The 72,089-nt window shown below is 44.2% G+C and overlaps 1 protein-coding gene and 1 long non-coding RNA gene across 2 annotated transcripts; both read left to right on the top strand.

Moving 5' to 3' along the window:
• Positions 1–46,744: 46,744 nt before the first annotated feature.
• FOXA2 (forkhead box A2) lies at positions 46,745–49,892 on the top strand. Its single transcript, XM_043603000.1, has 2 exons — positions 46,745–46,865; positions 47,868–49,892. Exons 1-2 carry the CDS (start codon positions 46,779–46,781, stop codon positions 49,170–49,172), a joined length of 1,392 nt encoding a protein of 463 aa, XP_043458935.1. The 5' UTR covers positions 46,745–46,778; the 3' UTR covers positions 49,173–49,892.
• A 2,583-nt stretch (positions 49,893–52,475) lies between these two features.
• LOC122496632 lies at positions 52,476–63,482 on the top strand. The gene is made up of 3 exons (XR_006300882.1): positions 52,476–52,651; positions 62,048–62,143; positions 63,288–63,482. It is a non-coding gene; the product is annotated as an uncharacterized LOC122496632 (long non-coding RNA).
• Positions 63,483–72,089: the final 8,607 nt, after the last annotated feature.

Raw genomic sequence — 72,089 nt, 5'->3', positions numbered from 1 at the left:
GAAAGCTTTGCAAAGAAATTCTCCTTTGTGTGTAGGTGGATCTTACACTCTATGTTTGGGGATTTTAAAATTCAGTAAAATTTTAGAGCCAGTTCTTCAGAACAAGTCCATTATCCAGAGATTGTTCTTCTAGCCTTCACCATCCATCCACCTGGCCATTAGCACCTCCAGCAGCATCAGGGCACTGGGACAGAGAACAGAGAGAAGAGAAAGCCAGAGGAGTCTCTGAACAACACACATCACTAATATTTTGTGTCACCCCTGACATCTGCCTGCACAGGTTCTGTCGTTGCTTTGCTGGGGAGCAGGGTGGAGGTACCTGAACCCATAGGCTGCCACCGTCCCCCATAGTTTCTTGGGGCTAGGGGCTGGGACAGAGGCCCCTTTTCATACTGCCCTCTATTGGGAGAACTTCCCGCCATGTGTCTTTTTTTTTCTTTCTTTCTTTCTTTCTTTCTTTCTTTCTTTCTTTCTTCTTTTTTTTTCTTTCTTCTCTCTCTCTCTCTCTCTCTTTCTAATGTTTATTTATTTTTGAGAGAGAGAAAAAGACAAATAGAGTGAGAGCTGGGGAGGAACAGAGAGAGAGAGAGAGAGATGGAGATGCTGAATCCTAAGCAGGATCCAGGCTCTGGGCTGTCAGCAAGAGCCTGACGCAGGGCTTGAACCCACGAACTGCGAGATCATGACCTGAGCCAAAGTTGGACGTTTAACCAACTGAGCCACCCAGGTAACCCCCTGCCATGTTTCTGATAAAGGAATTGTATATCCTCAATCTGAGCTTTCCCTCCCTCTCAGGAAGAGAAGTAGAGCCCTGACATGGGCTGAAGGCAACCAGACTCTGACATGCAGAAGAAGAATCAAAAGGTCAAGATTAATCAAGAAGCTCCTGAAAAAAGATATTCCAGCTATCAAGACTTATGATTCAAAGTAACTAAAATTCTTTTTATTTTTATGTAACCTCTACACCCAATGTTGGGCTTGAACTCACAACCTCCAAATCAAAGTCATACACTCTACTGACCGAGCCAGCCAGCCATCCCTAAAATTCTTAATATTGCCACAGGAATAGAAAACTAGACAAGTGGACCTATGGGAGCCTAGACATTGGCCCACTGATATATGGAAATTGGGCTTGTGAAACAAGTGTCGGCTATCCCATGCCCCAAATACTAGCAGCAAGCACTAACTCAAGTGCCTAGTACTATATCCCATAAGCTAATCAGATGCTTTCCATATTTTAACTCCTTGAATTTTTACAAAGGTCCATGAACCTGTGTGGTAGGCAGCCTATGAGGAGGCTCCTGATGATCTCTACCTCCTGGTATTTGCATTCTTGTGGAATTCCTTCTCCTTGAACAGGGGCTGGGCTTAGTGAGGAAGAGAATATGGAAGAAGTAATGGGATGCCACTTCCAAGATTAGGTTACAAGCTACTGTGGATGCTTAGATGTCCGCTTTCATGCTGTGGCTCACTTATTCTGAAGGAAGCCACTGTGCACTGCCCTGTGGAGAAGCCTCGGTGGCAGATGACTGAGGGACACTTCAGGCCAGCAGTCAGGAGAGAACTGAGACTGTTAGTGCTGCTGCCCTTGAGGAACCACATGAGCAAGGTTGGAAGGAAATCCTCCCCTGAGACTTTGGATGAGACTGCAGCCCCATTGGCACCTTGCTTGCAGCCTGGTAATAGAACTTTGAACCAGAGACAACCTAATTCCTTACCTGCAGAATCTGTCAGGTAACAGATGCTGTTTTAAGCTACAAAGTTTGGGGGTAACTTGTTATACAGCAAAGAGTTACAAATACAGATGGGGCCTAGTATCATACTCATTTTATAGACAATGAAACTGGTCACCCACCATTGGATCATTTAATAAATAGGATGAGAAAACTATATATCCATTTAGGCAGAGACTTTGAATTCCTCCCACGTATCACGCACAAAAACCAATTATAGCCAAATTAAACACCCAAATGAAAATGAAAAACATTTAAATTATGGAGAAGAAGCTATAGAAGAAGATATAACCACATAATATGGAATTTTTGGAACAGAAAAAAAAATCATTAATGAAAAATTTCATGAATTCAAATCTATTAGAGTTCAGTACTTCTCTATAACAGCAAACAGCTTACTGAGCGAAGATCTTTTCAACACATATAACAGACAAAGGAAGAGTAGCCTAAATATATAAATTAATAAGATAAAGAAAAATGTAATAGATAAAAGCGGGGTCAAGATCATGAACAGACTTTCCTCAAAAGAAATAGAAAAGGATTATTAACTATTAATAAGTATATAATATTTTGTATTCAAAATAAATGTGAATAAATAAACTTTAATATATTAAATATCAAAGAAAAGATGCTCAAACCAGCAACAAGGAAAATAAAAGTTAAAACCACAATAAAATAAAATTTGTACCAAACAGATTAATAAATATTTAAAGTTCTAGGTTTCTAACTCCTGGCAGTGAGGAAGAGTAGCTCTCTCATATTCTGCTAGTGGGAATATAAAGTAGTGCAACACTCTGAAAATCAATTCTGCTAGCTCTCCTACCCTGAAACCACTTGAAGATATTCAAGTTATTTACATCCCAATAAATCCACTCTAGTTAAACACCCTGCAGAAACTCATATAAGAATGTTTGTAGTGACATTAGTTGTAAGAACAAAAACTTAAATGTCCACAGGATGGAGGAGGATGTAAGTTGGGTAAAGTCATACAATATAACAACATCCAACAATGGAAAAATAATTTCCATTTACCAATTTACCAATGTCAATTTACCAATTTACCAATGTAAATAAATTTAAGAAATACCATTTGGTATTAAAGACTTACAGAAAAATATGTATGATATGAGTCTATTTAGGTAAAGTCAAAAACAGCCTAAAAATAAGCAACACATGAGCTACGTTTCTTGTGGTGCTCTGTCTGTGATGGGGGTGGTGTTGTGACAGGTTGCAAAGAATGGGGTCTGTGAAGTGTTAATGGTGTTGTTTCCTAACCTGTGTGGTAGATAGACAGAACTCGGTTTTGCTATCATTCTTTCAATTGTACATTTACATCACATATGTTCTTTTGTATATATGACATATTTGATTGGAAATAAACCAAGAAAGGGAAAAGGATGCCCTTCTATTTTTCTGCTGGACTAAATCTGAAAAGGAGGTTGGTTGGATAGCAATGTACCATCATAGTTAGGCTGGAAAAGGAGAGAATATGTAGGAAATACAGTTAATACAGAGGAATATTGGGGGGACAAGGGGACAGAAGGAGGGGACAGATAGAAGAGTGGGACAGACCCTGTTCTGGTGACTTCATTCCCATTTCTGAATCAAGTCTTCCCTCGGCCTTCATGGATGTTTCATTCACCTGAGCCATTAACTTTCCTTATTTGAACCAAAAGATGAGGATAAAGTTGCACCCTGCCCCCCCCCACACACACAGATACAGAATTTATTTTTCTTGCTAAACCAGCTGTTATTAACATTGGCGGTATCAGATAATCATTTGGGGAGCTTTAAAAACCCCAGTGGCCAGGCCAGATCTCAAACCAATGAAATCAGAAGCTCAGCAAGAGCAAGTTTAAAACTCACCAATTCATACCAAGATGCAAGTGAGGTGGATCACCAGCTCCAGGCAATGCTCTATCAATGTGTAAGTGGGACCTACAACATGCAAAGAACTACAGTGTGTGAGGTGGAAACCCCCGTAGCATATGTCCCAAATGCCTGCAGGAACTACTGTGAAGTAGAATTGCTGACCCATTGCCACAAAGACTGTTATTGTCAACCATGATCCACTTGCCCTTCTTTCACAGTAATGGACCTATGACTAGGTACATGGATGCCTTGCTGGATACATTTCCCAGCCTCCCTTGCAGCCATGCCTGGCCATGTGCCTTGATGTTGAGCATGGAATGTGAGTGGAGGCCACAATATGCACCACTCTGGGTCTGGGCCTTAGGACAGTGAACTGTACTCCTCTGCTGTACCCTTCCCTTTCCTACTGTCTGAAACGTAACTACGGTAGCAATGGAGCTTTGACCATGGAGCTGTTGACAATGACCTTGGGAATGACACAAGTGCAAGATGGAAAGAACTGGGACCACCACCACCACCACCACATAGATTAATCCCATCAGGACTGTCAAATGAGAGACAAATGCACTTCTGCTTGGCTCTTATGGTTAGCTAAGCTGCTATAATAAATATGCCCATGGAACCCTGCAGAGTGCTGACCAGCCCAAGGTCATGGTCATTTCCAAGGAGACCAGTGACTGATGGTGGTGGAATCACAGAGGGCTAGACATCTGGATCCCCATCAGTTTAGCCCCAGCAGTCCCCTGGGGTTGGCTGAACCTGCATCACAGCTCAAAGACACACTCTACTACAGGTTTCCTCCCCTCCCTTCCATAGGTGGTGGGTCCCACAAGTGCTCCTTAATAAGCATTGTTTGTAATTAACCCTATCTCACATCTGTTTCTTGAAGAAGCCAATCAGTAACCCATGGAAAGTGTTCCATTAAAGACTTGTCCAATGAATGAATGTATTAAATAAATAAATAAGTAAATAAAGCCTAGATTTTCACTGTACTAAAGAGAAAGCTGAATATAAATGGGTAAAAAGTACATGGAAAAGTTGTTGAATACTATTTCTAACAACAGCAAATATTTAAGCTAATTTTAGTGCTTTAGTATCCTTTATGGCTTGCATATGATTAATAGAAGTCCAAATTATTAATATTTTGAATTAAGTATTAAATATCCCAAAATGGACCTTCTCAAACTGTTGGTGGGAATGCAAACTGGTACAGCCACTCTGGAAAACAGGATGGAGGTTCTTCAAAAAATTAAAAATAGAACTATCTTACAACCTTGCAATTACACTACTAGGTATTTTCCCAAATGGTAGAAAAAAACAGATTCAAAGGGGATATATATATATATATATACACACACACACACACACACAGAGAGAATATTACTCAGCCATCAAAAAGAATGAAATCTTGCCATTTGCAATGACATGGATGGAGCTACGGTGTATTATGCTAAGCAAAAAGTCAAAGAAAGACAAATACCATATGATTTCACTCATATGTGGAATTTAAGAAACAAAACAGATGAGCATATGGGAAAGGGGAAAAAAGAGAAAGGGGGAAACAAATCCTAAGAGACTTTTTAAGATAGAGAACGGGGGGGCACCTGGGTGACTCAGTCGGTTAAGGGTCCAACTTCAGCCCGGGACATGATCTCACAGTTCATGAGTTCGAGCCCCCTGTAGGACTTTGTGTTGACAGCTCAGAACCTGTATTCTGCTTTGGATTCTGTGTCCCCCTCTCTCTCTGCCCCTCTCCCGCTCACATAAACATTTAAAAAAATTAAAAACCAATTAAAAATAAATAAACATTAAAAAAAATTTTTTTTAAATATAGATAACAAACTGAGGGTTGATGGAGGGAGGTGGGTGGGGGATGGACTAAATGGGTGATGGTATTAAGAAGGGCACTTGTGATGAGCACTGGGTGTTATATGTAAGCGATAAATCACTAAATTCTACTTCTGAAACAATATTACACTATATGTTAACTAACTAGAATTTAAATAAAAATTTGAAAAAAAATATCTGAAACTGGGAAAGCTAGATTCATGCTAATGGACATCAAAAATTATTTGCATGTTGGTTTTATTTCACCAAAACTATTTCCAAGAAGTTTTCTTTTTCTTTGCTGATCTCAGGAGTCATCAGAGCAAGAGGAGAGCTCATAGATGTCCAAATTCTCAGGCATCCAACTTAGGCTTTTATGGCAGATGTCCCTAACTGATGGCTTGTATCTCATCTCTGTTACCCATGGAGCTTCCTTCCTACCATGAGCTTTGAAATACTGAGACGTGGAGCCAGAGCACCACCATCTTTGATTATTCTGTTAATAGAATAGGGAAATAAATTCAGGTGGATTAAAATGAGGTTTTGGAATTTTCTGTAGATTTCAATCAGTAATGATTTTTAAATCTGATTTTCTGACAAGGAACAAAATTGGGTGATATTCCAACTCAAAGTTTTTTACACTTTTGGATACTCAATGGAGTTGGCTCTCTAATATCCATTTCCCTGCCTCCCATAGTAGGAAAATCCCAATTCTTATCTGTCCAACTTGTCACTCAGTCCAAAGCTACATGTCCCAAACTCCTTAACAGCCAGTGGTGACCATGTGACTAAATTCAGGTAAATAAAGTGTGAAAAAAAACTTCACAGGAGAGTTAAGTCTTCTTTTCTCCTTTCTGCTGCCCAGAATGACAAAAGGACACCATTCTGAACCATGAGGACAAGACTATCCACTGGAGTCAGTAAGGTGGACAGCTATAAGAAACCGTGGTCCAGAAGACGTTATGAAGTTCCCATACCAGCTTTGAACTGCCTGGATCTTCATATTGCTTTACATGAGGAACTTACAACATTGGTATCTAGGCTACTGTTTGGGGGAAGGAAGCTTTGCTACTCAGAGCTCATGGTAGATACCAACAGATTCAACTCAGAACACAAAATTACAATATTCTTTAGGTTAAAAATGAATTAAAATTTAATTTTGAAAGTAATACAAAAAATAAAGTAATTTATGTATCTTTGGAAAGAAATAAATTTATGTTTTGGCATTTCATGATTCGCCTTAAAACCGAATTTTTAAAAACGTGGTACTCGAATGCTGTTCAGTTAAGGCCACTGTTTCTTGGCACACAGTTTTAGAAATCTAATGCTATGTATGGGAAAATACAGAAGTTCAAAGGGCCTCTAAAATTTGACCATTGGCTTCACGGGATGATGTGTAGGCAAAATAGTCATATTTTGAATAATACCAGCTTATTTACATAAAGAAACACACACAGAGAAGAAAATTGGATTTATAAGTGGGCCTTTATCTAAACAAAAATGGATGTCACCCCTCAGTTAGGTGCATATCAGTGATGCTTTTTATTTTCTTTTTGCCTCGCACTATTTTCTAATTTTTGGACAATCATGTTTCCTGTGGCATTTGAAAATTTTCACAACATATATTCCTTCCCCTAGAGCCTTGGCCCTTGCCTGTTGTCCTGGGAAAAATGCAGGGAGTTGAGCCGTTTGGCCAAAGTCCAATGTCCACTCCAACTGGGGCAGGCAAACAGGTTTGGGAGGACCAACTCCCAGCTCTCAGAAAGCCACCTACTCCTTTTCTTAGGTTAGAAACATTCAGTGAAGTTTGTCACTTTGCTCTTTTTCATTTCTGGGCAATTTTGGTCTTTTTGCTTTTAACTACGTGGGCAGCTTTAAGCAGCCTGAGCCCTGGAGAGGATATTTGTGGCTTGTCAGGCCCAGACAGAATCTGCAGAGGGGAAATCTCCAAAAGTTTGTATGTAGAGAGGTTTGCTACAACCCTAAGTAAATGTAAGCAAATAAAAGCTGTTGAGTGAGAATCAGACAGGCTGGGGTGCAGCTCCGAGCAGGGCGAGTGTGTGGGCTCACTGCTGGCCAGCCCAGAGGTGCATTCAGTGTGTGGTGAGGACAGGGCTGGCTGGTGTCTGACAGTGATTTAATACAAGCTCTACAAACTAAGAGACTTCAATAAATGTTGTTGACTGACTGCCCAACTGGCTTAGACCTTGCCTGAAAAGGAGAAAGGGTGCTAAATAAACTCAAGGTATTATCATAATAATACCTGCTGACCAAGAATGTTGTTAAGATGAATGAGCTCCTTTGGAAGGGCATAATGTGCTTCTCTGAAGAATGACACTAGGTGAATACTAAATTTAACATCATTTGAAAAGAACTTTATATTGCTTCGACTCTGCCCTGATGACAATATCAGCTAAAGGTCTTCTGGAAAGGCAAACACTATCTTATTGAGACAGTTTGGCCAAAATGTGACCCTGTCCTGGCACTAGTGGTTTGCTCTGTCTTTATTATCTTGGAACCCCAGGAGGGGATGGATCTTGGAAGATTGAATACTTCTCAACCACTCAGGGCAAGACAGCATAGAAATCACCTAGAGGTGAGTCCCTGTCTCCCTACTCCCACCCCCTAAACCCTAGCCCCAGAAGAGAAATTCCCCAACTCTCCTAGGTAACCATCCCTAGTATTCACACCAGATCCACTGTCAGGATGCCCCCTTTGTGTTGCACCTAATCTTTTGAGAAATGATTTGTCAATTCCTTATTGTTTTGTGTTTAATGGAAATAAAGAAAATCTGATATCTGTGCTTCTGTTGGGATCCAGACTGACTTAAACCACTCACTCACTCACTCTTTCTCTCTCTCATTAATTCACCAACTTGGGGCTTTAAAAAAATGCCTTTGTCATTAATTCAAGATAAATTCTAGCTCTTCATTGTACATATATTTTTTCTAACCTCCCTGTAATCCCACTATCTGCACAGTTTACAACTCAAGCCACAACTTGGCATTGATTGTAAAAACCTAACATGTAAAAAGTAATATCTGTCAAAGAACTAATGCCTGATGACTTTGATGCAGCATTTACATCTTTCTTTTTTTGTTTGGAAGGTGGAGCAGTCCTGTGACATTGCAGACACGAAGGGTAATTCTCCTGTCCTGCGATAGAGCTATTTACCGAGTGAGTAATGGTTCCATTTGTCACCTTTACTGAAGAGTCACGAGCTTGTGGCTCTCTACAGAGTCCCAGGAAAACAGCTAAAAATTGAAATGAGTTTATCAATTATTTAATATAACTGGGAAATCTCATATTTTTCACAGGGGAAAAAAATGAGGTTGTATCAGAATCATTCAGCATGAATGGAGTAAAATTACACCCAAACATCAGTGATTTTCCATTCATTTCCATGTGGCTGTACTTACCCAATCTGCCCTGTGTATCACTGGTATATTATATATTCAACAGAATCATCCAGCTGATATTATTTCTTGCAGTGTCCTTAACACCTGAACTAGAAAAAATGATTAAACACCTGGTCTACAAAGATGGTCATGAATTTAAAGGGACTTAGCAAAACCGACTGAGCTGCCTGCCCTTTTTGGGGAACGGTTTCCTGGAAGAAGCTTGTCTTGAGGTATGTGAGCAAAACTGCACTAAATTACAGGAAGCTAATTTCACTCCTGTGATGGATACAGTTAGGATTATGTCAGGGAAAGAGCAGGTTTTTGAACATCCTGATTTATATCTCCCAAATGATGACGTGTGTGTGATGGACAAGAAAACCCTTTTCTTCTCCCTACCCAAGGTGCCCCTAAGCAAAGCTTCCCTGGAAATTTTAATGACTAGTTCACAGGAGTAAAAACAAAAACATATGAACAGCTCAATGGCTTCCCTTACTTGCAAGAAACTTCCCCAGAGAGCCTAAAGTAATCATTTATGGGGTATTTTGCTGAGTTGTCCTGCTAAATCTTTCTGAACTTTCTATTAGCATCTCCTGCTTTCTGTGTTTTTAATAGTCTTTTCAGAGGAAGAATTTAGAATGTTTCTTTTACAGCCCTTGTCCCCACCCCCATCTGTCTTATACAGGTTCTTAATCGAAATGTATCTTCTCAAATGTGGTTTGAGAGAATTGCAAATGTCAGTCCCTATAGCAGTTCCCTGGAGACCAGGAATTCAGATAACTTCTGCTTTTCTTTTTTTTTTTTTTTTAATTTTTTTTTCAACATTTATTTATTTTTGGGACAGAGAGAGACAGAGCATGAACGCGGGAGGGGCAGAGAGAGAGGGAGACACAGAATCGGAAGCAGGCTCCAGGCTCCGAGCCATCAGCCCAGAGCCTGACGCGGGCTCGAACTCACGGACCGCGAGATCGTGACCTGGCTGAAGTCGGACGCTTAACCGACTGCGCCACCCAGGCGCCCCACTTCTGCTTTTCCAAATGCATTCAGAACTAAAAGAGAAAAGAAAAAAGAAGAAGGAAAAAGCTACATACATAGACTACAATGAAAAGTGAGTTATTTCCACATAACCATGACGTGTGTTTTTTGGAGATAGTGCAGTCACCCTGACCATGATGGCAGTCTCAGAAAAGAGATTGCCTGGATGCAAATCCACACTGGCCAGGCCACTAACTGTATGGCCTTGGACAAGTTACCTGCCCTTTCTGAGTCTCAGGTGTCAAATGGGGATGATAAGAGTAGGTGTCAAAAATTCAATGAGTTAATGAATGCCAAGCACTTAGGGCAAGGCCTGGAACCAGGCTACAAGCCACCACAGGACTCGGGTTGTAGAGAATTTAAGAGCAACAAGAAATTATTATCCCCATGCACTGGCAATTCTAAATGTGTCTGGAATAAAATACCCACCCCTGAAAAAAATGAAAACAAACAAAATCCCTGCTGGTCTAAACATGTTTTAAATAATTTTTATGGTTACTATGGAGTTATCACATAGGTGAGCTTCAAATTAGCACATTTTTATTATCCATACTTTATTAAACATTTTATTTTACATAGAAATGATACAGTCAGCCTACTAGACAGTTGATCATGGATATGCATGGGCTCAGCTACATGCACTCCTCCCTACAATAAGCTTGTTAGGCTTCAGTACTGTTTGAGTTTACCCTGGACACAATTTAATCTCTGCCCCTTGCATTTATACAGTGAATGGAGATGGTGAAGGGTTAATAGCAAAATGATTATAAAGCTGAAAAAACAGAACATTCTAGAATGACTTCACTTTATGCATAAATCATTCCCTGAAACTTGTACAATTTAGTCTTTTGTACTTTTCCCAAAAATATATTAATGAAATTAAAAAGTATCCATCTGTTTCTTCTTTTTTTATTTTGCATTGTAGTATTGTTATTGTTCTATTATTATTTTTGCTGGCATGATTATACATGCAAAGTTCAATAAAAAGTATTCTATGTCTCCTTCTTTTCTGACCATTAATATCACTTGTCTTATTTCAAGATTATACTGAAAATAATTGTATCATATGATGGGTTGTTGAACAATGGCCTGCTTGTGGTGGCAAATCCACCTGTATTCCATTGTCTGTAATAGAAGAAGTTCTCAATAAATGCTAGTTAGTATTATGGTTAATCTTATTAGTGTATAGCTCTGCATGATGGTATCCAGGAAAGACTGTATTCATTAGAGCCCACTTTGTCCATAAAAAATATGTCGCCATTCTCCTCCTTATCAACACCTCACCTTTGGTTCAAATGCCAGATACCATTCAGCACGCCATGTTTGTCAAGTATTTTATCATCAGCTGTGAGCTCTGCCAAGAAGCAGTCCTGGGAAGGAAGGCCAACTTGGTGGTGCCCATTGTAGAGATAAGGAAACAACTCTACAGGGGAGAAGGTCAGCCACCCTGCCAGGTATCAGCTGAGTGACCCAGGAGCCAACTTCAGCTTCCTGGTACGGATTATTTGTGCACATTTGGCATTTGATACCTACAGAACACGTCATCATCCCAAGTTTACAACTGGGGAAACAGAGGCACAAAAGGATTAACAAATCCAATCTAAACCAAAGAAACAGTGAAGCAACAAAGAACCAGTCAATGGCATTAAGTATTGGGCTGAAAATGTTCTTAAGATATTAATAGTAACTAGTTGTTGCTGAGTGCTGACTTATAAGAGCTTCCTCTAGGCTATTACCTTACTTTTGTCTTCACAACCAGCCTACAAGGTGAGTCAGCACAATATTAACTCCAACTTACATAGGACAAATGACAGCCTGCTAAGAAGTGAGGAAATGAGGTTCTAAACCCTGGTTTGTTCCAGGGTAGCCACTGCCCTTGGAGTATCACTCAGTGGTATCAGGGAACCCCTCTAGTATGACTGTTAATCCATTTCACATGTGCTTCCATGTCTTTAATAGACCAGCACGTTGTGCCCCTAAGCAAGGTGCTTCCACAAGCTGGGAAAACAAACCAACATTTGATAAACCCCCACTACATTCTTGGGACTGTGCTGGCTCCCTCTTTCAGTTTTAAAAGTGTGTATCTATAGACTTCTTTGTTCCAATCCCTCCTCCAGGTGAATGCACATGAGGAACCCTTTGTCTCAAGCACCCCATAAACTGCAAATGTTTATATTTATTGGTGTTTCAATTCAAGCTCATTTTGCATTATTGTTTCCTCTCAGTGACATTCCCCTGCTTTCTGATGTCCTGCTCAAATCTGGGACATATCAGTTATGGATCTTAAAATGTGCACAAACCATGGTGGTAGGCATGGGGATTTAGAAAAGAGGACAATGGGAAGAATCACTATTTCGAATTCTAGTGTTTTGTTCATAGGGAAACATGCATCACACAATGTTTTTACTTATCCCAACTCAAAATATATAAGGTATTTTTTAAGACTATCTGTTCTTTTGACTTTTTGAAGACTAAAACACATGCTTACTTTAAAATTTCTGAATTTTTAAAATTCAGAGCAGGACAAAGAAGGTAGGAGAAACCCACAAAATTCTACAAGCTCAAACACTCAGTGCTATAGGTTGGTAAACACCACAAGACATCCATCTCTGTGTATAGGCAGACAGACAGGAAGATAGATAGACAAATAGGCAGATAGACACACAGATAAATAGATAGGCAGAAAGATAGATAGCCAGACAGAGAGAAATACATGACTTTAGAAAAATTGCATCATATTACTTATGGCATTTTAAAGGAATTAATTAAAGTACTTTTACTCTAACCAAAGAAAAAGATGGTAAGGTACAATCTGAAAAATTGCTAAAATTCATATATTTTCCTACTGCAGGAAGTGATAATTCTACACAGTCCTTCTAAAAGTTAAAATAAAAGGAATATAAAAACTCACTATGAGATTATAGACATTATTGTTTTAATTTTTTTAAATTATTTATTTTGGGGTGGGGGTGGGCAGAGAGGGAATCTGAGCAGGCTCTGTGCTGTCAGCACAGAGCCCTTTGCAGAGCTCGAACTTACAAACCTCAAGATCATGACCTGAGCCAAAATCAAGGGTCAGACGCTTAACCGACCAAGCCACCAGGCACCCCTATAGACATTATTTTTGTAATTACATTTCAACTTTGAATACTATCTGACTCCTGCTATGAAAAATGAAGAAATTAGCAGGATTCTTGTATTTATTTTTGTCCTTCATAATATTTATACCATCTAGTTATAGTTCATTGTGATTAGAACAAGCTTTTTTTCTGTCACTTAGCTTTAGCTCTGTCAGTCGTATTCCTTGTCACTTCTATTTTGTTTGTGCTATAAATATGCCTATTTCATCAATTTTTGTTCTTAGCTTTAAAAAACTTTTCATGGCACTATGTGCCAAACAGACACATAGACCAATGGAATAGAATAGAAACCCCAGAACTAGACCCACAAATGTATGGCCAACTCATCTTTGACAAAGCAGGAAAGAACATCCAATGGAAAAAAGACAGCCTCTTTAACAAATGGTGATGGGAGAACTGGACAGCAACATGCAGAAGGTTGAAACTAGACCACTTTCTCACACCATTCACAAAAATAAACTCAAAATGGATAAAGGACCTAAATGTGAGACAGGAAACCATCAAAACCTTAGAGGAGAAAGCAGGAAAAGACCTCTCTGACCTCAGCCGTAGCAATCTCTTACTCGACACATCCCCAAAGGCAAGGGAATTAAAAGCAAAAGTGAATTACTGGGACCTTATGAAGATAAAAAGCTTCTGCACAGCAAAGGAAACAACCAACAAAACTAAAAGGCAACCAACGGAATGGGAAAAGATATTTGCAAATGACATATCGGACAAAGGGCTAGTATCTAAAATCTATAAAGAGCTCACCAAACTCCACACCCGAAAAACAAATAACCCAGTGAAGAAATGGGCAGAAAACATGAATAGACACTTCTCTAAAGAAGACATCCGGATGGCCAACAGGCACATGAAAAGATGTTCAGCGTCGCTCCTCATCAGGGAAATACAAATCAAAACCACACTCAGGTATCACCTCACGCCAGTCAGAGTGGCCAAAATGAACAAATCAGGAGACTATAGATGCTGGAGAGGATGTGGAGAAACGGGAACCCTCTTGCACTGTTGGTGGGAATGCAAATTGGTGCAGCTGCTCTGGAAAGCAGTGTGGAGGTTCCTCAGAAAATTAAAAATAGACCTACCCTATGACCCAGCAATAGCATTGCTAGGAATTTATCCAAAGGATACAGGAGTACTGATGCATAGGGGCACTTGTACCCCAATGTTCATAGCAGCACTCTCAACAATAGCCAAATTATGGAAGAGCCTAAATGTCCATCAACTGATGAATGGATAAAGAAATTGTGGTTTATATACACAATGAAATATTACGTGGCAATGAGAAAAAATGAAATATGGCCTTTTGTAGCAACATGGATGGAACTGGAGAGTGTGATGCTAAGTGAAATAAGCCATACAGAGAAAGACAGATACCATACGGTTTCACTCTTATGTGGATCCTGAGAAACTTAACAGGAACCCATGGGGGAGGGGAAGAAAAAAAAAAAAAGAGGTTAGAGTGGGAGAGAGCCAAAGCATAAGAGACTGTTAAAAACTGAGAACAAACTGAGGGTTGATGGGGGGTGGGAGGGAGGGGAGGGTGGGTGATGGGTATTGAGGAGGGCACCTTTTGGGATGAGCACTGGGTGTTGTATGGAAACCAATTGGTCAATAAATTTCATATATATAAAAGTAAATAAATAAAATAAAATAAAATAAAATGTAAAAAAAATTAAAATAAATAAAATAAAAAACTTTTCATTTCATACTCTTTTCTTTATTTTCATCATTTTGAATTTTTTTTTTAATTTTTCAATTTTCATTTTGAAACAGTTTCAGACTTACTGAAAAGTTACAAAAATAGTACAGAGAATTTCCATCGACCCTGTATTCTGCTTCCCCAAATGTCAGTGTCTTACAGAATCATAGTACAATAATCAAAATCACAAAATTAACACAATACTATTAGCTAACCTCCCAAGCTCACCCTTTTTCTCATCACTATGGTTTATCTAGTCTAGGAGCCAATCTAGGATCCCAAACTTCATTTAGTTATTGAGTATCTTTTTTTGTCCTTAATTCATGTTCTTAATAAGTTCCTCAATAACATGAAGCATTCACCTCTAGGAAATATCTTCTTTTTTGGATAATGCCTTCTTCCAAACTGGATTATCCATCTCTCTTTTTGGCATGTTGTGCAGACATGGTGGCTGCTCACCCAATATTCTCCTTTTTCACGGGTTTTTTACAGAACCCCAACTTTGTTCAAGTCTTGAATAGAGATTCTTAATCTCTGGGAAGATGTGCTAGACTAGTGGGCTGGAGTGGTTTTGCAACACAGTCCTGGCCAAAGAGACTTAGGGTAAAGTCTGGGCTCTGCTGGGAACATTCTGGGAAGGAGTGATGTTCTGTAATAAGAAGATGGTAAATAATAAGAGCAAGACCTGAACACTGTGAGGACATGATGCTTTGAGCTCCTGAAGTCAGTTTGCACTCATGAGGGAAAGACTGAGACAATTGTAAAGCTGTTGACCCAGAGCCCTGATGTCAATGAGCCTTAAACCAAGCCAAGAGCTCCCTACATCCAGACTTGTTATATGAGGGAAAAATCCCCACTTGTTTAAGACATCTCTAACCAAATGTCTTGAAAGTTGCAGTTAGATGTATCCTAATGGACAAAGCATACTCCATCTCTTTATCTGTTTCTTTTTTGTTCAAGTTAATTTACACAGTTGCTTTGTCACTTTTAATCTTGCTTATGCTTAAAGTGAGTGGCGCTGACTAAGCTTTCTACTTCCTCTGATCCAATATAACTAACTTCTTTGACCTCTTTCCCACTTTTATTTGAAACCTTCCCTTTGAGTTATAATTTATGTGCTGAGGACTGCAGTAAATCTACATTTCTGCAGAAATTGTATTCTAAGTTCAATGGGAAGCCATTGGAAGGCTTCAAGGATAGAAGAGGCAGGGTCAGATTTATACACATTTAAAGAATTTCTCTCTTCGCTGTGGGTCGTGCACAAACATAGAAGGAGAAAGCCCACCTAGCAACTCCTGAAATAGTCCTGAGAATTAACAAAGAAATCATCGTTGTTTGAACCATGGAAGCAACAGTGGAGGTGATGGGTTGTATTTGAAGATATAGCCAAACAGTTCTTGCTTGTAGATTAGACATAGACTATGTGGGAAAGTAAAAAAGCAAGGATAAGACTCAGGTTTGGGGTCTGAGCACTTCCAGCAACAGAAACAACATTTAGTAAAAATCAACATTGAGGAAGAAGGAAGACCAGACCCTGGGGTGGATGTAATGGGAAAGCAAGAGCTCTTAAGCACTAGTGAGAGAGAATTATGATATGGAGGACTCACCATGGGGAATTTTCTTTTCTTTCCCTTGAATTAGGCTCTTTCCCAACCTGGATTCTTTATTTCTCTTTTGTTTCTGCAAGTTGAGGAGATTATGTGGTTGTCTACACATTGGGTAATGTTGCCACTCCTTTGCCTTTCTAACAGACCCCCAAATTTATTTGAGTTATAGGAAGAGGCACTGGTCTGTGTTAGAAATTGGTGGGAGATCACGATGGCAGGACAAGGAGGGACCACAACTTTATTTCTTACCTTGTACCAAGGAGTGGTATTATGTATGAATTCCTTCATTAAATATTAAATCTCCAAAGACCTGGTGAGATTGCCATTTTACCCTCAATTCATAGAAAAGGAAGTTGGCATTCAAAGAAACTGAGAGAGCAGCCCTTTGTGACCATGGTCCAGAAACACAAGCCTGTCTTGACTTACTCCGGATCAGTGTTGATCCAGCACACATCAGTTACTGTCCCAAGATCCCTCCCAGACTGTGGGAATGTTTCAGTCACATTACCTGAACCAGAGTCTAGGTAGCCCATATACATGACAATCTGGGACATCCCAATCCAGTGGCAAAAATATCCCAGTGGGTACTCACCATCCCTGCCCCCTGACACTCTGGGACAAGTCCCTTTGGGAACGGCATTGCCAGTGATGCTGTCTCCTTCATTAGAAAGACTCCTAATAGACTGCTACCCCCTCTTTCTCTGCTGTCAATCCCCTGCCACAAACACTCCAGAGCAGGGACACAAATGTTGAAAGAGAGCATTGTTTTTCAGAGACAGACTCCAAAGAAGAAGCCAATCAAAATATCATAAGAAAACGGACTTCATAATTTAATGAAAAAAATGCCATTCTTACCAATAGGAGAGAAGTTGCCCCTGACTATGAGCAAAAAGCACTGACCAGCTCAGAGAAAGCCTATGGACTTTCAGCAAGCCCTAAGCACTTGAAATGCCTTTGTTTGAACGTGTCTTCTTGTTACAGTAATGAGAAAGGTGTTGCCTTAATGAGTCATATAATGCAAATTTTAATGGTAAAATTAAATTTTGAATAAACAGTATGAAAAATCAAATATTAGAAATCCATTTCTTAAAAGCTTACAATAGTGACTTGTCAATGTACTATTGTCAATGTACAGTGAGCTTAAGTAAGATCATTTCAGATTATGTATACAGTGCTGAACTATTTCAATCTAATTATGGGAAAATTGTGTTTTCATTAAGCCTTCTTCCTAATGCAGAAAATGCTATTAAAATTATTTTCATTGACATTCTCCTAATAAGCTGGCTTGGAAACTGCATTTACACTTGACCAGTTAGTTGTTTTCAGAAGTGGTCATGCCCTAGTGGGAATGGATCCTGCCTCCCATTCTTGATAGGGCTGCAGTGAGACAGAAAAGAGGCACTACTACAGAGAAAGCACACAGCTAACAGTCTGACACACAGCAAGCACTTTAAAAGTTTAGCTCTTACTCTTATTACCATTGCCATCACCAATCTCCATCTATAATTACATCACCTATGACAATAAATATGCAAGTAAAGAGGGCAGATTTTCAAGATCCATATTTTGCAGCTATTTCTTTGCTACAGCCTGACGTTTGGTAGCCATTGACCAATACAGACCAGAGATGGGAAGCAGTTTCCAAATGCTTACTGGACCATGTCTTAGTCCAGCCCTTGTAATGCTCAATGACCAGTGAGGAGTGAGGGGTAAGGAATGCTTAGGAATTACCAAAGCAAAAGTCAGTAACACTAGGATGGCGAAACACAACCAAGTGGACACCTAGGAAATCAGCATGAGAAATGATTAGGGCCAAAGCAGCAATGGTGCTTCCTCCACATAGAAAATTCACAGGGCAGGGGTACCTGGGTGGCTCAGTTGGTTAGGCGGCTGGCTTTGGCTCAGGTCATGATCTCGCAGTTCATGGGTTCTAGCCCCACATCAGGCTCTGTGCTGACAGCTCAGAGCCTGGAGCCTGCTTTGGATTCTGTGTCTCCCTCTCTCTCTGCCCCTCCCCCACCCCTGCTCGCTCTCTCTCTCTCTCTCTCTCTCTCTCTCTCTCAAAGTTAAATAAATATTAAAATTTTAAAAAAGATTAAAAAAAAGAAGAAAGATTCACAGGGCATGTTTGAGTCTGCACTGACTAGTGTAATTATTGTACTCTACACATACTTGTTAAATGTTTACCATGTGCTGGCAGCCACTCCCCATCTTGGAGATACTACAGAAACAAGACCCCTACACCCTTGCATCTTACCCCCCGGGGGCAGCAGATAATTACCAAGAAAACAAACAATCAAACTAGAGGGTTTCAGATGGTGATTACTCTTATGAAGAAGACAGAAAGAAATGTGATAGTAAGTAGTAGTGAGTAGTAGGAGAATGAGTAGTAGCACAGTGGTGTGTGCAGTAGGCTGGCTGCAGCTCCTGGTGGGAAAGTGGCTGGGAAGCAGAGCACAGAGGAATCAGGATTATTTACCAACTACTGTATAGTCCCATCCCCCACTGCTCCCAAGTCACTTCTCAACCCTCAGGACTAGACATGGGGGAACTCAAATGAGAAAATAATAGAATTAATCTTTCAGTACAGGTTGTCATCATCAGACAAAGCCTAGACAGAAAGGAGATACAGGAATGAACACAGGATGGGTGGAAAGTGGTCTGGAAAAACCTCAAGGAAGCTGTAAGTAACTGGAAAAATAAGGAGACCATCAGGAAGAATCATCTGTGGGTATAAGACTTTTCTGATGGAGTTCCTTTTTAGGCTAGCCGAACGTTAACTGTACAAGTTGATGACTGTGGTAGACTCTAAGGTCCAATGACCCCACCTACTGGTATTCACACCCTTATATAATTTCCTCCCCTGGAGTGTGGGCAGAACCTGTGACTTGCTTCTAACCAATAGATGGGTGATGAGCTGTCACTGCCATGATCTTGTTATGATTGCCACATCTGGCAGACATTCCCCCTGCTGACTTCGGTGAAGCACGTTACCTGAGACAGCCTCCAGCCAGCAACCAGCTAAAAACGTAAGCCCTCCAACCAATGGGTAACAAGCAACCAAATTCTACCAACAACCTCCTAAACTTGAGCTAGATCACAGTCCCAGCCAACACCTTGAATTCAGCCTTGTGAGCCATCCTAAGGCAGAGATCAGCTAACTGTGTCTGGACTCCTGATCCTAGAAACTGCGAGACAATAAATGTGTCTGTGTTAAGCCACTGAGTTTGTGGTAATGTATTATGCAGCAATAGAAAACAAGTGGCATTAATGAAGGTTAGCAGGATCACTCCAGTATATGGAGAACATCACTTGGGAATGATATAGTCAGGGGCACCGTCAGCCCCTGAGGTTTCACAGAATATTTACTTAAAATATTTTATAGCCCAGATAGGACTGAGCACAGGAACACTGAGAGCAAAGATGTGTCCCCTGTGCTTAAGGAACTCAGCCAAAAAGAAGTTGTCAGAAAAGCTGAAGTGGGGGTGGGGCCATCAATGGTGTAAACAGGATTAATTTAGGAGAGGTGCAGTCATAGACACAGCTAAAGTGTGTTGCTTACTTAAAAAAAAAAAAAAAGAAAAGAATGCACACAAAATGATTAAAAAAAAGACAACAAAGTAATACCAAAGGGTATAAGATAAAAAGCAGATTCTCCCTCCTCTCTCCTCAGATCCCTGATTTCATACCCAGAAGGGTGGCAGTCAATACAATTTCTTAACGGTCTTTTCAGAAATTTTCTACACACATACAATGCCCATGTCTACCTTTTTTTGGTACAAATGGGGTTAAATTACACACATAGTTGACCCTTGAACAATATGGGCTTGAACTATGTGCATCCCCTTATACAGATTTTTTACAGTGCAGTACTGTAAATGCATTGTCTCTTACAATTTTCTTGATGATAATTTCCTTTCTCTAGCTTATTTATTATAAGTAGAGTATATAATATATATAACGTGCAAAATATGTCTATTGATTGTTTATGTTATTGTAAGGCTTCTGGTCAACAGGAGGCTATTAGTTAAGTTTGGGGGGAGTCAAAAGTTATACATGGATTTTTTACTGTGGGGGGGGGTCAGTGCCCCAACCCCCAAGTTGTTCAAAGATCACCTGTCCTGTTTCTGTCTCTTGCTTTTTTTCAAGCATTGTCTCAAAGATCTCTCAATTTCTATATATTCAAATTAGCTCATCATTTACATGGCTGCCTAATATTCATGTGTATGAATTTACCTTAGTTTGTGTAATTAGTCCCCTGGTGATTAGCATATAAGTTGTGTCCATGTTTTTGCTATCACAACAAATGCAATATGTAAATCTTTGCTCACTTCTACAGCTATAGGACAAGTAATAGAAGCGAAATTGTGGGGCAGGATGTACTGCCGATCTATCTTCAAAGTTGCACGCGCTTTATCCTCATACCCAATCTAAAAAGCCACATATTTAGCCACACTTTGACCAGCATTACATGTTAAACACATTTAAAAACCTTTGCCAATTTAGTAGATAAAAAATGGTATCTAGTGTTTGTGGGACTTTTTTGTTTTGCATACACCTGAATTTTTCAAGCTCCTCATAGGTTGAATCCACTTAGAGGATCCAGAATCCAGGACAGAGGTTAGACATTAGGAGTGAAACCCTTAGGGATGAATGGAGAAAAAAGAAAGAGTGGTTGTCATTCACGAAGACTCACTAAAGGCAACGTCCCAAATACCCCACAGGTAGTTAGTCACCCCATCAAAGTCTAGAAACTTCCTTTTTTTTCACTCCAAGCCCCCACATACTTGGCTTGAGGTAAGACTAGGTCATTATAAGAGAAATAATATGCATCAGACACAACAAAAGCATATATTGAGTATATCTCTTCGTGAATGTCAGAGATGACTTTGGCTGGAAGATCCTTCTACAGAAATCTTCTGGAAAGGAGAGCTTGCATTTATCAGGTAATTGTCCTAAATATGGTCATGTTTGAAGGTTAAAAGAGCCCAAACCCCTTTCTCTCCACTTTCTAATTATTTAAAGCTAATGTTCCACCCCAACAAACTTACTTAACAGGACCCTCTCTGTAAACCAATAGATGTTATTAAGAGAGCAAACCTCACAGATTTATAGAAGAAAAAAAGGGGGGGGATGCTTAGTTAATATGTATTAATATTCTGTTTCAACTGAGTTCAACAGCTTTGAAGTAGCCTATGAGCTCACAAGGCTGTGGTCTCACTGCAATAGCAAACACAGTGAAATTAAAGGGGCTACTCAGGTCTCTTCATCCTGGAAGAGACTTTGCCAGAGACTGGATTATTTTTTAAATCTATTTTGCAGTGAAAGGAAGCCACAGGCATCTGGATACTGGCTCCCCAGCCCGACACCTAATTTCTGCCAGGGCATGAAGAGCACCTTCTAAAACTGCACCTCGAGAATTTGGGTGGGTTCAAAATGAGATCGGAGCATTTGGGTGGCTTTGTGTTTTTTCCTACCCAGTTTTCCTTCATCTTGGTATTTCTTTCCTCCAAAGGACACTGTGTACTCACCACACTTACTCCTGATCATCCCCAAACACAAATCCAGATTCATTTTTTAAAAACGAATGACTGAGTGCTTGTCCTATATTTTTGTTTTCCCCCAGCTATAGACTACCTGTGCCAACAAAAATGAGTGTATTCATTTATTTTTAAAAACCTCCTACAAATCTTCAGTGACTCTTTGAGTATAAAATATTCATACCTTGACTCCAAATTACAGTTGGGAGCATAACCACTCAACAAGTACTTTTAGTTCAGATTCATTTTAGATTCATACAAGCTGGGGAAGGAAACATAGAAAACACAAAGCATCCTTTGAAGGAAAAAAAAATCCTGAATGAAGAAAAGGGTGGGAAAATACTGCCATTTCAAACCAACCCAAAGGCTTATGCCGCAGGTTCAGAGCTATTTAAGGTGGAGGAGGCAGCTTTGGCAAGTACAAAAGGTGGCCACAGGATGAGGACAACTGAATTGAGAAGGCTCTTGGACCAAAAAAACAAAAAAACAAAAAACTGATTTAGAGAATTAAGGTAAGTCAATCAATTAAATATGACTATGTCTCAGCCGAATTCACTTTTATCACATTATTATTCAGCATTTGTAGAAGACCTATTCTGAGCAGTTAGCTCCATTGATTCCAGACAGCTAGAAAGTTGATTTTACTATGAATTTGGGTGCTGGGGGAAAAAAAATGACCTGGATATTCAAAACCCACTTCTTGATTTCCATGAAGTGCTACCTAGGAGGTCTGGTTGCAAATCATTTTGCAAATGCAAATCCCATTACCAAAGGTTTCAGGACTTTTTCTTTTTAGTGATCTTTATAATTACTGTAATCCTGGTGTAGATATTTTAGGAAGAATAATGCTGCCGTAGTGTAAGCCTCACCAAAGGCTTTAGAACAGAGACATTTTGCAAATTGGAAATGGGTATTTTTACTTGACAATGGTTGAAGGGAAATTGACCAGCACTTGTGAGGTCTGCTGGGCTGTGAGTTAGGTCTTTGAAAGGCACAAACATAGCAAAAGGTGAATCTGCCAATAAGGTTCTACTTTACTAATGTTTTAGCTGACCTAAATAAGCCCTTATTGGGAAAGGCCACCCCCAAGCCAGAATGCTTCTGGTTCACACCAGAATGAGCTTTAGGGATCACATCACTGGAGGCCTAGGGGAGGGAAGAGTTTGTTTGATTCAGGGATACAGTAAGAAATTCAAGGCCCTGGATTCATTCTGTTTTTCTTGCCTTCCCTCTGTGTGGTCAGCTTCATATAGGGCTGCGAATAGATCCCAGCACCTTACAAATATAAGTTTCTTCTGCCACATCCAGGAGGGAGACCAGAGATCATTTCTCAGAAGAACAAAACAGCTTGCTTTTTATTCCCCAGATGCTCCCAGCACATGTCCCCTGAGACTCACAGGGAGTACAGAGCCCACCCCTAAACTCATTCCCATGGCTAGGAGGTAAATTTGAGCTAATTTGCTAAGGCCTGAGCCCCAAGACTCTTTCCAGAGCCAAACATAGACATTAGCATCCCCCAAATATAAGGACCACACAGAATAGGAATGGATACCTACAATATAGAATTGATCAGGAAATGGATGTTGTGGGGCCTATTCATCTAGAAAGGACAGACCTGAGTAAGAAAGGACAGGGTGGGGCTAGGACTTCTAATAGTCCCACCGTTCCCCAAAACTGTGCAGGCCCGAGTGGCCAGATGATTTCTGGGGCCACTGAGGTTAGAGACACTTCAACAGGAGGGATTCCTGAAATCTCTCCACTCACCTTGTTCACCCCAGGACTAACTATAGACCTGTCTCAGCCACTGTCTCTAGCTTTGACTGAAACTGCCCCAAGGATCCAACCTACTAGCAGGTTGTGGTTCACAGAGCCTTGGCAAGTGGCCTCCTGTGTAGACCAGCTCATCACATGGAAGGTCACTTCTTCAAACAAGCAAGGGAGAGCCTCAGCAAGAGCTCAGTCTGTCTTTTCAGACTCCCCTGATGAAGTCAGGCTCACCTGGGATCAACTTCCTTTTGATTAACACAAAGTCAGTTGATTTTAGACCTTAATTATATCTATTAAATCCCTTTTTTCTTTGCCATATTCTTTTGGCTAGAAGCAAGTGACCGGTCCCTCCCACACTCAAGTGGAACAGACTCTACAGGTCATGAACACCAGTGGGTGGAAGTCATGGGGCTATCTTAGAATTCTGCCTCCCTCAGGCTGCATTTTTCTCTCTCCATCCACCCCCTCAGAGAGTTTCCACTGACCTAAATCTGTAAACATTTAGTATTTGTGTTCCACCACACAGGTTCTTACAGAGAGCCAATAAGAGATTTGGGGCCCTATTCCTCTTTTTTAAAACACCCCTGAATCAGTGGAAATAAAAGGGCTTACAAAATTACCCAATGACAGCCTCTGCTTCACATTTGTCACCGCTCACCAGCAGTCACTCTTACAGGGATAGATCAATTGGCATTGGAACAGGAGTCAAATATAACCAAATAGGTCATTTTCAAGTGGTTCAAGCTGAATTTTCTGTATGGTATTAAGGACTGGGGTACTGTGTGGAATTGCTGGGAAAAATGAAATAGAGTGAACAAAGCTTTTCAAATATTTGTACCCCAAGTACAGTATTATCAACAACCAGTATAGCCCATAGGCCTATGGATTTCTGAGCATGTGACCTATAGATGAAAAATAAAAATAATCTTGAGTGTTCTAGTGAGTCCCAATGGACTAAACACCAGTGAGAGATAAAGTAAGTGGGACCCTACTTCCCCTGCTCTGTCCCCACCAAAGTTCTACATTGTTGTTCTGGACAAGCTCCATGGGGAAGCACATACCACCATGGTGGGCACCTCATTCCTACAGTGGCTCTAGAGAGAAGGCTCAGAGCAGAACTTTCATCTGAATGGATTCCAAGGCCAGAGTTGAGGTGAATAATCCAAAGAGGTACACCTGTACAACCTCTTTTCCCAGGCTCCATTGTGTCCTCTTCTATGCTGCCCTGTGCCTCAGTGTATTGCCATGCCCATCTAGGTTTTTATTTCTACTATATCACTCTACATCCTGGATACTTCTGGTGGGTCAACCTACCACTTTCTTTTTTTTAATTATAATTTATTGTCAAGTTAGCTAACATACAGTGCATACAATATACTCTTGGCTTCAGGAGTAGATTCCCATGATTCAAATTTCACATACAATGCCCGGTGCTCATCCCAACAAGTGCCCTCTTCAATGCCCATCACCCATTTCCCCCAGACTTTCCCCATCAACCTTCAGTTTGTTCTCTGTATTTAAGAATATCTTATGGTTTGCCTCCCTTTCTGTTAGAAACTATTTTTTCCCCTTCCCTTCCCCCATGGTCTTCTGTTAAGTTTCCCAAGTTTCATATATGAGTGAAAACATGTGATATCTGTCTTTCTCTAACTAACTTATTTCACTTAGCATAATACCCCCCAGTTCCATCCACATTGTTGCAAATGGCAAGATTCCATTCTTTGTCATTGTCAAGTAGTATTCCATTGTATATATAAACCACATCTTCTTTATCCATTCACCAGTTGGTGGACATTTGGGCTTTTTCCATAATTGGACTATTGGTCAGCCTAGCATTTTCATCTTATGACCTCTCCACTTAATAAAGACAGTTATTCTCCATTCTCCATTGAATAAAATTCAGGATTCTGGCCCAGGCATTTGGGCCCAGCATACTCTAACCAGTGTCTGAGCTCCCTGCCCCACTTCCCCTCTGCTCTGCCCATATTCCCATCCTACTGTCTAATCACTATTTCCAGATCACTACCTCCCCATTATTGCTCACACCATTCCTCTCAAATAGAATATTCTCCCGCCTTTCCCACCAAAACCAGCTGAGATGCGGCCTCTCTGAATTTCCCCTCAGAACTACTTCAGCAATTTGTATACTTCCCATTTGACCTCCCAAATTGCCAGGTACTGGGAGGAATTTTACATTTGTGCATAGATCTTAGGGCAAGGGCTTGGTCCCCCTTCACAATCACCTATGTTCCTTACAACATCTCTTGTGCCTTACAACAGAAGGCACTTAGTAAGTATTTGTTAGATGGGTGAGCAAGAACAATTTTCAATTCTCAGCCATTCTAACTTATTTGATTACTACTTGGATTCACCATTCACCATAAAAGGAAGAGTTACATATATGCCTAATATACATATTATTATTTCCATGTATATGAAAGCTTATATACACACATATTTGCCATTTTTTTCAGTAAATGGCAGCAACGTTGAATACATAAAAATAAAGATGAAGAAGTCTAGGCAAAGCATGGAAATATGTATAACAGCGCCCTATTTTAAAAAGACAATTAAATATCACCTTTACTATTATCGCTATTCAGTAAAACATGTATGTGTAAGGTATAATCTAGAAGAAAGAACATAAGAATTAAATGGTTTTGAGGAGTGGTGACATTTAATTTATTGTTTAGTTGATTAAATGATTCTGCAGTAGAACTGACATTATACATCACTATTTCCATGTGCCAAGGAACAAGTGGTTTATTACCTATAATTGAACTCAACTTTGAAGTCCCTTCCACCTGCATGCCCTCTAAAGACTGGAGGGGAGGGGAATCTGAGCAAGCCTGCTAATTAAAAGTCACACCATATCCTCTATGTAAGCAGCCTCCGACAGCTAATTATCCCATCCATTCTAAAGCCACATTCCCACCAGAGCTGTTTACCCCTCTCCCTCTGCCTCTCCAAGATGCCTTCAGTTTCAAGAAATGCTCACATATCCTCAGGTGTTGGGGAGGCCCCTGGTTCCCTGCAGGAACTCCTCTAGGTCTGACTAGCTCCCAGATGAGGGACATCCCTTCTCACTTGGTCTACACAATAACCCCTGGTGCCCCTGCAGAGTGCTGGCTCTGCTCAGCTTCCTCAGGGGACTTTGTGAGCTCCCTGTGCTGCAGTGTCTGCAGAGCACACACCTGGATCAGGACTAGAGGTCTACACACATGGCTGACTCTCACCTGTGGGGGCCACAGAACCCAAGTCTCAGCCATGTTCACCTTCAAGTTCAGCTTGAACTCCTCACCAAACAGCTCTTGCCCCCATGGTCCTGCCACTCCTCACTTTGGCAACCCAATGGCAGGCAAGATGGATCTCATCCTCAGCCATGGCACAAATCCTCTCATGGCTCCCACAGGAATGCCTGCCTGTCTTCACCAGCCTTCTGGCAAGGAAGACTCAAAACACTAAGTCAAAACTTGCCACCCCAAACTCACTTCTTTCCATGCTCTTCTACAGCTGCCTTACCATGTTAGAAAAAGGTACAAGCACCCAGATATCTTTGGAGTCTCAGAAACCCCTTCTAGATGTTTCTATATCCTGCTATCATCTTAAGATTTAGCCCTAAGGAAGAATAGCTAGGGCCTCATCTATTGTTCTGCTCCCTCTGACTCTCCTGGAAGCCACATGCTGTTTGTTGGGCAATGGTTTTATGTCATATCCTGAAACCTCCCTTTGCCTTATGGTAAAGCTCTAGGGTCTGAATCTGTCCATCCTCCTTCTTGGAATGTACCTGAAGTTTTGGAGTTTAAAATATCTTTTTCTCTTTCCCCAAAACTTGGCTTCCAAAATAATTTCCTTACTCAAGAAAAGACTCAAAAAAAAAAAAAGCTTCAAGCCTCAAAGCAGGTTAATGGCCACTTTGGTCTTGCCTTTTCATGCTCCAAGACTGGTCCCTGAAATGGTAGATAGGCATTGCCTGGGAGCTTATCAGAAATGTAGAAGCTCGGGCCCTTGTGGACCTTTTGATTTAGACTGTGCCTTTGACCCTCCTATGATTAGTGACCTTTGGAAAAGAAAGAAAGAAAGAAAGAAAGAAAGAAAGAAAGAAAGAAAGAAAGAAAGAAAGAAAGAAAGAAAGAAAGAAAGAAAGAAAGAAAGACAAAGAAGAAAACAAACTCTTGGGAAGAGCCAAACTCTTTCTAATCCTTGAAAAATGGTAACTAGTTTATGGGAGGGATTCTCAGACCCTTTCAGCTTGAACTTTCCCATGTCCCTGAGCACAAGTGTAGGGGGCAGAGACTGTATCCTATGATTTCATGTCACCTTGACAGTCTCTGATCATGTGTGTCCTTGCCCTGTTTTAAAGGTTAAGCTCCCAAGGCTCAGTGAAATTAGCCAACTCACTCAGGGCCACCTAGTCCCTAAGAGACAGAGCAGGGGCAGAGTTGGGTCATTCCAGTTGGAAATACAGCCAATGTCTTTCCCAAGCTGTTGATAAGAAGAGAACCAATAAAAAGCTTGTTTCTCTGGTTTTAGAAATACACACACACACACACACACACACACACACACACAGAAATGCTTGCCTTGAATCAGAAAATTGGGTCTTCTGTGGGAGAGTAGGATTTGCCTCCATGATATCTACCTCAAACAATAGTATCCCCACACCCATAATGATGACAAGAAGAAGGAAGAAAAAGAGGAAGGGGATATAACAACTTGTTAAGTGTCCAGTTTTACTGGAGGTAGCATTAACAATCCTCAAAACGTATATATCCTTCTACTGTTTTCTCCTCCTGGAAGGAGGCAGGCAGCATGGGATGTACAAGGCAAGTCTTGCAGCTGCCCTGGATAATGTCACCTCTTAGAGCTTCTCAAAGGGAGTTTCTTGGGCACCATGAAGCCTGTATTGTAGGTGAGATTACTTCCAAATTCAGTAAAAATCGATTCAGCTGTTTCCACAACTGGCAATGTCCATCATATAGAGAACTATTACTATATTTTTATAGGTCATGATTAATACATCAAGTATGGTCACTGTGAGCCATCACTGGCTCATGACAGCCATGATCTTCACAATGCTTAGAGAAAGGAATAACCATTATCTTCCTTGAAAAATGAAGTAAGAGTCTCAGGGAAACTAAGTAACCTGTCCAAGGTTATCCAACTCATAAGTGGTGAAATCAGAGACTCAAGTCAAGGTATTGATTCTAAAGCTCTTGCTCTTTTCCACTACCTTGCTCTTTTCCAATACTATGCATCAATTTATCTCCTCAACCAATGAAAACCTTTGATCTAGACCACCTGTTAGATTGGATGTTAAGCCTCAGGGAGGAGAGGTCACTGGCAGAGCTCCTGGGGGAAAAGAACACTCAGCAGGGGACTGATGAGGGATCTGTGGGGATAGAGAGGCAGGAATCCCCAGACATCAAAGATAGTGACTAACAGAGAAGGTCCTGCCCACCATGTTGACACAGTTGCAGAGAAATGGTGATGCTGATGAGTAAGGTTAAGCTAAGGCAAAGCTGAGATTTTTCCCAGCCCCCATTCCAACTTCTTCTCACAACCCCCTTTGAGAAACAGTGGTTTCACTATGCACTAGTGGTGTGCTTTCACCTTTTCTTATAAAATTTTAAATAAACTCAACCATAGCTATTCCAGGCACTGGAGATACGCTGCAGTTTTAGTACAGACCATGGAACATTTTAATGTAGAATTTCCCACCAATAATGATGGCCAAAGGTCCCTTTCCTATTTCATTTTCCAGCATGTTTTCCCACAGGTAAAAGAGATAATCCATGCAATTGCCTACATAAAATCGGGAAAAGGATACCTCTGGGTTTTCAAACCCTAAGAATGAGGGTGCTTCCTGATAATGAGATTGTTTGAGGGAAGAACCAACCCCACCACCCACCCCTCAATGACTGTACACACATGCGTGCAAACACACACACACATGCGCACACACACATGTCCACCTGTTGGGGTAGCCTGGGGCCACTCAACTCATCCTTTCCTACCATCTCAAGTCCAACCAAGATGGAGGCCTCTGCTCTGTCGCCATATGATTGGCTGCTGCTCAGCACTGGTGTCCAATCAGTGCATCCAGGGAATACAGACCCTGCGGCAGACATCAGCTAATGAGATGAATACAAATTCCTCTGCGAAGACCCCTGGAGAATTCATTATGTGGGTTGTTCTTCTGAATACTCCTTTAAACATGCAAATCCCTTCAGCACTGCTATACTCATGGTTGAATAGAATATGAATCAAAGGCTCAGCCCTTTCCTTTTATGCTCAGATCATAAAGTCTGAAACATCTCAAGTTTGTGTGTGTGTGGATTTTTTTTAACCAGAGGAAGTTAAAGCTTTAGTTATTATTCAGTGCTGTCCAAAAAGAGATTAGGAAATGGGAAGTTAGTCCTTCAGATGTTATCCAGATTTAAAAATTAAAATGATTAATGTCTAGAACATAAAACCCAATTATAAGACAGACCATTGGGATGGTGATAAAAATAAAGAGAGGGTGGAATTTCCAGATAAATTCTGAAGAGTCTTGTGACTGATGTAAAGTCCCATTAACCTCATGGGGATCTAATCAAAGGCTTTCTGTTAACAGTAAATCTAAGACTCGGGGAGTGAGAGTTCTTGCAAGGACAGGCGAAATTCCATCAGTACTTTGTAGAAATGGCCCTGAAAATAGGATGTCCCTTCTCACACATAGTGGGAATTATCACAGCCCCAGTTTTTGCACAAAAGTGTTCAGGGTCAAATTGTAAGAGTTTTCCTCTGTGATCTATACTCTATTTGAGTCCCCAGTACATTGTACTTTCTGGCCTCAGGGTTTAGGAAGCAGCTAGATATCCAGTCTTCACTATGAGGATTTTCCACTATGAGATAATTTTATCTTGAGTTCCCATTTACTACAAGTGAATCATCTCACCAGGAAACAAGAAGCAAGGCAATAGTTTACCTTCTATTTAATAGGGAACAAAGTTCATCATTACTCAAAACTTCAGCTGATTCTTGCACCACTGAGCGGTGGAAATGACTAGTTTTCAAGTGTTCTGCTCAAACTTGGCATTTCTACCTCTTTCCTTCAAGTAATGAAAAGGCCTTGTGGTTCAGCAAGCATTGCAGTGGAGGCATAATCCTGTTAAATCTCTAGTTGACATTGTCCTCACTGTTCCTAAATGTTATCCCTAAAAAATGGAGAAATTACATTACTGAATTCTGAGGCATTTTTCTGAGTAGCACAGTTCATAGTTCTAGTGCTTGTTGGCATAATATAACTTCTGGTGAGTGCAGGTGACTGATTACACACGATTCTGAAAATTCAAATTTGGAAGTTTGATCCTCTTTTGAAGGAGTTGGAGAGGACTCCTGGCCTCTGCATTCTTGGGAATGCAGTTCTGGCATCCAGGGCATGCAATAAATGTTATTATTATATGTCTACTTGCCTTCCCCTTCCCTATCAGCCATTCTTTTTTTTTAATAATATAATTTATTGTCAAATTGGTTTCCATACAACACCCAGTGCTCCATTCTTAAAACTTCCCAATGATGATGAGACACTTATCATTATCCTTGTTTTATGACTTAGGATGAGGCCTCTAAAATCTTGGCACTAGGAAATGGAGACAGTAGGACTTAAATGGATGATGTCAGAGCCCCAAATAACCCCCCTAAGCCCACCTTTCGTCTGCTGTTATATGCTGGCAGCAGAATCCTACCTTCCCCACAAAGGACTGGAAGTGCCTAAAGAGTTAAGACTGCCCAGCAACAGACACTGTTAATCAATGACTAACAGGAATTGGTGTATAAATACCTCAACTTCCTCTCCTCTTGGTAGGAAGACCCCTGAGGTGCTTGTTTTGCTGTGTCTCCCAGGGTCCCAGCAAGATTAAGCCTCAGTTGCCCTTAGCAGTAACTAACTTGCTGTCATGTCCCTTATTGGCCACCTTCCCTTCCTAGTCTCACTTCTGCATACCTTTTGGAATATTTCCTGCCCCAAACACCCTATTTGCACTTGGATGTTTGCATCTACTTCTGGAGGTATCAAAACTAAAATATAGACCTTTTGATCCCCAGTTCTGTATTTTCATTTCACTTGATGCTTTCCTGGCTCTCATCAGTTTGCAGTTATCTGGAGAGACCATCAGAAGCCAGAGGCAGATCTCTCCTTCCAGAACCAAGCAATGTCCATTACTGCATAATAGAAACCAGAGAGAATGTTGGTCCCAGAAATGCAGCCTCTCCACCCAGATTAGTTCTGCAGGCTCCTAAGTGGTTATATCATCTGGGTTCCCTGAAGGCAGCCTCTGAGTTGGAGCTTGGCATGTACGATGGTTATGAAGTATCAATGCCTGGTGTGGGGAGAGGAGGAAGGAGTGGGAGGGGGAGAAACTGGCCCCAAAGCAGCCTTGGTCAACCCCAGAGGGAGCTCCAGAGCTAGTGTGGCCTTCAGGGTTGTCTTGAATTGGGTTGAGGTGGCCAGGCCACGGGTTTTCGATGTGGACCACCCAGGAAGGGCCATGACCTCAAGGGAGGTTATGTCTGCAGATAAGGTGACCCTGAAAGGACTGACAACTGACCAACCAGTTCTTCTCTGACAAGAGCCAATTGAATAGTGATCCTGGGTCCCACCGCACTTTCCTCTACCCTGCTGAGAGAACAACCATTCCAAACCCTTGGTGATGCCCCATCTCAAGGAAAGAAGCCAAACTTCTTAGCCTTCAGCTCCTCTGGCAACCCCTTCCATCTCCCACCAGCATTCTGTTTCTCCCAGGATGCTCCCCAATCCCCCCTGCTGAACTATGCCCATGCCCCGCAGTGGTGTTTCCTGTCAACTAAAGGAGTCTTGGTTCTTTCATCCTGGGGAAAAAATCTTCCTCTTCCCCCTGGGTTTGACTTAAATATCACCTTCTCAGACAGGAGGCACCCAGCCTTTCTATTCAAGGAAGAGCACATTCCTCCTATCTTGGGGGCACATAGCCTGCTGCTACAGTAACACATTGCATTATTTACAGTTTGTTTCTGGCGTACTCCCAATCCTGTGAATTCCTTGAAGATATCTGTGGTGCCCATGATCTATGGACCCACAGACATACTGGGGATTCAGCACATGTTTGTCCAATGCATATTGGAAGAGCTGCTCCCAAAACATGGATAAATGTGCCTTCAAATGAGAGCTAAGACCAAGATTAATGCACACTCCTGTCACATTTGGGGCAGGAAAAGAATGAGGGCCATGTTCAGGAGCCTCAGTGTCATGGAATTCCTAATTTCTGAGGTTGCAAGCAAGGGATGGAGAATTAGTTCTCATCACTGCTATCTCTGGCTGCCACCCAAAAGGAAGAGGCTCAGAGCAGAGACACTTGACTAGCCTCTAGACTAGAATTGCTAGTATTTAATTGGTTGGTGATCTTGGAAATATTTTAGCATAAGTTAAATATAAAAACAACACATTGATACATTCTTCTTGCAAAAAGTTAAACACATCAAAAAAGGGCAAAGTCCCCTTTAACATCCCCCTCACTCCAGTGCACAGTTTTATCTCCACAGAAAAGTATGGTATGGCTCTTTCCAGATTCTTTGTGCACTGGAGAAATACAGCCACGTGCACACATAGACATGTACAAGAATATTCATCGTGGGACTCTCTATACAGCAAAATTTGCATTCCTCCCATAATATATACCATTCATTGGTAGACTACCCAGCTTCCCTCTTTCCACTTTTGCTATTTGATGTGGGGCTTTCAGTAAGCTTTTGCATGTGCTGCTCCATAAGAGCCTGCTCTTGGGCTGTGAGAGCCACTCAATATGCTCCCATAGAGAGTTCCAAGTGCCTAGGAATGTATGACCTGACCTCAGGGGGTCCCTTAACCAACGATGAGCATAGGAGGGAGGACTCATACTTTAAATTCTCCTGTGAAGTCAGGCTGCAGCTCCTGTCTGTGGGGCTTTGCCTGAGATGGTTCTTTGTTAGCCTACTCCTCCTTTCCCTATCCCTTACCTGGGACCACTAGCTTAATAAATCACATGCACATGAGTCCCAGCTTGCCAGCCTCTGCTTCTGGGAGCTTACCTGAGACACCAGCAGTAGTAGATTAGCTAAAGATCAGTGGAATATATACGTTAAACTGTAGTGAAAAATAAGAGACGGCTCTGTATGTGTTAACATGGGAGGATGCCAAGACATACCTTTGTGTGGGAAAAGCAAATTGAAATATAATATGTATGTGTGTGCTAAAATACCATTTTAGGAAAAGAATAACACTGAGCAGGGGCACCTGGGTGGCTCAATCCGGTGTCCAACTCTTGATTTCGGCTCAGGTCATGATCTCATGGATTGTGAGTTCAAGCCCCATGTCGGATTCTGCACTGACAGTGAGGAGCCTACTCGGGATTCTCTCTCTCCCTCTCTCTGCCCCTCCCCCACTTGTGCACATACACTCATGAATTTTCTCTCTCAAAATAAATAAATAAACTTAAATTTTTTTTAAAGAATAATACTGAGCAATACTGTAAGAAAGTTAACAAAGGCATAATTCTCTCCCAACACACCACCATGTGCCCCTGCTTTCTTTTTGCCAGCCTGAATTTTGCCTTTCCAAGTAATGAGTAAATCAGCTGCTGATCATGGGGTCTTCTGCTCCCACTTGCCAACTAACCAGGTCCCATGGAAAAGGGGAGAATTTTGGTCTCTAAGAGCAAGGTTTTCATTTTCTTATGAAACAGGTGGCTATATTGGTCAGCTTAAGAGAATGAGATCTTTCAAGTCACCTGAAACGAATCCAAGTGGAAAGTTTTGCTTTTTTTTTTTTTTTTTTTAATTTAATGGGTGGAAGTTGGCAAACATTCGATCCCAGAAACAGCTGGCCTGAAACAGCTGGTGGGAGAGGAGTGGCAGCCTGGTGATGGCAGCTGAAGACCCTTCTGGAAAAATGAATGAAGGGGGCTTCTGCCAGTTTTGGGGCACCCAGAGCACATCACTTGTGTGGAAGACCGCTTTATGGATGGGAGAGCAGGGAAGTGTACAGCTTAAGGGAACAAGAAGGGAATCAGAAAGAATGGTGAGCAAGACATTCCCCTGAAGGTAAAGAGGGGAGCTGCAAAACCATTTGGAAGCTGAGGTCTTCTGGACTTCAGAAAGAGGTCAGGGAGGAAAAAGAGATTATTTCAGCATGTGGTAAAGGGTTTGGGAATGGTTGGGGTTATTGTCTGCATGAAAAATGAAATGCTGAATTCAGCTTTCAAAGGAAGAGAAAGCCATGGAATTAAAGCCAACTGGAGCTTCAGACTGCTTTTCAGCTGAGGCAGACTCTTCAACTTCTAGTTTTTTGCTAAGAAGAGTCAGAAGAGGGGAGAACCCATTTGCTAAACCTGGACCTGTCCTTGGCCCAGAGCTAAGCACAGTGTTTACATCAGAATGATAATTTCAAACATATGGTATCATTTTGAACAAATATAGTTTTCCTCTAAGGGGGTTGTTTTGGGTTACAGTTGAGAGAAGAAAATTTAAAATGTAGTATAAAGCATCTCTCTATGCAAAACATTGAACTTTTCCACCAGTATGATGCTGAGAAACTGCACAGGATGTAGGGAGGAAAAGCAACATTGACTGGTATTCCCAATATACCAGGCAGCAGGCTAAGCCATCATCATGTGCCTCAACTGATTTCATCCACACCCAGTCCAGGAAGGTAGATTCTGCTCTTCTTCTGTTTTTACAGATGAGAAATCTGAAGCTTCTTTCAAGGGAGTACTAACAAGTCTTCAGCCCCCAGTATACTCAGTTTTTCAAGTTTTTGGATGAGAACCAATAGTAAGAAATATATTTTCTATCCTGAAGTAGGTACGCATACATTTATAATGGAAATAGGTTTTTCGAACACGTCTTTGTTATGTGAGAGGTACTGAGAGATTCTATTCTATTTCTTTCCTTCATTTAATGATACTCTTAATGGAGTATATTGCTGTCACAGCATTTTAATGAGCCCTCAATTGAAATTTGAAAAGGACTTGGCTAGGATTTGTTGTAATCTGATTTGATCCCTCCAAAACCAGTCTTCCCAGGTAAAGTATGAGCTTTAAATTAACTTTGCATAGCATCAGTCCTCCACTCTTCCATCTACCCATCCATACACCCACCATCCATCCACCAAGCATCTACCATCCATCCATCCACCTACCATCCACCATCCACCCATCCACCATCCATCCAATAAACATTAGCATGCAGAGGTGAACCAATTTCCAGATTCTCCATCACAGGAACTGATAATATATCATAAGTGCTAAGCTACCAGATGGAAAAATTCAAATCATCCATCCTTTGCAAAGAATCATTAAATGAAAGATACACATTCTAGAAGTGCCCAACAGAACAATTTAGATGGTTCCAGAGCTAACATCTTTGGGTATAACCTCTCCCCCACCAAATAAGAAAATCTTCCTTCAGACAACCAGTTACAAAGATAAAGAAATTGAGCAAAGAAGATGAGTGGAAATGGTCACTGTGACATTCCCAGATACCACTACTGGAGATCTCACGCAGCCTAAAACATGGATCCAGGCCATGAAGAAAACTGAAATCACACCTTCCCATAGCTCCCTCATTTTTGTCTCTGAATTTGTTGTGAGTGAGTCCTGCTGACTGTGACCACAGGCTGTTTGAAATTACACCGTTTGCCTTATTTAATTTTCTTCTACAGTCATAAATATTAATTAAACTAAACCACAGACAGCCTGCATTCCGATCTGTTCACTTCCTGAGGTCCATAAGCAATTAAGAGCCACAGCCATTTAAGTACTAGCTGGTTGTTGAAGTCAGCCCTGTGACATCCACTTTTTAATTTTTTAAATTAGGTCAGATCTGCTAAATCTCAGTGTTTTTTGTTTTTTTGTTTTTTGTTTTTTGTTTTTGGCCTAACTTCTCTTGGCCTGTGAGTGTTCCCAGTGTGATTCTCTTCTTGTAAATATAATCTATGTTCCTCCAACATACTTTTTCATTTTCTCTGAAGCAACATGCAGAAAAGGGTATGTCTTCATTAATAAGAACCAGAAATAATTGCGTGAAGCCTGTCAGCTATCCAGTGACAGAACTTCACTTTTTTTAAAGCTCATTTTATTTATTTTTTGAGAAAGAAGGAGTGTGCACATGTGTGAATGGGGGAGGGGCAGAGAGAGAGAGAGAGAGAGAGAGAGAAGAAGAGAGAGAATCCAAGCAGCTGTCAGTACAGAGGCTGACACGGGGCTCAAACTCTTTTTAAAAAAAAAAAAAAATTTAACATTTATTTATTTTTGAGACAGAGAGAGAGAGTATGAACAGGGGAGGGTCAGAAAAAGAGGGAGACACAGAATCCGAAACAGGCTCCAGGCTCTGAGCTGTCAGCACAGAGCCCGACGCGGGGCTCGAACCCACGGACCGAGAGATCATGACCTGAGCTGAAGTCGGACGCTTAACCGACTGAGCCACCCAGGCGCCCCTAGGGCTCAAACTCTTGAACAGTGAGATCATAACCTGAGTTGAAATCAAGAGTCAGATGCCCAACCAACTGAGCCACCCAGGTGCTCCAAAACTGCACTTATCGAAGCTTGTTCATTTAATAGTATTTAATGACAAAAAACAAAACAAAACAAAACAAAATAAAACAAAACCAAAAGAGACGATTGTAAGAAATGAGGAATATATAAAAGGCGAGTGGAGTTCTTCTCCCAACATCCCAAGGCCCAGCTTCTGAGGGTGTCATTGTTAACAGTTTTGTGTGTGACCTTCAAATCTTTTCTACGCACAGAGTCAGGGCTTATTTTCATCAAAATTAAATCAAGTTACCCATATTTTGCAACTATTTAACCCTTCAATGTAAATGGATGTACGATTTACATGATTTCATAGACATTTAGGCCATTCTGTATAACAGCTGCATAATATTCCACAATAAAGTTGGGTTGATGTTTATTTAACCCCATTCCTCTAGACTTTCTTTTCTTAAATTTTTTTATGTTTATTTATTTTTGAGAGAGAGAGAGCGTGAGTGGAGGAGGGTCTGAGAGAGAGAGGGACACAGAATTCAAAACAGGCTCCAGGCTCTGAGCTGTCAGCACAGAGCCGCACTCAGGGCTCTAACTCACAAATCATGAGATCATGACCTGAGCTTAAGTCAGACACTCAACTGACTGAACCACCTAGGCACCCCAAAACTTTCGATATTGGTCATGCTGTTAGTATACAACACACACACACACACACACGCACACAGTGCCAATAACTGAACACTTTTTCCTCCAGCATTTCCTATTCCTCCCATGCTTTTGAGAACTGCCTCATCTCACTATAGGAAGGTCCCTTGTGAAGCAAGAGAACATAACTGGAAATGGGTCAAGATCTGGGTCAGAGGGCCTGGGTGTGTATGGAAGGGCTGGTGGACCTGAGGCAGATCCTCAGCGTCTCTCACTCCCATGACTGCAGTGACAACTTGAGCTTCCACCGGAGACAGGCCTGCATGTGAACCCTGAGCCTGATGCAAATGTTAGCCCTTCCACAACCTCCCTATTTTCCAAAATCCATTTCAGTTGGGGGAATGGGGAAACTCCAGGAAGAAACATGAAGAAAAAATTCCCTATTCCTAAATTCAACATGTCAAGAGGGAGAAAAGAATAAAACAAACAGGGAAGAGGAGAGAAGGCTGCACTTTCCAATTTCTAGGGAACTGTGAGGCACAGAGGACTCCCACCAAGACCAGATGGTCCCCATCATTAGCATTTACTTAGCACTTGATTTTGAAGACTTAGAGGAATGAATTCACCAGGTTTCACTCTTAAAGGGAAGAGCTAACCTCTCAGGATTTTGAAAGCGATAGATCCATTTGTGTAGACTCCTTTGAAGAACAGTATGCTGCCCATATAATTCCTTTATGATATAAAACAATACATATTCCGGGCTTCAGGCTGACAGAGGAAAGCCCTGGGGTGGCCGAGCAGCTGGGCGCAAAGGAGACAGTTGCGAAGCCAGTGTGTATTTTATAACCGATTCCAGGCAGCTTCATACAATTCCCTCACCAGCCTCACTATCCGCAGCCCACACTGCTTTCAAATCAAACGTAGATTAAGTACTTGGTCTACAATTCTTATTGTGTTGACATTAATTCTCCATGTGCTTTTATAAATGCAAGAGGAATAAGAAGAATTGACCCACAGGAAAAAATATGGTCCCTCTCTTTGAGCAGTTCCTACCTGGGAGGATGGAGCCCTCTTCAGAATGAATGCCTTATTTAAATTCCCACAAGGGAAAGGTGGTCTAAGCGCCAATTAGGAGTGTATATTGCAAATAGAAGAAACATTAAAGAAACATCCTGAATTTTTAAATTCCTCTCACCTTTGAGACTCAGATTTTAATTCCTAAGTGTTTCCTATTATATACAAAAATACATGAGTGGCAAAGCCAGGGAAACCGTGTGTTTCTTAATGCTGCAGGAGGCAGGGAGAGGAGGAGGGGGACTCATCTTGGTGTTGTCTGTGGTTTCAGTTTTAATTACTCCTGGCCATTCTGTTTTTCTCCTGCGCTGGCAGGCAGCGTCAGTTCAGCATCAGGTCAAACTCTGTGGATGAAAATTCCCACTCTCAGTCACCAGGATGAAAGGCCTAGGTCTTTTCCAGGAGGAGGACCCTGTATCCAGAAGACCCTTCTGAACAGAGGAGGTGTAGGACCGGTGGAGGGAGCTAACAAGGGCCAGTGGTGGGGGTGGGGCTCATCCTAGAGCAGGGCTACCCAACTACTTCTGAATCCTGTGGGCAGGGAAGGTGAATCCAGTCTGCTGGGTGGGTCGGTGTGGCCACAGGCCAGCGAGGGGTGAACTAACAGAGGAGAAGATGGACTTAACACCAGTTCTTGTATGGAGTGACATCCCCCCATCCATCTCGAGACAGACTGCCTGCTGAGTGAGAATATAGGCCTCCAAAAGAGGGCTGGCCCATCTGTGGTCATCGGACCTGCAGCAGCTTCACCTGGAAGCTTGTTAGGTTGCAAACTCTGGACCTCTTCCCCAGACCTGCTCAACCAGAATCTGCATTTTAACAAGATCCCCAGGGGATTCGTATGCACATAAAAATTTGAGGGGTGGTCCCAGACCTGGTCAATTACCTCAGTCCCAGTGGGTCCCTGTTGCTGTTGTTGCTGTGTTACGCTACCCCTCCAAAATAAAGCTCTCATTTTTCAGAGAGCTCCACCATCCACTTTCCAGAATTACTTTTGGAAGTAAAACCTACATTGAATACAGATGCATATATCGCAAACACTTGAGGGCTGCGTACTCTCTGTGCCAACCCCTGTCCTCACACTCCCAGGACAAAGTTCTCAAGCCAGGACTCACCCCCAGCAGGAGCATTTCCCTGGCACCGGCTCCTTCTTTCCAAAGCCAGAACCCCCTAGTATGCCATACTCTAGGGAGATTGCAAATGGTGAATTTGTAACAGGTAATTTGGACAGCACATTGCTCTTGTCCAGCTGCACTCAGGTGAGAACCATTCTGCTGGCACCTTGTGAGAGACACACAGTGAAGGAAACAATCAATAAAATGAAAAGGCAATCTACAGAAAAGGAGACAATATTTGCAAATGACCTATCCAATAAAGGGTTAGTATCCTAAATAGAAAAAGAACTTATACAACTCAACACCCAAAAAACAAAGAATCCAATTAAAAATGGGCAGAAGATATGAACAGACATTTCTCCAAATAAGACATCCAAATGGCCAACAGACCTATGAAAAGATGCTCAACATCACTCATTATCAGGGAAGTGCAAATCAAAACTACAATGAGATATCACCTCTGATGTCACCTGTCGGAATGGCTAACATAAAAAATACCAGAAACAAAAGGTATTGGCCAGGTTGTGGAGAAAAAGGAACCCTCATGCACTATTGGTGGGTATGCAAACTGGTGCAGCCACTTTGGAAGACAGTATGAGGTTCCTCAAAAAGTTAAAAATAGAACTACCCTAGATTACAGTAATGAGTATTTACTCCAAGAATACAAGAACACTAATTCAAAGGGATACATGCACCCTATGTTTACAGCAGCATTATTTACAAAATTCCAAATTATGGGGGGGGGTGTGGGTAGCTCAGTCAGTTGAGCATCTGACTTTTGATTTCAGCTTGGATCTCATGGTCTGTGAGTTCAAGCCCTGAAACAGCTTCTGCGCTGACAGTGCACAGCCCTCTTGGGATCCTTTCTCTCTCTCTCTCTCTCTCTCTCTCTCTCTCTCTCTCAGTGCACAGCCCTCTTGGGATCCTCTCTCTTTCTCTCTCTCTCTCTGTCCCTACCCTGCTCACACATGTACATGTTCACTCTCTCTCTCTCTCAAAATAAATAAATAAACTAAAAAAAAAAAAAAACAGCCAAATTATGGAGGTAGCCCAAATGTTCATCAATTGGTGAATGGATAAAGATGATGTGGTGTATATATACAATGGAATATTATTCAGCCATAAAAAAGAATGGAATCTTGCCATTTGCAGTGACATGGATAGAACTAGAGAGTACAATACTAGGTGAAATAAGTCAGTCAGAGAAAGACAAATACTATATGACTTCACTCATATGTGGAATTTAAGAAATAAATGAGCAAAGGGAAAAAAGAGAGAAAGACAAATCAAGAAATACAGAACAAACTGATGGCTACCAGACTAGAGGGTGTAGGGGGGATGGGTGAAATATGTGATGAGGATTAAGAAATGCACTTGTGATGAGTGCAGGGTGATGTATGCAACTGTTGAATCACTATATTGTACACCTGAAACTAATACAACACTGTATGTTAACTAACTAGAATTAAAAACTTAAAAGAAAAAAAAATTATCTGCCTGTGTAGCAATGGATTCCTAAGAAGAAATGCCCAGGGTCTGATTCTTCCGGTCTGTGACTGAATCTTCATGACTCCTGTCCCTAACAACATTTACTCCTTGAGGTTTTGGCAGGAATAACTGAGATTTCCTCCAAGAATAACATTCAAATATATGAAATAGCTCCCAGGGCTACAAATGCAGATGCATCTAATTTAGGCATCCCTCAAAGAGGAGTTTATTCTCACTCACGTTGACATGTTATTATTGCTACTAAAAGTTGTCATTTCTTTATTTTTATCTCTTCCAATTATGTTAATTACCTGCTATAATAGTCTCACATACCAGAACTGTGCTTAAAAACTCAAGAATGGTGGACAGGATGCTAAGTATATACTAGAAATATTTGTCGAACCCTGGACCCAAAAGGCAAAGCACTGGCCTTCTCCTCAGACCCACACAGATGCAAGTGAAGTTGACAAGCACACAAGCCAATCACTGAGAAAGACCATAAAAGATGAACAATCCATAACTACACCAACCTCCCAAACAGCAAATTCTATGTGCACAGAAAGAGAGCTGAGTGCCAAATTCATTCTAATAGTACCCCAAGGACTGTCTCCTTCTCCTGTTCCATGCTAGGAAGCCACCATCTGTGGCTGACATGAATATTATTTCTCTCCCTTCCTCAATACAGGGAAGAGCACAGCTCATTTTCTGACACAGGTGAGAAAAAATAATGTTAGTTTGCTTTTTGGAACTCAAACCCTTGGTCCATTTTAATGATGGCTTCACCCATCTCCTTTCAAGTGTGAGAACTGAATAAATATGTGTAAGTTAGTTTGCTAAAGCTTCCATGATATCAGATCTAATATTCTTATTACATATTTCACCATAAAATAATAAAAAGTAATTTAATAATAATATAATAATGATATAAAATGGCACAACTGTAGTGCTGAAAAGATGTAGATTGAAGGTAAGATTCTACCACTCAGAGACATCATATTCACATCATATTTATCTCATTTTATTTTGTCATCATTTATTATTACTTATTTCCCATATTTTCCTGTAAATCTTGCCAAGGAGAGCAAGATTACATTGTATCCAGGTGCCTTGTGTGTTAAACTTATGTTATATAATGCTTTCTTTCCACTTTTATTAGCACGTTCCTGCGTTTTTTCCGAAGACTGGGACATGCTTAATCTTTTCTTCAATCTTTCACATAAATCTCCCTAGATAACTTATTCTGAGCTAATTATCTTTCCAATTGACCTCTCTCGTAAACAACTAGTGTTTGGGCCATCAAAGAACTATGAAAAACAGCAAGAGTATCTGAGGGTGTATTCAGTACCAAATAGACTAATTTTGATGGTCAGGCTTTTTTTTTTTTTAATAAAATTTCAGAAACAACCCACCTGCAGAAAGTGAAATGATGATTATAACCTTTGGCACAACTATATGCCTTTTCTTTTTGAAGACCTGAAACCGACCCTGAAAGTTCCACTCTGTGAATATTATTCAGAGAGGTGTGGGCACCTGATTTCTGCCAACCCAAAAGTTTACTTTTAAAACGTGTATTTTCACAAGACTTCCCTAAGTCACCTTTCCATCTTCTCTGTCTTAATCTCACCTGCAGATCTGCCTGATAATGCCCTAAAGCAAGGCCTGCCCTGGACATTTATTCTGTGCAGGACTTCAGGAATTGGAGTATGGATGAGCTGAATGCCACCCTTCACCACCACCACCACCACCACCCCGCCCCTGTTATTTTACAGGTTATTTCTTAGGGAAGTTGAACTCTGTTTATTGATATCCCCTTCCCCCAAGGGCTAGTTTCATATCCCAGAGAGAGCTCCCTGGTGAAAGGGGTTTTGCTAGAGGAATGTAGGAGCAGCGGAGGCCCAGATTTGAGCCCAAGTCAAATCCGCTGGGGCAGCATCCAGAATAAAAACAGCATGCTAACCCCAAGCACAGTCGTCTGTTATCAGGCGGCTTTATACGGAAACCGGGCAGCACCGAACGAAAAGAATGGGAAACGGGGAGGACACGGGCAATGGAAAAAATTTGCCCATCTCAGTCCTAGGGGTTTAAACTAAGGGGGTATCAGGGAAAACATCTGTTTTCAACCCGAGTTACCCGCGAACTTTTTCCTGGAGAGAAGCTCCTGGAGCAATTTACAGCATTCCAGCCTGAGGCTTTCGTGCCAGACGCTCTGAATAAACCTTTAGAAACCGAAGCTGCCGGGGAGGAGCATGAGTGTGCAGGGGAAGTAGCGCCTCCAAAGAGCTCCGCGCCGGAGACGCAAAGCGAACCCCAAGCTTTGTGAACGTTCCTGCTTCCTCGCAGCCGCCTGTGCCCGGCTCCAAGCTGCCTAAGGGCACTGCAGCCCGCCTTCGCCTTCCTCGGAACGGCGGTGCGCTCAGGGAGGGTGCCAGACCCGCAGGTCCGACCCGACCGGCAGGAGGCGGTCTGGGTTTGCGCAGAACCTCGGGAACTCCAAAGAAATGCCATCCCCGTGTCGGAGAGGCCGGGAAAGATGCCGGGTTTCGGGGTTAGGACTCTGGGGGTAAAGAGGGTTCGGGTCGGGCCCGAGGACCGCGCGGCGGATAGGGGGCGCCCTGTCACTGCGGAAGCCAGTGCCGTGTGCTCCTGGGTAAGCCGGGATCCCGCCCACCAACTGTGGCAAGAACTTGCAAGGTTCGCTCTTTAGGAAGGTAGTTCCCTTTCCTCCAGAGGACCTTCTCTCTCCGTGCCACTCGCTCCTTTTGCCGTGGAATAATTTCTAGAACCATATTTTCGATCAGTAGTAAAAAGAGAAAGGGAAGTGGAACACATACACGCACAGATTAGGTTAACTAGAATGTTCATTTCCATACACACCAGAAAGCCGTTTGTCATCGTTTAGCAGGTTTGTCTGGGCGTCACTTTTCTATTGGACATGAGAAGCGCCCCGTGGGGAGTGGGGTTGACTGTGTTTTGGGATGTGCGTGTGTGTGCGCCTGCATTTCTGCCCTGAGCCTATGCAGAAAGCTTTGAAAAAACAAATAACTTATCTTTTGAGTGCCAGTGTGCACCCCTCTTTCCCAAGCTTTGGGCAGAACGGTCACATTGCTCCCTCATGCTCTGAGACCCGGTGAGAAATGCTGGGGATCTGGTCCCTGTGGCTCCCCACCGCACACCTACACTAATTGTGCATACACCCCATGACACACTTCCCTGGTGCACTGGGCCAGCCTGCCCCTCCCGGTATCCCTTAGCGCTGCTCAGGGCTTTCAAAGCAATGCAGACTTTGGCTTTGGGGTATCCTGCCCATCCCCCACCCCCTACAGTCGCTCAGTGGGTTCATTAACCCTCTCACTATAAATTGGTAAAACCATTTGCATGGTTCAGCACAAAAGGTGCTGCCCTCAGTTGTATCTGGTTCAAAGCTATGCAGGCCTAAATTACCTGGGTAGAGGGAAGGAATGGCTTCCCTACACAGACTGTCCTTCCTTGCTGGCCTTCTAGCCTGACACTCACCCAGCCCTTCCATTTTGAGTGCTCAGCTCTGTGCCTGCCACCTTGCCCCTGTCTTCTGACACTATTACCCATCACTCTGGACAGGTAGGCCAGATAACCACTATTTCCTATTTGTTCTTGACCTTTAATGTGGGGGGCACAGGATTGGATCCTCATGGCCCAGCCTGTTTTCAGAACCAAGAAAAGAAGTCCACATCAAACACCTGTAATACACAACCCCTGCAACCTGGGCTCACTGGGGTGTTGGTGGCTGGCCCTGGACAGATGATAATCTGAACCCAGAAGCTGGAGGAAAAATAAAAAGCAAGTATATGGTTTTGAGGCGTCTAATTCTTATAAAACAGCCCTTCGAGAAAACAGAGACCCTCCCTGAAGTAAATTCCATGTGTCCCATTATTGATTCCTTTATTCCCCTCTCTCCTCCCGCCTCAACCTCAACCTCCTGCCCTGTTTGTTTTAGTTACGAAATGCTGTGGGCACCTCGGTTGCGACTGCAAAGTAACCTTGAAACACGGCGTCCTGAATGTCAGAGACAAATAGCAGTCACCCAACCGTCGACTGAAGTTGGCGGGGCCGCGTGCGCCCTGGGCTCGGCGATCCGACAGTGCTCTTGCCCGCCAGCCACCCCTCTATCTGTCGCCGGAGGCTGGGCTCCGAAGAGGCAAAAGCCGAGGCGGCCGGACCAGGCGCACCCCGCGCGCCTTCCGGAGCCGCTCCAAGTCTTAACTGTAACAGGGAGGGGCCTCCCAGGAGCAGCGGCAGGCGAGTTCAAGGTGTGTACACAGTTTTTCTAAATACGACAGCGCTTTGCAAATTGGCTCTGTCACCGTCTTGTCGTTTTGACAGGGAATGGAACACTGAGAGCGAAGAAACCCGAGATGAGTAAATGCGGCATTTCTAAGGCTCTGCAGAGGGGCAATGGGGCGCTGAGCCCCGGCGCGCCCTTCGACAGGCGCAACAGGAGCCTGGCTCTAGGGGACCCGGCGGGGGTCAGAGCGCTGGGCCGCTCCGGGGTGGCTTCCTCCCAGGTCCCTCCTCCCACGGGCACTCCCCGAGGGCTCGGGGGGAAAAGGGGGCTGGAGTAGAGAGTCTGTGCGCCCACTCGCCCGCTCGCCTAGCCCTGTACCGGTGCGGGGCGCGGCTGCAGTGGGGCGGGCGCCGGGCGCCGAGGGGCAGGTGCCGGCGCCGGCGGAGTCTCCCTCTCACCTAGGTGTGAGCTGATTATTCAAATGGGCTGCCCCGGGTCTGGGGATTGGAGGCCCGCGCCGGCGCGCCGCGCTATATCACCAGCCGCCCACGTCACTGCGGCACTTGTCCGCTCCGCGGTCCACACCTCCTCCTCCTCCTCCTCCTCCTCCTCCTCCTCCTCCTCCTCCTCCTCCTCCTCCTCTCTTCCTCCTCCTCCCTCTCTCCACCCCCCCCCCCCACTCGCCCCCGCGCCTCGCGCTTCCCGCCGCCTCTGGGCAGCTCGGCACTGCCAACCTCGGCCTCCGCCCGGCAGCCCGCGAGCGCGGCGGCGGCGGGCGGCAGGCGCTCCCTGCAGCGGGGCTCCGATCCGGGCCTCCTCCCATCCTCGGCCCCCTCCTCCTGAGGCTTACCCCTCCCGCCCATTCCAACTACCGCCTCCGGCCGGCCAAGGAAAAGAGAGGGAGTGGAGCCGGAGAGAGGGAGCGCGAGAGAGGGAGGGAGGGGACGGTGCCTTGGCTTTTTTTTTTTTTTTTAAGAGGGTGGGGGTGGGGGGTGATTGCTGATCGTTTGTTGTGGCTGTTAAATTTTAAACTGCCATGCACTCGGCTTCCAGTATGCTGGGAGCGGTGAAGATGGAAGGGCACGAGCCGTCTGACTGGAGCAGCTACTATGCCGAACCCGAGGTAAGCACTCGCCTTTTCCAGGGGGAAGTGGGGTGGCGGAGTTCGCTCAGTTCACCAACCTCAGGACAGCCTCCTTTGCCGGCACCCGCCCCCCACCCCCAGCCGCTCTGGGCAGCCGCCTTTTCCACCCTCCTTCGACTCAAATGGGTCTCTTTTTTATACGACACACTGTTAGCCTTGAGATAATATTAACTTTGTGATCAAATATTGACTTGCGGCGCCTCCAAATCCTCTTCGTGGCCGAGCCACGCACTATCCTAACAGAGTTATGTTTGGCAGCGCGCGGCTGGGGAGGGGTGGGAGGTCGGCCGGCGAGGGGGTGGGGAGCTGAAGAGGAGAAGGTTGGTAGGAATTGGGGGTTGAGGTAGAGGCAGATTCAAAGACTAGGGACAAAGAGAACGAAAGTTTGTGGCTGCAAAGCTTAGCCGCGTGTACTTCAGTTCTCGGTCTCCTCCCTGTCCCTCCACTCAGTGCCTCCAGCTGGCCCCAAACTCTGCGCAGGCACTGGGTTTCGGTTCCCCTGAGGCCAAGGATGGGATCCCGGGAGGAAGGATGAACCCTCGGACAAACTCCGCTTGAGGCCGCTGGGGCGTTCTGGGCTGTGACCCACAGGTTGTTCGCTAGGGTCGGAGGTGGCGTCCGAGACCGCGGCGCCGGTTCGGTATGCTGGCTGGAGAGTTGGGGAGAGGAGATGCATTTGGGGAGCCTGGGCTAGGGGTGCTCCAGGGGACCCTTGTTTTAGAATCTGAGCGAGGCGTGGAAGGGCTAGGATCCCGCCACACGCAAACAGCAGCAGCCTGCCCTCCACCTTCTCGAGGGCGATCCCGGCGCTCTCCGAGTGAAACGCACTGGGTGTTTGGGGCCGGGACCGGGCAAGGGAAGGACTCCCCAGAGGCCTCCCCGGAGGCGGGGGCCTGGGCTGGCCCGGTGGGTGGGAGGTCAGGGCACGCTCAAGCCGCGGTGCTAACGCTGTGCGCCTCCCTCCTCGGGCTGTGTCCGCAGGGCTACTCCTCGGTGAGCAACATGAACGCCGGCCTGGGGATGAACGGCATGAACACGTACATGAGCATGTCCGCGGCCGCCATGGGCAGCGGCTCGGGCAACATGAGTGCCGGCTCCATGAACATGTCGTCGTACGTGGGCGCGGGCATGAGCCCGTCCCTGGCCGGTATGTCCCCCGGGGCGGGCGCCATGGCTAGCATGGGCGGCTCGGCCGGGGCGGCCGGCGTGGCGGGCATGGGGCCGCACCTGAGTCCCAGTCTGAGCCCGCTCGGGGGGCAGGCGGCCGGAGCCATGGGCGGCCTGACCCCTTACGCCAACATGAACTCCATGAGCCCCATGTACGGGCAGGCGGGCCTGAGCCGCGCGCGCGACCCCAAGACGTACCGGCGCAGCTACACGCACGCCAAGCCGCCCTACTCCTACATCTCGCTCATCACCATGGCCATCCAGCAGAGCCCCAACAAGATGCTGACGCTGAGCGAGATCTACCAGTGGATCATGGACCTTTTCCCCTTCTACCGGCAGAACCAGCAGCGCTGGCAGAACTCTATCCGCCACTCGCTGTCCTTCAACGACTGCTTCCTCAAGGTGCCCCGCTCGCCCGACAAGCCCGGCAAGGGCTCCTTCTGGACCCTCCACCCCGACTCGGGCAACATGTTCGAAAACGGCTGCTACCTGCGCCGCCAGAAGCGCTTCAAGTGCGAGAAGCAGCTGGCCCTGAAGGAAGCCGCAGGCGCCACAGGAGGCGGCAAGAAGGCGGCCTCCGGGGCCCAGACCTCGCAGGGTCAGCTCGGGGAGGCCGCCGGGCCGGCCTCCGAGACTCCGGCGGGCACCGAGTCGCCCCACTCGAGCGCCTCCCCGTGCCAGGAGCACAAGCGAGGGGCCTTGGGGGAGCTGAAGGGGACGCCGGCTGCGGCCCTGAGCCCCCCGGAACCGGCGCCCTCGCCCGGGCAGCAGCAGCAGGCGGCGGCCCACCTGCTGGGCCCTCCCCATCACCCAGGCCTGCCGCCCGAAGCCCATCTAAAGCCGGAGCACCACTACGCCTTCAACCACCCCTTCTCCATCAACAACCTCATGTCCTCGGAGCAGCAGCACCACCACAGCCACCATCACCACCAGCCCCACAAAATGGACCTCAAAGCCTACGAACAGGTGATGCACTACCCTGGCTACGGTTCCCCTATGCCGGGTAGCCTGGCCATGGGTCCGGTCACGAACAAAGCGGGCCTGGATGCCTCGCCCCTGGCCGCAGACACCTCCTACTACCAGGGGGTGTACTCCAGGCCCATAATGAACTCTTCTTAAGAAGAAGGCTGCAGCCGGCTAGCCGGGGACAAGGACAAGAGAGAGAGAAAGTGGGGAGAATTTGAGGAAGCGGTGTTGGAGAGAGCCAAGGGAGAAGAAATCCATTACTCCCCATCCCAAGGACAGCAGTCTCCCCTCACCTTCCCTCCCAAACAGCTCTTCCCTCCCAAACAGATGGGCCACACTGATACCTATTATTCTATATAAGGAGGGAAGGCAAAACGATAAAGAGTCAAAAAAGAGGGGGAAAAAAGAGAAAGAAAAGTGAAAAGAGCCTCCGGTTTCCACTACTGTGTAGACACCTGCTTCTTTAAGCATTTGCAAGTTCTGATTTTTTGTTGTTGTTGTTGTCTTTATTCCTCCATTGCTGCTGTTGCAGGGAAGTCTTACTTGATTAAAAAACAAACAAAAAAAAAAAACAAAAACAAAAACAAAAAAAATCCCACAAACTTTTGTGAGTGACTCAGTGTAAAACCATGTAGTTTTAACAGAGAAGCAAAGTTGTATTATTGTTCAAAAAGGAAAAAAAAATGATGTAAGGGTCTGTTGTAAATGACCAAGAAAAAAAATGCATTCCCATTCTTGACACGGTGAAATCCAGGTCTCGGGTCTGATTAATTTATGGTTTCTGCGTGTTTTATTTATGGCTTATAAATGTGTGTTCTGGCTGGAAGGGCCAGAGTTCCACAAATCTATATTAAAGTGTTATTGCCAGTTTTACCCTTTGAATCTTCAAAATATTTTTTTCCCTTTGCCTGACTTAAAAACTAAACAGGTCCAGAAATTATTTAAAAATAGGGGGAAAGAGATCCTGACTGGTTGTAGGTTTTATTTTATTTTGGTGAAGGGAGGGGCCATGGTGGTTGCTGTTTTAACAACATTTTATTATTAAAACTTTCAGACATGCTGAAGTTGGACAGACAGAAAACACACACATACCCATGGCCCAGATCCTATTGTCTCGCTGTACTTGTTTTATCACATATCTGTTCAGCTATCTACACCTCGATTGGTCCATTCAGATTATTTTTTCTAAATGCATTTCAGAGGAGATCAGGCACCGTTCAGGGTGTTATGGCCATAGATCTAGACGCATTTCAAAGTAAATTTCAGACATCAGTGCACTTACCCCTAAACACTTCAGCAAGCACATCAGGAAATAGAACTCGATATTGTTTATGATTAGTTTTGGAATTTTGAGTTTATCTTTACACACAATGAAACACAAAGATCTCAGGTGGACCATTCCCTGTGTTTGATGCAGCTGTATCTTTAAACTCAGGACAAAACTACATATCTTAATTTCCCATCAAGGCCACGTGAAGATGCAATGCTGATGTCTGTTCGGCCCCAGCGAGCTGACTTCTCTGGGGAGAGGCTGAGATTTTACATGTTTTTACTGTATTTCCAATCTTAGGCCTCCCTTCAAGTCAGTGAACCCAGATTGGATTTGCAAATTCCTGGCTCAGCTCTTTCATCTCTGTGTCTCTAGCACCCCTTTTACCCTCCTATGGAATTGGAACTGCCTGGATCCTATGGCCTCAAGCTTCTGTCTACACACCAGGACCCTATCCCACCCTTCTTCTTCACTCAGGTGTTCTGCATGGCCTTGGTAGACTTAGCTGTAGCATGAGAGCAGTGAGGCCTCTGGGACCACCCCTTCTGGCACCTCATCTGGAGAAACAGACTTTCTCCTGATATTGGTGTTTACAGGAATCTCTCCGGATAATGGTCCAAATCTCCCTTTTAAAATAAGGTATTTTGGGGGATGACCCTCAGGTAAGGGGGGGGGGGATATCTTGTGCCGCTTGTCAAATGATCCTGGCCAGTGGTGAGATCCCAGGGTTTGCAAATGTGCTTACCCCTCCTTCCTTCCCAAAAAACCCACGCCTTTGGACAGCATCCAGTTAGCCCAACATGGCAAGCCAGGATTACAGAGCCAAGGGGATGAAGAGGTGTTTTGTGAGCCTTAAAAGAAAATCCAAAAGTATAAAGAAAGGCCCAGAATAAATTCCTACAAATCTTGCTGTATCTCCCCACAGATGGCCCTAAATAGGCAGCCGACCCAAGTGGAAACCCCACAGGCGAAACGCGGCCTGGGGGGCTCAAAGGGGACCCGGCTTTGGCTTTGCCTGGGGCATGCGCCCGCCTACAAGCTGGCCAAGAGAAGGCAGGATCCAGTGTCCCCTGCAGACTTAGGGACATACCAGGCACAGCTAGCTTACAGTGGGTAGGTGATTACTCTCCGCTGGCTTCTGAAGTAGGGACTTTTTGTCTCAAAGTTTTACAGCCCAGGGCCCTGTTTTCGGGGACCAATTTTTTGGTCTTGTTGACCATCCAAACGTGGAACGTCCCAGGTTCTCCCCAACCCTGAGGTCCCCCCCCCCACCACCTCCCTTCGCCCTCTGCCACCTTGCAGGGTCTCTGTTCCCTCAAACTCTGGCCTTCCCACGCGCTTGAGGTGGGTTTGCCCTCCCCTTGCACCCCCCCCCCCGTCTCCAAATCCCTTTTTAACATGCCACATTGTCCCGAGGAACACAAGGAAGAGAAATTGGGGCGGGGTGGGGGGGATCCGGAGGCCGCAGCCAGCAATCAGGCCCGTCTCTCCCCCTGGCAAGGACACACACGTCGTGAGCTCTGCCTGAAATGTGTTTCATTATCACATAAAAGGCTCCCGTGGCGAAGGAGCCCAGAGGCAGGGCCGGGGGCCGAGTGGGGGACAATGGAGGCTGAAAGCGCTGCCCTAACCTGCTATGTTTCGTATCGCACGCCCATTGTGCGAGGGTCGTTTTAAACTACTTAGCGCTCCCCCCTCCACTGATCCCGGCCGATAAGATATAGTTCTGTCCGAATACATAAAAAGGATGTCGGGGAGCGGGCGCTTTCGGAGGCTTTTCTGCGCTACTTGGGTCTTTCACACACACCCCCACCCCGCTTCAGACCCCTCCCCCAGCCGGGCTCCAGGCTCGCTAGCTCACACAGTGTCCTCCGCTCGCTTTCCCCAACTCTAAGTATAGTAGGGTGCGGCGTTTCTTTTTGCCTCCCTCTCTTTTTCTTCCTTTTCCCTACGCCATCCGCGCGCCGGTTTAAGCAACCGTGATCTGTGAATAAACAAAGTCAGTAAACAACCGAAAAAAACATTCTAGATCCGAATTCCAGGAGGGTAAACTTTCCATGCCACGTCACACTTCAGCAAATTTGCACAGATATTATATTGCCTCCCCCTCCTTTATTATTCTTTTTTTTTTTTTTTTGCTAGGATCCCATTGTACTTAACTGAATTTTATAACGCTGATCGATATCTTGGTAAAATATTCATTTTTAAACTAGCGGGCAGTGAAATCTTTGCTTTGTGTGCTAAAGTCAACAGTCGCTCGGTTTGAGCTCAAATAAATGCGGAGATGCCTCGGCTCAGAGCAGTCGGCCACCTCCCTTCGAGCGCTGGACGCTCCGCCGCCCGCCAGCCCGCCGCACCACAGGTAGGGAGCGCGCCCACTCGGGGGCCGCGCCCGGGTCCCCTGGGCAGCGTCCGCCCCCCATTCCCCTCCGCGCGCCTCCCCTCCCCCAGCCAGCCCCTTTCCTTTCCAAGGGCCCCGACGCTAGGGGTTGGGGGTGGGGAGGTAGAGAATGAGAAGCTAAGTCCGTGAAGACCCTGGAGTTTGGAAGGTGGCCTATTTGTGCGGGGATTTCTGAGAATAGACGGTGTGGGTGGACGACGGGGTGAAGAGCTACAAACAGACTCAATCTGGGCTCTGAGCACATAGAGTTGGGTTGGGGCCCCGAAGCTACGGGAAGCCGCTACAGGCTCCTGCAGCCCATCCGGGGTGAGGATTCGATCCGACGGACGCGCGTTTCCCAAGGACAGTGAGGGGGTAGGGGATGGGGGAACGCCCTTGGCCCCAGAGTCAGGGGTGGAGGCAGCGGAAAACGGCATGCTGGTATCCCGTGGCTGCATCGGCAGAGGCCCGAGAGTGGCGAAGCCCTCCTGCCTTCCCCGGCGCGCAGGGGTTCTAGTCTGGTCTAGGCGTTTCCCTAGAAGCCCACAGACCGGGCAGCATTGGGGTCAACGCCTCGAGGCAGCAGGATTGGGACAGGGCCTTCCCCGAGAAAGGAGTATATTTTCGTTCTCGCTGCAAGAAGCGGCCCGTGCCCTTTACGCACAGAAGCGCACGGCTGCAGACAGTTTCGGGAGCCTCGGGGGTTACAAGCGGGGCCCAGCGGGGGAAGGGTGGAGAGAGAAACGCGCCACCGGGCAATTAATCCTCATTCTCCCAGAGGCTGGCCCCGGGTAGGGGCGCGCTGCGGTGCGGGAGGAGAGGAGTTTGGAGGACCACACAGAACCAATTGCATCTTTCTCCCGCCTGTGGGAAGGCACCAGCTTGGAAAACTAGAAGTTCCAAAGCTGCCAGTTGTAACTGCAGGATCGTCGGGTGTCGAGGCCAGGGTATGGGGTACTGAGAAGGCATGCTTCTTCTGGGATCTTCCAGGTGTCCCCTGAAATTAGCATTCCCCTGGAGGTGTTTACTTTAAAGGGCTAGACATCCCGCCTTGTCTGAAGCCCGAGCAGACTTCTAGGTATTTCACCAGGCGGGGAGACAAGCGCTCTTTCCGTCCTCCCCGCGGTCACCAGATCCCGGGACCCAAGGGGCAGAAATCGGAATCGATCCCTGTAACTGGCAGGGTCAGTTATGTGGGCACCACTGTGTGGGGACCCCTCCCCGCCTTCCCTGGCGTCCGGGACCGCGCACCTTTGTCCGCGCACGGGAGGCCGCTTGGGGAGCGCACCCGCCGCCCTCCAAGCCGCGGTTCCGGCTGCCGGCTAGTTATCTTCCCTAAACAAGATGGAACGCCTGCAGGACACACGGCTAGGCTAATCGTTTTTAAATAATTAATGCCTCCCCGTTCCGCTGGTAATGCGCGGCCTCGAATCCGTCAATTACTTGTCATTAGACGAGTGTCGCCCCACGGCCTTCCCTCGGGCCTTTGATGGCGCCCGGTCACCCAGCCCAGCCCACTCACGGCCGAATGAAAAAGTACCCGGCCTTGAAGAGCCGGGTGCGGAGTAGCCACGGCCCTCGATTCAGTGCGAGTTTTGAAAGAAAGACCTTAGTTGAAGAGATGTAATCTTCCAAATGGCCAATTTAAACGCCTGATCTTTATCGCCCGCCTTCTCCCGGCTTTATAAAGAAAAGCCGGTCCTCAGTGTTTTGGGGGCCTTTTAATGTGGGGGTGGGGCGAGGAGAAGCGAAAGATGAGGCTTAATAGGGCACGGGGCAGGTGTTTGCTCAAGAAGGTTCCTGGAGGCACCTCGGGGTAACTAGTTTTCTAGCGCATCCTTCTAAGCATCAGGGGCCTGGACCAAGTACTGGCTGCCGGCTTTGAAGGCCGGTGCGCCGGGACAAGTCTTCTGGAATGTATAAACCAGAACCGTCCGGAGAAAGCGTCAGGACCTTTTCAGGCAGTGCGTCTTCACCCTGCAAGAGGTAATAGGACCCCCCACCCACCATGGGCCTGACATCACAGAACAGTGGGTGCCGGTTGGTGCCCACGGACTTGTAGGTACCAAGTCCTGCCACCCAGAAGAGGCGCCCAACACACACGCCTTAGAGGCACCATCCCAAATTTGCTGTCCCTGTCGTAGCACAAGAGCTTGATTTCAGACCCCAAATGCCTTTGCTGGGTCAGGGACATTGTGGAGACCGGCCTTGGCCACAGCACCATGGCCAGCCAAGGGGTGGTGGAGTGAAATTAAAACGAAAACGAAAACAGAAGAGAAAATTTCCCCAAAGTTTGCTACTGATTTCATTACGTTTCTGCTGCTCCCTATCCCCCCATCAAAGGTGTTTTTTGTTTGTTTGTTTTTGTTTTACAGTAAATAAATTGTCAAGGTTTCAGAACCTTACATGCCTCCTTGGAGCAAAAACCATGTGCTGTATCTGCACCACTCTCAGCTTTACAGATCACAAGTTTCTCATAACCTCAACTCCCAGGAATGGTTTGCCTCTAAGAAGAGAATAGAAGACATGAGGGGTGGAGGGGGAAGAAATCATGAGGAGAGTGGCAGAAACTTTTTAAACATATAGAGAGATGGAGAAAGGGTGATTGGAATGTGCCTGTGTGCCTGGTTGCCCCCAGAGGACCCTGGGCTGTGTTTTAGGCCTTTGACTTCAGATCTACAGCCTTTCTAGGGCATTCCACAAAGATTGGAATTTTTTGAAAAATTCCTTTTTGATGAGATTCACCGGATATGGGCAGGAAGTTGCAGGCACCTCCAGAGACAAGCAAACACAAATTACACGGAATAGATATATGTCCCCACTGGAGCTCAGCGGGGTCCCCACCTCCAGGCAAGCTTGGTTTCTTCTCCCTTTGACAAAACTCCCAGGGAGCGCCCTACCCCGGAGCTCTCCAGGGGTTGCCTCGGAAGCCTAAATCCTGGGGCATCTTCCCCATTCTGTTCACAGCCTTCCTGCCCACTCTCTTATCCTTTTTCTCCTTTCTTCTTTAAAACAATCATGTGTGTCCCCCCTTGCCCCCTCCCGCCATTGTATTTGTTGATGACCTAACACGCTCACACCAAAAGCCACACACAGAAAACCAACAACGTGGGATGGGAGGAGAGACCAATTATGATTGAGGCTAACAAGCGGGGAACACCCAAGTTGAGGCCGGCTGTCTCCTGGGAGACTGATGGAGGCTTATTTTACAAGCTGTCATTCCGTCCTGGTCCCTGTTGCCAGATTGGAGGTGATTCCTATTCTCCCCTCCCCCCCCAGCCCCTGTACCCTTGGGGCTTATTCCAGATTCTTTGTATATCCTCTGCAGAAGCGGCCCCCCAAGTCCCTCTCCTGCACAGGTGGAAAGAGCAGCACATCCTCACAACAGCATGCCTATTTTTCACATCAGTGATTGTTCCTGAGATTTCTGAGCTCATTGCCAGCAAGATGTGGACTGGTCAGATGTCACTGTCACACATGCCCCGTCCTCCTCACCAGGTTCCCATTAAAAGGCATTGACTACTTACCCTTTACACTCTTCCCCTCCTCCTGCCTCTTCCTCTTTTGCCCCTCCTACTCCTTCTTTTTCTATCCCCCCTCCCACCACCACCAAAGAAGGAGGGATATTTTACTGTCAGATAACACAACTGATAGCTGGGAATGCTAAAAGAAGCAATACAAATTAAGTTGCTTTCATTCATCCAAAACTAGAGGTCTCACATTCTCATTAGAGTAACTGCCTGGGGTTTACTCCTCTCTTGAAGCTAATTAGAGGCAGTAATATTCCCTCTGATGTCAGGACATCATTCGAGCAACATCATATTTATTTAACTTTAACATATCAAATTAACTGAGAGGGGAAATTTCAGCATCACCGACATGGGTGAAGAAGAAATGCTCGAGTACAATGCTGTTAGAACCTCGGAATGAGAGATCCTTTGCTGTGGTTTAGTTCCCCTTGCAGAATGGGTTCTGCTTCTGCTTGCTTAAGTGGTTGAGGACCAGACTTCCTTCACAGGTAAATCAGCTCTTCCATTGTTTCATTTATCTGAAAAGAGTAAAACCACAAAGTTCAAGAGTAAGCAGGAAGGTTTTTGGACCAGGGTTGGTAATGACCCCAGCAAATCAAAATAAGATTGTGTGTGTGTTTTGACTTGTTATTTCATTAGAAAGACGATCTCAGTTCATTAGCTGTTCTTTTTTTCACAAAGCACAATTATACAGTGGATTTTGTTGGGAAAATTTTGCTCATGTGAAAAAGGACACACATTCCTAATTTGAAGACATGGATGTTAAGAGCATATTATTGGAAGAGGAAACATAATACTGAGAAGTGTCTGGAGAAGGCTTGAGAAGAGTTAAGGCATGAAGTGGGTGGCTGGAGTACTGGGAAGGGCAGAGGATGATTATTGTGTCATTTTCCATGAAGGAACAGGGTGACATGTCAGCTAGGGCAGGACATGGATCATAAGAACTTCTATATGGAGACAAATCAGGATGTAATATGTGGACCCCCCTGGTACAAAAATATGCAACCATCTGCTCAAACTTTCTGCTTGCTTTGTCTTCTAAAGCGTAAGCTAAGGAATTTAAAACAAAAAAAGACCAATCCATTATATATTTTTAATTTAGTCTGCAATTCTCTATTACGTTGAACTGAGCTGTTCACACACAGAAGTTGTAACTTCAACTGCTTGTTAGCTGAGAAAATGCATCCTCTATGCAGAAGAGTCCATTTTTTTGGCAAAACTTTTGCCTTTCATTCTACCTTCTTGGTGTTTCTCATCTCCCGCTGCCCCCCACCCCCGCCCAAGTCCCTGCCTCTCTTTTCTTTATCACAATTGTATTCACTTCAACCACCATTGAGTAGGGTCCCACATGTGCCAGACAATGTGCTAGGTGTCTTCATAAACATGACTTCATTTAAGCTTCCCCACATCCCTCTGGTAGATGACAGAATTTATGGGAGATGGACCTGGGGCGGAGAGGTTAGGGAACTGCTCAGATTTCAGAGCTCACCACTGAACTCAAGTCTTGCAACTCTATGTTTTTTTCAACTTCTTTTGGCCGCCTATGGCGGGGGGGGGGGGGCACAGACCTCTTTGATTCAAATGCAGTAGGAAACCTGCTTCTCCACAACCCCCAACTTTTCACTGTTGGGTGTTGTTGGTAGAGGGGAGGCTGAATGTTAGGAGAAAGGTGATAAGAAACAGGAAGATCTCAGGAAGAAGGATGGCGGAGACTCCACCTGCTATCCTAGAAGGGATTAGGATGCATTATGTCTGGGATCAGGCTGGATTCTTATTTTCTCTTTTGGAGCAACACAGTATATTCCTATGTGACGATGGTTTCTCAAAGCTGGCCGGAGGTTCAATCAGAACTGGACCACAACTGCACCACCACTGAAGCTGCTGTAGCCGGCTGGCTAATGCTGGAGGGGAAGAGAAAGGGAGAGAATCAGCAGCCTGTGATTAAAAAGAGAAAATGCCGGGGAAGAGGGGGAAAAAATGTCAGGGGCAGAAACAATGACCTGGCATCCGGGCTTAAATAATGCACATAGCCCAATTATTTCTTGAGGTGTAGCCTGCCAGCCATATTCCTTACTGAGAATTCTGGAGCAGAGGCCAGGAATGTTCTGAGAGACTCCTGCTTCTGACCTCCCTCTGACCCACACCTGGTGGCCTAACCGCACAGGTGACAGCACAGCTGGAATGCACGCACCGCCCACAGCTGGGCTTCAGGGCTGCCCTCACCCCAGCACCAGCTGCAAGAACAGCAAAAGGCCCCAGCCCCCACAGCATTCCTCCCCCCACCCTGCCCCCACTGTCCACATATACACAAATTCAGATCCAGATAAACACCTGCCTCAGAGGTTTGCCACTGAACGGGTGCTGGCCCAGGAGGACCAGCCTGCTTCTGTCACAGAGGGAGGATAGGATGTGACCCAGCACTCAGTAGGCCTGCAGTCTGAGAGGAGAGCACACCCCAGCCAAGTTTCACGTCTGAGCTGCACATGGTACATGGATGTGCAGGGAACGCTGGCTGATACCTGCTTGTGCCAGGCCCTGGGGACACAATGTGGAATGAACAGGGCCCTCCTGGACACAGGCTTGGACTGGAGGCCTCCTTTTCTTTTCCACTTACTGAAAGATAAGTTCCCTGGGTGTCCATGGTTTTTAGTGGTGTGGGGTTTCCTGTATACTTAGCATCTTCCATTTCGTGATTTGTGGGGAGGCTCTGGACAACTGGATTCTAAGGCCAGTGCCACACAAAATGATGTGTAGGGCATGGGAATAACTGACTCTTGGAAGTACACAAAGTTCTAGATTAAACCATACTTTTCACTCCAAACTGGACAATTGTGATGTTAGGTTGAGGTGGGGACGATGCATCCAGAATGACAGTTACCCACTCTCAGGTTGAGTGCTGAGCTTCCTAGAGACTGCCCGAAAAGGGCAGTCATCCAATCTTCTGGCTGTTTATGGGGACAAGTAGGGGCAGACATCCAATCTATATTTTGTCCATCCTCCATTTAATGACCACTCCCCTCCCACCAGCAGTTTGCCAATTAAAGGCCAATCTCTCTTGATTTCTTTGCTTTAAAAGGACATTTCGATTCATGCAGCCAAACAATTAAATCCCCCTCTTGCCTCTCCCTTCCCAGAGCTCACGAACAAGATGCTTCCCTATCTCTTGCCAGCATTGAGCAGTGGGAAGGAGCTGATCTCAGGTGCTAACCTGAAGTTATCAGAATGCCAGACTCATTTAGGGAGCTCAACTCTGGAACCGAGGCGATCCCTTCATTGATTGTGGAAAGCGCTGTTTAGATTTTGTCGTAGCTCAGTAAACAACCAAAAGTAACTGCGGGATTTCTGTCTTACATTCAGCTGAATCCCTCTCTTTCTCGCTCTCTCTCTCTCTCTCTGTCACACACACACACACACACCCACACACACACCACATACACTCCTCCTCTCCCACAGGCTCCTGTTAATCAGGAAGGGATAGTCAGACCAAGGTCCTTTAAGAACACCCTCATCTAACTCTCCAGCAGCTGAATCTTTTGTAGGGGAGAGCTACACCTTTCTCCTCTTGGAGAAAGCCTCCCGAGTTCCTAAGTCTGTAGCGAAAGCTCTTGAGAAAGGGTTGTGCCTTTGGGCCCCTTACTCTGCCATCTCTGAAAGCCCTCACCTGGCTAAAAGACTTGCCAGGGACTTGGCCTCTGTGGCCTCCCTTCCCCCACCCCAGTGCTTCCCTGAGATCCGGGTTGTCTTTCATGAGCTTGTTGCAGCTCAGACCCAGCTGCACAAAATTGAGGGTGGGGGTGGATTCCCTGTCTGCAATGCTGGGGCGCTGCTTCTGGGCTGGGCAACACGGTCCTGGATACAGATCTCTTTGGGGGTAAAGGCGAATTAAATTGGCAACCTCTACTCTGATACTCAAACTTCTGCAGTTCTTAGCAAGATCCCCATTTAGGCCTCAATTACTAGTAGAAAAAGAGAAAGATGCTTCCTATTGTCCACAATTTGCCATTCTCTGAATAGACTATTTGTTTTAATTAGGTCCCCTTCATTTAGTTCTATCTGCGGGAGCAGGTTTGCTCTGAAGTGATTGTGTTGAACGTGCGCATTCTGCCATCTATTTGTGTAAAATAAATAGAAAGACATAATTGCCAGTCATCACAATATAAAAGATTAGTGCAAATCCTAAACAATGATCATTTAAAATTCAATAATTCTTAGAAAAAAGAGTCAAATGATAAAGCACAGTTTCCCCGAAGGTGTTAGACACAACGGGCCTGCAATGGATGTGTGTTTAAAAATTAAGAAACTTTTTTTCCCCTAAGTTGGTACTATTTCAAATGAAATTCTTTTCTTATTTGTTTAGAATGCCTTTCATATGAAAAAAAATTCAAATCAGATCACCTCAACTTAAAATACAGGTCTTCAATATTAGCCAGCCTCAAGCAGAAAGCTTTCTAAAAGTCTTGCAAATCTAATCCCTGGTTCTATTCTTCCCAAGATACCAAAATTCTAATATCTTTTATTTTTTAAAGTCCCTAATTTTGTCCGTGACCTCTCCAATCTTAGAAAAATCGGGGGGGGGGGTGGAGAAAACAAATACAGTAATGTGTAAATTCTTAGGACTTAAGATAGGGATGTATTCCACAGTATCGAAAGTTCCACAACATTTTGCACATTAAGCATTTTTTTTAAACAAGGGGTAGCTCTTGCAATTAGATTGTTATTTTATTATACAAGGTACAAACCAAAAAGTATGCCATTTCTTTTCCCCTTCCCTTTTCCTAGTACAATTTGGGAAGGAGGGTAAAATGCATTTTGGGTTTTGATATATTTATTTTGTGCCAACCATCTGCATATTTCATGAGGCTCAACTATTTCTCTGCACAATGTACGGTCTATTCTGTGTCCTGAGGAAACGAAAGAATAACAGACTGCCGGTCCCTCCACCACTTGTGTTACTCTTCAGTTCACAGTATTCTAGCTCCATTGTTATATCGATAGTCCTATTTTGTTAAATATCAGCTTGGCTATGATGAAAGCTAATTATGCAATTCCACTTCATTTCTGCCTCTAAATTTTATACTTGATAAAATAGCTCAATGATGCTAATTAAATTTCTGTTTACAAAGATGATTTCTTTGTATTTCTCAAGGTTTGGCTTTCTGGCTATGAAATTTACACTAAAAACATTTCTGGGGGTAGCAAATATATTGATCATTTTTGGATTAAGACTGTTAAAATATATATTTCAAATGTTTCTGAGTTAGAATAGATCCTATGTAGAAGAGGGATTTGTTCTATTTACCTCTTTCCTTTGTGCAACGTTTGTGCAGATCCCCCCACACCTGGGAAGTAGTTTAGATATTTTGTAATAGTTCACTACCTCTGGAGCCCAGGCAAAGCCGTGCTAAATTTTGAAAAATAATTCAGGAGACACTCGCAGATATTGGGACACAGGGTGTATGTAACCTCCCATGGCTGAGACAAGCGACATGATGTTTGGTGCAAGGGGCGAAAAACACGACCTAACAGTGTTTACATGTGTATTCAGCCATGAAATTGAATATTATCAAAGTTGAAAAATGCAAATCAAATTAAAACCATGGAAAATTGTCTTTGGAATTACAGCGGCCTCGAGACCCCAAGTGTTTGCTTAAATTGAAGCGTTTAGAAAATGAAAAACCCTAAATTGCCCCCTTCTATTCCCCCCCACCCACACTCCCCCGCCGTATGAAATTTGTTCTTTAATTCTACCAGAAATCTGTTGAGGCTCAGCCATCAATCGCTCCTCCTTGGCATCAATCACACTGAAATAGAACTTTTTCTTAGAAATTAATTGTCTCCCTTCACTTAGTGTCACTAAAATCGGACGTGCTTCAGAAACTGAGCGGCACCGCTTTGCTTATTCCGAAATGAGCCCCACACCACAGGCTGCCAGGTTCTTCTCCCTGTAAGTGCCGCTGCCGAGCCTAAGCCACCCAAGCTATACGCTGCGGGCGCTGCTGGCGCTGGTCCGGGAGGGCGGCGGGCGGCGGGGCTGGGGGCCCCGGCCCCACACACGCTCGGAGCAGCCGGGGCTACCGGGCCGCTGGGTCTGCGGAGTAGCGGGCCAAGCCCCGGAGCCTTCGCGCTCATTCGTTGCGCTTTCCCACGTCGGGGAAGCCTGAAATATGGAAACGTGGCACTTTGCTTCGCTAACGCAGGAGTTCCCAGGGTCTTGATGGAGAAAGACCAAAAGAGGAAGTGTCAAAAATCTACTTTTTAGAAGTGAGACGTCCAAAAAGTAATAAGCAGGGGTGGCAGGGCGTGCGGGGGCGGGTCATTCTTGCCTTTTTCCAAGCTCTAAAGCGCAGGAAACACACGCTTAGAGGCCAACCCATCAGATGGGGCCAATCTCATCCCCATTCGCCTGGGTGCTGCAAACTTTAGTCCTCTCCCGCCCCTCCCCCATTTCTCTCCAGCCTGGGAGAAAACCAGCGCGCCAGCCGTTCTCCAGTAGATGCCAAATGCGGCCGCGTTCGGAGAGAGCCCGCAGAGCCCTAGTGGCGCAGCAGGAAGTGCAGGTGGAACCGCCGGCGGCGCTCTGCGCGGACCCGGCCTGGGGTCAAGGGTGGCAGCCTGACCCAGGTCGGGTGGAAGCCGGACCCAGGCAGGCGCGCCCACAGAGTTAATAGGGACTGTGGGGACGCTGGGGATGCCGGCAATGGTTAGGTTGTGCTGGCGTGGCCTTGGAAAACTTTCATCTCATTTGATGACCCTCGAGGATATTCATTCCCCACCCTCCCCAACCTGCCTTCCTCTAGTTTGAACATCCATCCACCTGGGCAGGTCCGGGATGGCCAAAGGTGGTCTGGCTTTTTCTCCCATGGGGAGCAGAGACAACCGGTGGCCTCCGCGTCACGCAGTCCTCCCTCCGGACCTCCAGCTCAGCCCTTGTAGATTTGAAGGGCAGAGGCTGTTGCAGAAATGCAGTAAATCCAGTCCTACGAACCCAGATAGGAGCGGGATGAAGAGTAGCGGAAGCCAATTTATATTTGAAGCCTACCTCTTTATTGCCTTTCCATGGATCAACACTAGCTTTATTTCCGTTCCAGGGATCAAGACTAGCTCAACTATGGCTGAGAAAACAACCCATGTTCCCCAGAGTTTAAAACCTGCCCATAAGTTGTGGTCGTGTTTTGGAGATTCGGGATCCTATTTCCAAGGAGAGTTGTCCGGGGCGTGTTTATGTTTGTTATTTTCAAAACCAAGCAAAGGAAACAGCAGCCAATTAAAATGAAATATTTTTATTTGCCTCCAACGTTGTCAGTGATTTGCCCCCTGGGGATCCACAATTTTCCCAAGCCTGTTAACGGGTGACAATGAATGAGTGCCTCGTGTAATTTAATTTTCCTGTCACACTAAATAGAGCTACATTGTAAACCTTAGATCTACTCTTAGTGATAGGATCGCCTTGTTTTGCCATTTGCACCATAAAGACCCCCAAAAGGGACACTGTATTGTGACCTCTACTCTTGAATTATTCAAGAACTTAACGACATTTTCCATTTTAAAAAGGGAACTAATTGCCATTGATGTAAAGCATGTGACCTTCCCTGGGTGCCCAGTATGAGAATGTAACCATCTGTGTGTGCGTACAGGAGCTGCAGAAAGCGGGCAAAAATTGGAGAAAGTTGTAAACATAAATTAGCTCAAAATAGACATGGAATTAAGCACATTATTTAACTCCACGCCCAGCCATGACATAGGTTTCCAGAAAGTTCTCTTATGTGACCTAAAATCCTTATAAAATCTCATATCAACTCAGGCCTGTTTGGGGGCATGGCATGACTTTTTATCTAGAACAGTAATATTTGAATTAGTGAAATCTGGTATATCTTCATTAATGTGAAATCACTTCGTGTGATGTCAAGCAAAATATCTAATAATCTGCTTCCTTTCCTCCTCCTCCCCCTCCTCCCCCTCCTCCCCTCTCCCCATCTCCCATCCTCCTCTTTGGTCTCTTCCTCCTCCTCCTCCTCCTCCTCCTCCTCCTCCTTCTCTTCACCTTCCTTAATTTCATTATTTTCTTACTCAATAGGAAAAAGAAACTCACAACTGTAAATAAATTGTACCTCAGTATTTGCTATTTGAACCAGTCTTAAGTTTCGAGGAAAGCTGGCATTGAAATTCTTCAGGACCAGAATTCTCACTCTTCAAATTCCTTGAAAATGGATGCCTATCTTTCCTCAAAGTCAAAAGACTCCCAGTGTATTTTCTACTGTCCATTCACTCTGTCCCTTACCCCTAAAGAAAAACAAAAACAGAGAAAATATTCTTTGGTTTCACAATTTCAGTGTGCAAAGATATCCTGATGCTTTTCCTGATCTATCTACCAAGTCCACAGCCAATATTAACCATTTTAAAAGAGTAAGTAAATTGGAAAGTAAAACACATTCCTGGGCTGGGCTACAAATAACTTCTTTTGAACTTTTAAGTGATGCTTTCAACAAGGAATTTCGTCATTTGGGCAGAGAACGGACAGTTCCTTTTTAATAAACACACCATGGCTTAATTGAGAACTAAGTAACTTCTCTCTGTTAGGCTGTGTGAATCCACACCTCTAGTTTGTAGAATTTCTTGGGGGCGGGGGGGAGGGGAATAAAGTACATTTGAATACCTTGTTCGATTCTAATGGATCCCACATTATATTAACCCATTTGACACAATTGCTGCCATTGCAGCCTGGAGCCATGTGAAAAGCAGAGGGTCTGACTCTCCATCTGTGGCAGAATACTAAGTGCTATTTTAAAGGAATTTGTCATAAAACCATTATTACTCACATTGTGTAACAGAACAACTGCTTTCATATTTCTTCAAAAGAAATTCGTTTCCCTCTTTGGTATTATGTGCTTTTGTGTACAGTAACATGGCAGAAAAAAATGAGTAAGTAGTCATGTTCTTATTGTTAAATGATAAGTTCATACTTAAGGAATAAAGTTTAAAGCATTTGCAAATCAAGAAAAGTTGCAGCATGTATCTACCTCCCTGTAAGTTCCCTGTGCAAAAAGCAGTGTGTGGTGGATCAAATGTTAATTTCATTTTATAGATTTTTCATTTATTTCTCCATTTGGAAAAATTTTTGGAACAACTTGATGTAGATCAGAAGACAGAGAAGCAATTATATGGGTCTTTCACAGCATGCCTGGGCTCTCTCCAGCATTCTATAGTATTATAATCCAGTAATTTTTCCACAGTGACGTGTGTTTAAAATGAAAATTTGATTCACTATCCAAACTGTCACCAAAGATAAGTGACAGTTATTTTTCTCTTCCTCTTGAAAAAACAATGGTCCTGATCTAGGACCACCTGAGGGCATTTGTGAGTACTGTGGTAAGTTTGCAGCATCTTTAGGGCATAGCAAAGCCCTCTCCTGGCTCTGTTTCTAGACCTCTCTCTCTTCTGAATGGATTTCGGTGTTGACAATTCAGAGAGCCAGCAGGAGGGGTTTTTAATCTTCTCTGAGGTTAAGTGGATGGTTCTAGAAGCTTGTGCAAGAGACTCTGAGTTAGGGTCACATTTCATCCAGTTCCTATTCCCCCCTTCCACTGCCCACCAAAAATCAAAAGTAAAACCAACAGCTTTGAAAAGCATTCCCAGTTGGCCTTTATAAAGAGCAAACAAAATGCCTACCCTAAGCCTGGGGAAGGTAGGGATGACATTTTAGTTACTCATCTGTAAAATGGGTTCCTTATTTCTCCTTCAAGTCTGGTATAAAGGGACACAGTGAGGCTTTGTGACTGTGTCTCTTGGCATTGATGGAGTTCAACAGCACTGTCTAATTTGGTTATTTTTCAAGATGCTGTACACACACTGGAAGGGGAAAATGAGGCAATTATTGAGGGAAAAATAAGGTAGCTTATGATACCAAGGCAAATGTAATATCAAGCCAGCCTGCCCTTATGAATTTATAATTCTTCTATTTTCCAGGTCCTGGTAGGCTTTCAGTAACTGCAGTGTGCAGATAGCCTGGGTGTCTTGTCCTTTTCCATTTTTACCCCCAGCCTGGAAGACTTGATGTGTGCATGTTTTCACCACATTCCTGAATTTTTTACACTCTTTGTCTCCTCCTTTAAAGATTTTAACTCTTGATATGTGGTTTTTAAAATACCAGAGCTAGCAAAAGTTGATAACTTTTTGTCTTATTCTATTTTTCTGAATGTATGCATTTACATATATTTACTGGACTTCTAACTGTCCATTCTTCTTCCCTGGGAAATAACATCAAGACAGCTTAACTCTGACACAATTAGTAAAAATACCTTTAAAAAAAACTTCATTTCTTCCATTTAGTAAATATTTATTTTATAAACATGGATTGTGGTCTGACTCTGTTAGGATTCTGCTTTTGCATGGAGCCTTGTCCCTGACTAAGAAAGTGGTTATAAAGTCACTCAGCAATAACATTTTCCAGCATGACCAAATATGACTATGGAAGTAGGAACACCCGTTCTAATATGTTCTCTTTCCTCATGGACGCCAGGGGGTACAAAATTCCTAAAGGATTTTCTGTACGATGGGTGAAGTTCATGTATTATACTGGTTCTCCGGGATACCAATTAAGTGTTCAAATCATGGAGTAATTAAAACATATATAAAATATATGTTGAGTTCATTGAGGCTGAAGATTTTGACATGGAAGCCATCAATTTTCTAATGAGAATATAGAGACTTTTCAAAACATGCCATCAGGATGTAGTTCTCTTTTCAAACAAAATTAGAATGACTGCCTGACTCTCCTTGACCACATTCTTATGTTTTTTCCAGATTTGCTTATTCCCAGCTACCCGAGCAAAAAGATGAAATGGAGGAAGAATGTTGTTTTCCTAATAGCACATGATAGAAAGCACATGAGCTTCTCCCCAAGCTGAACTTTGACCATCACAAGAGTGTCCCCAAAAGGCCATAACTCTGCTGTCAGATTCAGATTGCTCCTGGATGCTTTCCTCTGAGTTGTCAATGAATATCAACGGAGGAATGACACACAAAAGCAGACTGTTAATAGAGAGGCGATGGTCCAAGTCCAGATGGGTGCTGTGCATGAATATGGAGCTCTCGGGATAAAGGGAAGGGAGCATATGAAAATTGAGACTTGTAGCTTTGGACCAAACCCCCTGACCAAGAAGCATTAGAATATGTCAACACAGGGGTGTCTGGGTGGCTCAGTAGGTTAAGCGTCCGACATCAGCTCAGGTCATGATCTCACAGTTTGTGGGTTCAAGCCCTGCATCAGGTTCTGTGCTGACAGCTCAGAGCCTGGAGCCTGCTTTGGATTCTGTGCCTCCCTCTCTTTCTCTGCCCCTCCCCAGCTCATGCATGCTCTCTCCCTCTCAAAAATAAACGCTAAAAAAATTTTCTAAAAAAAATATGTCAATACAAAGATGGTTAAAATATGAAAGTGTTGACTTGTTCTGCAGTATAAGTTGAAGTTATGACAGTCACGTTGTCCAAATAGACATTTAACCTTCCATGAAGCTACTAAAGCTTACCATGAGTAAATAATGATGAGTAGCCAATTTTTATACCTCCCTGGCCTAAAAGTGAGTCTTAAGACATCATTACTTTTCAATGATCAGAAAGAGTCAATGGACAGAGTGATTGCTTGGGGTGAAACGTGGTCCAGTACCCACCCTTTACACACCTTCCATTGCTGGCTGATACAATTTTGTGGTCCTTGCCTCATAGAAAGTGGAATGGGGCCAGCATGTAAACAGGTTTTGTGAGCCCCCTGGGGTGGGCAGAACAGGTTCACTTTCCCCAAGGAGCCCTGAACCCGACGGCACATGAACAGCTCAGGGCACACACACCAATGCCTCTGCTATCTGCCCACTATGGCACACAGGTACCATGATGACAATGACACATTCCAAAAAGGAAGGGAATTGCGGGTCTTAGGTATGGCCATCGTGGAGACAGTTGCACTGTTCTCAGTGCCATTTTCAATTATTGGGGTGAGGAAGGCCAAACAAGGGATGGAGTTCAACCTGTTTCAAGTTAAAAAATGTCAACCCCAAGGCACACCTCTCCTGTCCTTTTGAAGACTGTCTTTCACAAGCTGGCCATTAGCTGCACAGGGAGGGGTGGAGGTTCTAACAAAATGTGATTTTTTAGTGTGCTTTGTCTCTGTAGAGAGGCTTCAGAAAGCCCTTGAAGTCCTCAGCCTGAAATCCAAGTTAATAGGGGAAGTCCTTTTGTTTTTTTTGTTTTTTTTTTTTTTTTTTTTTTTTAGGTGGAGAGATTTGTTTGGGAGAAACATTGACCCAGACTGCACTCTGGGTAAACTAGGGCAAAAGACCTGATATCGTCTGCAGGGTACTTATTAACCACTGCTCATTTGTGGGATCAATATTTCCAGCAAAGGAGTCAACACTCAAGATACACCACTAAGTATGTCTTGTTTTTTTCTCTGACATACAATTTATTTTATAAATTCATCTGCTGGAGAAGAAAAGGCAGTAGGAAGGACTGTGTCTTTTATCTCCGGGATATGCAAAGCACATTTATTTTCAGCTTTTATCTCCGGAATTGTATGTTGATCCCATACATATAGATTGATTTTGTTCAGGTAGATAATGAAAAGTCAAGTGGAAAATTACACAATGGCACTCACGATCCTAGTCTTATATCGGTATATAAATTGGTTTATTATTTCATTCTATTAAAAGGCTTTTTTTTTTTTTTGTACCAGGAAAACTTCAAAATGCATCATGTTGTCAGCCTCACTGAATTTTCTTTTGGGGGAGGAAGTAGGGAAGGGGAGCTGAAGGAAGCGATTTATTCTGCTCCCGTTGCTAATTGTATTGGCTAAATGAGCTTCCGCAGAGGAGTATCCCTGCAGATTCTCTCCCCAGCCCACTTCAGGGTCACACACACAGTTTCTGTAACTCCAGGACCTTTCTGGGCCTGAACAAAGATGTCCACTATACAAGTCCTTCTTCATAAGTGGTTATTTTTTCCACTCCAGACAATTCTAAGTTTTGTCACGATGACTGAAAAAGGCAAGCACTCCCCCCTCCCCCAGCACCAAGAGGCCAGAGGCTAGAGGGTGGTAGCCAGATAAAGGCCACCACCAAGGGACAGCTTGGAGCCAGAATCCTGGAGGAAATGTTATTAATAAACATCTTCTGGACATTTGGTAGCCCGTGGAGCTTGCTCCAGCTTAAAGCAATTAATTCAGGACACTGACATAAACTCTCCAGGTCTTTGACAGCTTGGAGCCGAAATAAAAATGCTAGTTCTCCCGGGAAGAGAAGAGGCTGGCTAGCTCTTTTCTGGACTGTTTGCTTATAGGCCCAGAGAGCAACCTTCCTTGCAGAATGAAATGCAAGGGCACAAACAATGTACCAGGGAGAGAATAGAAGATGGGAATGAACAGTTTGAACTATTTGCTCAGCAGAAGGGCACCACAATGCTGGGGTAGTGGTTTTCCCATGCACCCCCCGTCCCTTCTTTGGGGTCTTTTGTTATCCCCTGTCTCCTTTGGCCAGATAAGAGCACAGCTGCAGCATTGCAGCTAAGTAAGGCTGTACTTATCCCCTTAAATCTCGGGGTGCCTTTACTGTAATGGGTTAGGTTTGGCTCTCTTTTATTTTACAAGGGGATGGTGAGGGAGAGAATGGACGAATGGAGGGAGGGCCCGTGGGGGAGGGGGCGAGGCAGAAAGGACTGTGACATTGCTTGTATCTGATTCATGATTTTTTCCCCTTTCTTTCTCAAATCCGGGCTGTGATCAGATACAATCTTTGTGGGGCATTTGAATGGAAAGGTTCAGTGATTTGTACCAGTCACTAGACCAAAATGTTGCCTTTTTGGGAATGGAAATGCAGGAGGTGTATGTCCCAGGAAGGGAAGAGGGGGATTTTGAGGCAGAATTTTTGGTTTAAATAACCAGGTTTAAATTCTCTGGCTGCAGGAAAGAGGGGAAAGTTTTGAATTGTCAATTTAAACAGTGCATTCAATGATGATCTGTCGCTTCTGAAAATCACTGGACTCCTCCCCTCCAAACTTATTTTGTTCAGAATCCTAATGAATACAGGTTGCTGGGATCAGAGTTAAAAATAGGATGATCGGGAGATGAACATAAAATGTACTTTTGTAATTGCCATAAATTACACTTCTAATCAGAGTAAATGTCACCTAAAATATAATCAAATGTTCTTTCACATTTGCTCTTTTAAAGTCAGAGCCTATTTTAAATGCCATAAGAGACAGTAGACATGGCAATAATATAAAAATAAGCGCAAAGTACCGTTTACATTAAATTCATTTTAAAGTCAAAATCTAACAGGGGTTTGCCTTGTCGTGTGTGTGTTCCGACTCAGTGGGCTTTGCCACCGATGTTGGTTTTGGGAACCAGGCCACAATGCTTAATTCTATTGTAATAAGGTTTATTTAGCCTGAATGGTTTTATAAGGTGAAAAGGCAAGAAGTTTAACACCCAAGAAAATTCGTGGTTTACCATGATTGCATTAATTGTTCTCAGGCTAGAAGCCCACCTGCGGGAAGTACAAAGTTTCAAGGCTGTTTTTTTTTTTTTTTTTTCACACTGACAAAACTCGCAGAAAAAACAAAACAAAACAAAACAAAACAAAACAAAACAAAACACCCTTCTGTATATTTTTCCTGCTGGGTGGTCAGAAGGAAAGGCCACGAAGCCAAAGGCCTCCCATTGAGACAGTGCTCTGCGGAGAGCCGACCTCACGTGCCACCACCGCGGGAGATGAGCGCACCTGTCCGTCTCTGCCACTCGCTGGTGAGGTTTGCACGTTCCGGGGGTGGGCGGTGGAGAGCCACGCACCACCCCCACGGCTGGGGCCCCGGCTCCCCTACAGGGAAACGCCCACCTCATGTGCCCACGCAGTCTCAAGGCATCCCGTAAAATGTCTACTGGCCATTGTCCAGTAGAGCTGCTAAGTAGTTTAATGTCAGTGAGTATTAAATTTGATTTAAGAGGTGTGTGTGTGTGTGTGTGTGTGTGTGTGTTGTGCCCTGCATAGGATGCAGGGAAGTGGGAGTAAAAATGGGGGAAGCGTTCTACTTAAACATTTGCAAATATGTGATGGAATCATGAAAAAAAAGATTCCTTGAAATATATCATTTTTGCTTATGATTTTGTATAAACATGTATGAGTGGATAACCTTTTTTTCTCTATAAAGATTGTAATAAAAGTATCAAGTACCAGATGTTTTGCATTTCTTTTCCAAGCATAGATTTTTAATTTTTGTATTTAGTACTGAAATATTACCACATAACAAAGGACAAACACATTTTTTTTTTTCTGATTAGGCGCTAAAATTCAATGTATGCCACCTTTATGAAACTGAGACCAGGTGAAAGAATCATAATCTGCTTGGGTAAATATGTTTCTTCTAACTCTTGACTTGTCTAAGGACATTTTTTCCCACCTGTATTTTAAGAGTGATCTGAAAATCATACTGAATCATTGTGGATAACTCAGGGAAATGACTTTTGTCCTTTTGAGATCATGGATTTCCACAAGAAGGGAAACAGTTCTTCATTGCCAATTTCTGCACATAATGCACGTGCAACTGGTATGCAGCACAAAGTTGCACGTGTTGGAAGGCCTCTGAGGGAGAAGGAATGCCATAGTGGAGGGCAAAGGCACAAATAATGAATCAAGTTTAAAAGACTGTGGTCAGAAGCAAGGAGCAAGTGATACTGATCTTATATGAGACAGGCTTGGACATCACACCAGCTGCCACGGGGTTTGATTAATGAGGCATTAAGGAGATCGAGTGACACTTACAGCTAGTTACTTATGGTGCTAATTTCAAAACACTTTGCAATAGACAAAGAGACTCTGCTCATAATGCAAAGTAATTTGTGGTGTGTTCCT

This window comes from Prionailurus bengalensis, chromosome A3 (genome assembly GCF_016509475.1).
Source record: "Prionailurus bengalensis isolate Pbe53 chromosome A3, Fcat_Pben_1.1_paternal_pri, whole genome shotgun sequence".
Classification (NCBI taxonomy): Eukaryota; Metazoa; Chordata; class Mammalia; order Carnivora; family Felidae; genus Prionailurus; species Prionailurus bengalensis.
Note: the sequence above shows the minus strand (reverse complement) of the source record. Positions and strands in the feature narration are given on the sequence as shown.

Coding starts and splice junctions, on each gene's coding strand:
- FOXA2 (XM_043603000.1), top strand. CDS start 46,779: ATGCACTCGGCTTCCAGTATGCTGGGAGCGGTGAAGATGGAAGGGCAC. Junction 46,866..47,867: donor GCTACTATGCCGAACCCGAG/GTAAGCACTCGC, acceptor CTGTGTCCGCAG/GGCTACTCCTCGGTGAGCAA.